Below are 72,089 nucleotides of genomic sequence, written 5' to 3'. Positions count from 1 at the left end.
CGATAGCATGTGTCTGTCCGTCATGTAATTCAAAACATTTACAAACAAAAACAAATTCCGAGAGCAGTGGATGCGCCAGTTGTCTGTTTGACACCTTCAAGCATCTGAACTGATATGAGTATGTACGTTTATCAAACTTGTGTGTGTTCGCAAGACCGCTTATGAGATATGAATGGTTGTTTCTGTGACATATGCATCGGCTCACATGTGTCCCTTGACATTTGCAAATGCCACTGGATAATCGTGTGTGATGTACCATTGTAAATCGAAACACCAGCTTGCTGGTAACGGAGGTGTTTTAATCTACAGGAAATTTACTTTGTCAATATTGTGTCAACTCAGCGATATGCAGTGAAAGCGATGTCTGGAAATGGAGTTGTGACACTTCCGTTTAATATATCTGTAGTGTCATGATTTACTGACCGGGAGAACACAAAATGTCAAATGTATGGATAAAGTCTCCACCGATGTTCATTAAATATTGAATATGAATTTTTCATCCTTGGCATGTGTGCAAGTTCTCAGGGAATATTTTGTGATTGGGACAATGAACGCAATGCTGAGTTGAAAACTGGACTAATCTGGTCATGGGGATGCCACCTCCAGCTGGCTGTTCATTGTACACTTTGAATACACAACTTCGTGAAATGAATTAGCCGCAGGTGTTATGTTAACTGAATTAGTATGCCCATGTGGTGTGAGATGAGATGAAGAACCAATAACACATATGTCCCATATCTCAGCATCACGTTACCTCTGGCGTTATCAGGCCACTTGTCCCCTAAAACACACACAGAAACATTACCTATATGCCCCGCCATCTGTTAGTTCCAAGATGTCACTAACGTCATCAGAGTGACCCAGGGGAACTGATGTCGGAAGCAAAGTTAAAAACATTGAAACCCGTGAATACCTGGCCCAGCATTGATCTTCAGTAAGCCACGCTTGTCTTAAGAGGCGTCAACGGTATCGGGTGGTCAGGCTCGCAGACTTGGTTGGCACATGTCATCGCATCCCAGTTGTGTATATAGGTGTCTATGCTGTTGATCACTGGATTGTCTTGCCAAGACTCGATTTCAGACTGACGTGGTAAAGGTGGAATATTGTCGAGCGTGACGTAAACCTAAACTCATTCCCTCGCAAACATGGACTACAGACTTGGAGTCTTGTTGGAAATACGTCAGATACTGACTTTATATCACATGAAATGATTTTTGTTGGACATACGTCAGATACTGACTTTATGTCACATGAAATGATTCTTGTTGGAAATACGTCAGATACTGACTTTATATCACATGAAATGATTCTTGTTGGACATACGCCAGACACTGACTTTATATCACATGAAATGATTCTTGTTGGAAATACGTCAGATACTGACTTTATATCACATGAAATGATTCTTGTTGGACATACGTCAGATACTGACTTTATATCACATGAAATGATTCTTGTTGGACATACGTCAGATACTGACTTTATATCACATGAAATGATTCTTGTTGGACATACGTCAGATACTGACTTTATATCACATGAAATGATTCTTGTTGGACATACGTCAGATACTGACTTTATATCACATGAAATGATTCTTGTTGGACATACGTCAGATACTGACTTTATATCACATGAAATGATTCTTGTTGGACATACGTCAGATACTGACTTTATATCACATGAAATGATTCTTGTTGGACATACGTCAGATACTGACTTTATATCACATGAAATGATTCTTGTTGGACATACGTCAGATACTGACTTTATATCACATGAAATGATTCTTGTTGGACATACGTCAGATACTGACTTTATATCACATGAAATGATTCTTGTTGGACATACGTCAGATACTGACTTTATATCACATGAAATGATTCTTGTTGGACATACGTCAGATACTGACTTTATATCACATGAAATGATTCTTGTTGGAAATACGTCAGATACTGACTTTATATCACATGAAATGATTCTTGTTGGACATACGTCAGATACTGACTTTATATCACATGAAATGATTCTTGTTGGACATACGTCAGATACTGACTTTATATCACATGAAATGATTCTTGTTGGACATACGTCAGATACTGACTTTATATCACATGAAATGATTCTTGTTGGACATACGTCAGATACTGACTTTATATCACATGAAATGATTCTTGTTGGACATACGTCAGATACTGACTTTATATCACATGAAATGATTCTTGTTGGAAATACGTCAGATACTGACTTTATATCACATGAAATGATTCTTGTTGGACATACGTCAGATACTGACTTTATATCACATGAAATGATTCTTGTTGGACATACGTCAGATACTGACTTTATATCACATGAAATGATTCTTGTTGGACATACGTCAGATACTGACTTTATATCACATGAAATGATTCTTGTTGGAAATACGTCAGATACTGACTTTATATCACATGAAATGATTCTTGTTGTACCATTTTTGTGGATAGGTAATGGTCACTTAACATGTTCATATTCTCTCGTTTCTTTTAATGTTTTACTAGTTTTACTGTTTGTTTTCAATTTTCAATTTAATTTCAATAAACATTCTACAAACATTCGTTGGAGTCGCCACCTGACTTGAAAATTGAAAACAAATTGTAAAACCAGCGACTCGGAATAAGCATGTTATGTGGCCTGACAGTCTTGCAGCATTGATTTAAAACAGCATTGCTTCACATAAGGGGTTCATTATTGGTCATTTAAAATCAGGCATTGATAACGGTATTGTTACTGTTTTAAATATGGCACTTATGCTACCACCCAAAGATCTAACAACACGTACCATATCCTATTATGATCAAACCTTTGTCCAAAAGATGTATTTATCATCCACAGGCTAGATTCTTCTTTGTCGGTATTGCCATTAGAAACTGCTCATTCTGATTTGAGTATGTGACATGAGTTTTACTCCGCTGTTAGCAATTTTCCAGCAATATCACGAAGGGGGACACTAGAAATGGGCTTCACATTGTGTAACCATATTGGGAATCGAACACGGGTGTTCATCGAGAAGAGCGAACGCTTTTAAGCATTCGGCTACCCCATCGCCCCGTTAGGCCTCTTTTTGATAAATATGTACGCAGTGGCAACCTCAACTCATTCTTAAGTAAAGACACAGGTTCGATTCCCCACATGGATACAATACTTGTTTGTGAAGCCAATTTCAGGTGGTATGTTTGTGTGTGTGTGTGTGTGTGTGTGTGTGTGTGTGTGTGTGTGTGTGTGTGTGTGTGTGTGTATTGCTAATAGCGTCGTAGAACCAATACACAACCATTCATATTTTAAGTCAATCGTTTATGTGTCTCTCAGTGGAACGAAGTAAGGAGTCTACAAGATTCCGTACTTATAATTAAATTCTTTGCAATGGAACATCGTTGGAACACGCTATGCTACTTCAGAAACAGGACACAGATTTATCCGAAGTGTGTTCTTAAAGATCAAGAGTATGATCTGCACAACAATGTGATATCAAAAAGTAACTTTTCTACATTTGGCTCCTGGAACGATCTCGAGTTAAGCCTTAAGCATCATCAAAGGGAGCCTTTCTTTCAGTTAATACTGTTCAGTCAGAATTGTGTTCAGTTATTTCCCCATTTCGTGACATTCTGAGGATAAGGTGAAACAGCTACCACTTGTGCATGCGCAGGGTCTTAAGGGATGTCTTAGAAGTGCATGGGTACCAAATGGCCTCGTGATCACGAGAACTTCTATAGAGTTACTAGGAGTTTTCCCAATAAAGACTTCTATCAGAAGGTCATAAAGATATGTCTGGTGAACCTACATGAATGACACAGTTGGCATCACAGTAATTAAGCTGTTTCTGGCCCCTCCACAGGTGAATGATAGACGTGTTTCCATGATTTTTTCAGCGTTCACGTTTCCATGACGGATTTCCATCAACAGTTATGATTAGTATGGTAGTGGTTAAAGCGCTGGCTCATTCGGCGAAGACACAGGTTACATTCCCAACATGGGTACAATGTGAAACGTTTGGTGTGACCTACACATTGGGCGCATTAATGTTTTACATCTACAGTACTTCACTGCAGTACATGTTTTCAAATATGATTATATTAAGAGGCACTGGTAATATTTCGTGATAATAATATTTGATGATGTTGAAAATTTATTTGACGCTAAATGCAACCTCTAAGTTTATGCTCAAAGCGCTACAAAATGATCATGTATGAGATGAGCTAATGCTGCAGTGAAAAGAAATGCGTTTTAAGACGTGTTTGTGAACACAGCAAAAGGTGAAGAAAGATCTAAGGCGACGGGCAGCAATGGAGCACACACACTGAAACAACGGTTTTCATAAGTAGCAAGTCTATCAGGAGGTTACATTAAAAATTTGCTTTCAGATTGCAGGTGTCTGGATGGTTTGTTAATACAAGTAAACAAATATGCAGTGTGAACGATACCAAAGCGTGTGCATTAAGGTGATCCTGTGGAAGCAAGTGGTTCTGTCTTCAGGTGCCCTTTGTTACATTATTCAGAGGTTGTCCTTTTTAGCCGTGACATTCATGTTTGATTCTTCATTTTCGAGCAATATGTGAACTTGTGCTTGATATTCTAACATAGTTTAAAGATTATTTTAGGATGGCCTGGTAGTTTATGGCCTGGTAGTTTACAGTAAGAACTTCATTTTACTATCATCCACCTTGATATTGCTTTGCTGAAGCGGTGTAACAAGCACAAATATATACAACAGTTATTTTGCTGTATTACCACTTAGTGGTGTGTATGATCACATTTATGTTTTACGGAATGGATAACATTCGACGTGATTTACGTGCAGGGTGTCGTTATCGTAATCTGAAATCCAGCGACATGACAAGACACATACATGCACACACGCACGCACGCACACACACACACATACATACACACACACATACACACACACACACGCACATACACACATACACACACACACATACATATATACATACATACATCGTGCGCACACTATATTACATCATGCGCACATTTTAGTATCGGGTGTGCACGATATGAAGGATATGTGTCCGTTCAGCGTTCCTTAGAATTCAAAACTGATATGATTCAGATTTTGTTAGAAGGTCTCCATAAATAAAGAATATGACGCCAACTATAGCTCAGGTAAGAGAACATAGATATTCCCATTCTTATGCATTTTACAAGGGATTTAGAGAAACGTTAAGAAACTGTAAAATGTACACAAGAAACATAAACTGAGTTGGGCGCCACAACCAGCAATGTGTCCACGGTATCCCATTTGCATAGGTTGTTGTCAAAGACAACTCGTCAATTTCGTCCTTTTGTTTCATCAGATTAACCACTGTCTGCACTGAACTGAAAAACGATCGTTACTCAATTTCCTTGAAATCTTCAAAAAAACGTTAATGTGATTAAAAATGTGAATTGATTACCAGGATTCACACCTTCATGTTTTACGTCTTAATTTCACTCATCGTCAAACAATCTGGTCGAGAGAAAAGACAATAAAGTGGTAAAATGAACTGTGGTGAAGAGAGTGCACTGTGACAAAAACAGCTTGAAACGTTCTGTTCAAAAATGAATTGAGAGAGAAGTCCAGTTTCAGGTACAGAAATGTCGATGAACTGGTTTCTGATTATTAAATGTCTCATTCCCACTTTAAAACCCAGTGTTTTATTTGAGATCCATCACCCATGCTGTTTCAAATATTTACTAACAGAACAGAATTCCGACTTCAGTGAAAGCCGCAACTGTTACAGATTGAGTAGGTTTAGATAAAACCAGTTGTCTATGAGACGACAAGTATCCGATCACTGAGAACTGGTTTGGTGTGCAGGGTATTGTTACTTGCGTGAGTTCTTTGAGCGTTTTGTTTGCGTAACAGGTCCATCAGATTCCATGTGTCCAGTTACATATGGCTTTTAAAATGTCACCAAATAATCATAAGTCATCGCCCTTTGTAAACTGAACCAGTCTCCTCAGATGATAGCAGGATTTTTTAAATCTTCAGGATCGTTGTTGTCGGAAATCGATAAAAAACAAGTCTCGAAAGGGGGTGTATTTCAATACGTTGAAGCATTTCGTTTCGTTTCATTTGATTAGACCTGAGCGCCATACGCTGCACTTGTTAGTTTCTATATAGTTTCTATATATTCTGTTTCATGTCTAATTACGTATTGGCGAGACGAATCCATAATACCATTATTTTGGTGCTTAAGACCCCAACCTTTACTCATTCAGATAGTATAAGTTGACTGTAAACTTTCCTCAGTGGTACATAACCTTTTACAGTTGTAAATTGTATTTTCATTTGAATACATAACTTTGTGAATTGCATCGGGGACATCAGTAGTTTAAACTGATTAAATACAAGAATACAATGTACACACGACACGAGGTACATGTAATATCCACTTTGAAGGGGTAACTGAGCATGTGATCGATATCATACTCCTAAATCGGCAAGCAAGCAGTCGTAACTGGCGATATACCTTGTCCCATAAAAACACACTCGCAAACATTACGTATTTGCCCTACTGTCTGACAGCGTCTGGTAAAATGTAACCCTTGACTGAGAAGCCATTGACGTCTTTTAGAGCGACCGCAAGCCATTAATGTCAGACGGCAAGGTCACACACGTGGAATAATAGACGTATGTGCAACTGTAGTAGTACAATCAAGTGATGCGGGTAAGCTGAATGGTGTGATGTGTTGGCTGTATCCATCTGTCCTACCTATGTTCTATCTAACCGTTGGAAAAATGCATTGAAGTAATGAGTATGTCAATTGAGGTGTATTTCTGGTTATTGGTTATGCCACTGAATACTAGATGACGAATCAGTTGTTCGTCAGTATTCCGACCTGCTGATAACAATTTGAGGAAGGGGCAAACAGCATGCAGCAGAATAAATACAAATTCACAAATTCATCTGCAGTTCATTTGATTATTCAGAGAGACGATTATGGAAACAGCCCAAAACGCATCAAACAGTAGTGTGCAGATCTTAATGAAAATCGTCAAGGACGAACTTTACCATTGGTACTTGTGCAAACTCTTGCCAGTTTTTAACTGGCAAGACTTGAAGTTGAAAGTACAGTGGAAGACCTGTTGGAAATTGGTTTGATGTGTTTGAGTGAATGTGTTAACTCGTAAACAACATGTCACTCTATCAAAGCAATACTTTACATATCACATTCAAACCATTTCACAACCATATTTACCTACACAAAAGTACGTATTTGATTAGGAAATATTTGATATATCGACATAATGCCAGTGATGAGCAACGATATGTATTCGCTTAAGATGGTGCATTTGACTGATGAAGAAACATACAATATTCTTCCAACGACTATTGTGTCTCCGTGAATCATCATGAACTAATGAATGAACAACATACTGCGAATGAGTAACCGGATCACTCAGTAAATGAATCACACAGTTAAACGCTACCTTGAACATTGCTTTGATCACATCTCAGCTCATTAAGACGTTGAAACACGAACTGATGCGTGTTTTGGATATTGCAAATTTAGTGAAAATCAAAGGTACGCTGCAACGATGCTCCTTAAACATGGCCAATCCTTTTCTATCACTGAGTTAATAAACTCGCATAACAGGCCCAGACAGTGCAGTAGCTTGACGATAGACGTTACACATAATAAAGGATGGCTGGTGAAACACAAGTAGAATGGACCTGCGTATTGCTTTTACCACAGGCATGAAGATGGACAACAAACAGTCTGGGTTGCCACAACAATTTTGTTCTGTATCTTGAAGGGCTTACAACTGATTAACACTATCTGAAGTAGGCAGTCTGACATGGCATCAGCAGACATGTTTTCCCCGGACACCTACATTCATCTCCCACAATTCAAGTAATAACAGAGTCAGGTATCACATTTATCAGATCACATGTTAAACGTGATCACATGATCTCTGTCACTTTCAACACTGACTAACGACCCATGTTCGAAAGTTTCTTAAATGGCACACTTGCCAATCAGTTCACTGTGGCACTGAGGATAAAACGAAGAGTACATTATTCCTAGACTAAAGTGTGCAATATCTAGAGTGAATGTAATGTTGTAGTAAGTATGATCACACAATTTCACACATAACTTCTGAACGTTCAGAGCGGATCAAGGAAGAAATGATATTAACAAATCTTGCTGTCAGTGTGTGTCCATTTCGGAAATTTCCCCAGCACAGAATCAGGAAGTAACATCATGATGTATATAACGGAACGTATAATCTGGTACGGGAGAATAAGGCATAAACAGGCATCTATTCACACAAGTCCCAGTCAACATGTACTGCAGGAGAGGAAGTCAAGGTGATATTTAAATTGACACGCAAAGTAGGACTGTGTATATTGTGACGACTACACAAGTGTTAGGTCCAGCCGACGGAAGCCACAAGCATTGATCCTCGGCATGAGAGGACACAAACAAAATTAACCAACATTTAGCACCATTACAGTTGGTAAAGTGTGTTCTTGAAGCTGAGGAAAGCGATCTTAACGCTAATGTGTATTCAATTTCAATTGTTTCTATATCAGGCTCAATTGAGCGAAGCCTGTCAGTAACTTATAAATGAATTTCTGCTTCAGTGAATAGTCAGTATTCTTGACATTTGGAGGTTTTCAATCAAGCAGGCTAATACTATGGGTCAAATATATGGAACTAAGGACAGGGCCCTATAATCAACTATAGTGTACGCATAAAGGTTCATTAACGAGATTAACGAGGCTGGCAGTGGTCAGACTCGCTTTCCTGGTTGTCACATGTTATCCTAATTTTCCTAAATCTCGGTTGACACATGTCGTCGTATCCCAATTTTTTGCAGATCAATGTTCATGTTGCTGATCACTGGATTGTCCGAAATCGATTATTTACACACCACCGCTGTGCAAGTGGAATATTGCTGAGTGCGACGTAAAACTAAATTCACTCACCCATCCACTCATTTACTGTAATTGTCATGTCACTAAGATGGTGTTTTCCTCAAAATATAGGTCACGGGGTAGAACAGGCCTTCACCAACCCATGCTTGCCATAAAAAGCGACTGTGCTTGTCGTAAGAGTAGAATAACGGGATCGGGTGGTCAGGCTTGCTGACTTGCTGACACATGTCATCGGTTCCCAATTGCGCAGATCGCTGCTCGTGTTGTTGGTCACTGGATTGTCTGGTCCGGATTCGATTATTTACAGACCGCCGCCATATAGCTGGAATATTGCTGAGTGCGGCGTGAAACTAAACTCACTCACTCCTTTTATAACACACCATCTGACTCAAACCCAACCATGAACATAAAGTTAAACACCTGGTATCACTGTCAAAATATGTTGTCAATGGATTTATGTATCCTACTGATTTAGTATTTGAAGATCATATATGGATCAGGTATTCAATCTGTCACAATGAACAATTGACAGAATATGGGAATCCAGATTGGAATTTAGCTAGTTCGTTTAATAATGCATGACGGACCACATGAACAAAGTTTTCTCCATGTCGTAAACAAATTCTAAGAACAAATGTATCTTTGCCTGACATCAAGATGGTTGCTAAAAGTTGTGATATTAGTCGGTAATGGTACATCCACTGTTGTATGTGAGTGTTCTTTGCTTGCAGTCATTACGTTAAGCAACAAGGGTCAGTGCCTTGATCTGGCTGAAGAATACGGGATATCTACATCAATCATCACATGTTATTAGGTGCCACTATCTGGCTTAACAAATACTCGGTAGCTACATTAATCCTCACACGTTGGTAGGTGCTTTCATTTAGCTGCGAAACACTTGGGTCTCTACATCAGTCATCACACGTTGGTACGTGCTCTCATCTGGCTGAGAAACACTTCGCAGCTACATTAGTCGTCACATAATGGTAGGTGCTGTCATTTGGCTGAGAAATACTCTGCTGCAACATCAATCATACCTTGGTTGGTATCCTTATGAGGCCGTGAACTTAGATTCTTTGTAAAGATATATACTTTTTCCCCTGTATCTGATTCACCATAACAACAATGACTTTCTTAAACTTTCAACGAACCTCAGGGTTGATCATACAGAATGTTGACCACGTGGCAATCAGCTCTCATCAGTAAAAACCCAAACTAAATACAGGCAAAGATTTCTTCCTGTAGCTGAGGCTATGTGTCACCACATCGGCAGTCTTAACTCCTTCAACAAACTTCCCAACGTTACTACTCGTTTCCGATATAAATAACACTTTTTACGTGTTAATCGAGTTTAGCAGGACAGAAGCACGCTTCTATTTTTTGTTGTACCTGCTGTGGTCAAACTGACTGACCCCAAAAGATGCAAAGATTCAAATAACCTTCCCTGTTCTACAACACGTGACTCGGAATCACGTGGGTCCAAGCAGAACTCCGCCGTGAAACTGATACGGAAATGCACTGGCCAATTATTGACGCTTTCTCTCTAGTTGTTCATAGACGTGTCTGACTATTCATGTTCTTGCGTCGAAATCTTTGATATAAATGTTGAATACAGCCGTGACATGGAATCAATGTCCCGAGATTGCACATGGCATGATCAAGCCGTTGTTTTGGGCACGCATATTCGATTCAAACAATCACAGCATGTTCGATGAAATTCTCTAGTCGTGTTTCCGATGAAAGTTTTCCTTTGGAGTGTTATGTATATCAAGTGGAACAGAATTATGTTCTGGGTCATATGGTACGTTGATGTAAAGAATCCGGCAAAAACTGCTTGAATTACTTTTTGCTTAGCTTTTCTTGTTCAGTACTCCATGCTTCCCTAAGTTATGGATGTACAACTTACATGCATACACCCTTGTTCGGAAATATTTCACTTAAAAAGCGGATATCATATATAATGTGTGTAAACATTGCTTATTGATGTTCACAGTATTTGTCTCTCTCAGTACAATTGCTGGTTTTTCAACTTCATACAGCATACGCACGAAACATCTATTTATCAGTTTGTTTACATTTTCCTTTTCCTTTCTTTCTTTATACAAAGAAATTCAAAAGGTAATAAGAGCCGTCTCTTTAAATTCAAAATGGTATAAAATCTGAATACAAAGCACTCTAATTAACATCTCTTCTGACAATGAGAAAACCTGATTTTGCTGTATTTCGCCGATGAAACAGGTAGCATGCTGAAGCAAAATTGTGATCCTAAATGTCACAAGTACTAATGTGTTCTGACTGTCTCATACACAAACTATTTGTGGGATGGCGGAATCAATTGTGTTCTCACACGACTGAACAACTTAGAACGACAGAAACAATTTTGTGTCCATCCGAGATGACACATTGGCATCAGCTTGTATTTTATAAATATAGACATATGATGAGAGAGTGACAGCTGTGTTGCTGTATCATTTGTGAACATATAAGTCCCCATTTGGGGGAGCTAAACGTTCGTCTTTATACGGTGTGAGTGTTACATGGCGCCAATGTCACAATTCACAACAAAACAGGAGTTTTCTCCCTTTTCGCATCATAAAAACGGAAAAGTAACGTACTTAACCGAGCAAAGCCCGAGTATTCTAGTGAGAAACACACATGCCGGGTTCCCAAATCCTTCAACAATTTCTAGTCTCGCTAATGCCTCACACTGTCTTGGGGAGAGGGTTGAGATTAAGCTTCTCAAGAACAATTATCTCTGAGCGAGGAGGGATAGTTACATTTTCTGCTGCAACAGTCCGTCTTCAAGTGTCTATGGACAGTGTATTGTTTGTACAATCAAGCAGTGCAGTTTGACTTGACAGAAACTTCAAACCAGAAATAAACAAAATTCCACAGCAGTGTCAATGAGGACATAGTGTTTGTTCTGACCTATGGAAATTGGGACAAAAACAGGTGAGGAAGTCGTTGATAGTCTAATGGTATCATTGGTTTCACTGAGTCCACCTAGAGCCCCATTGTTCTGGGTGGACTTTATTAGTGTTCCCGATTGGTAGTGCACTGACGTTCAGAATGACCATTCTGTTGGCAACTACTTTGGGACTTTTGTTGTTTTCGTGTACTTTGGGTAAGTGCTCGCTGTATGGCCAAGTTCGAAACAGTTGACAGGTAACTGCGGGTGAGGTGGCAGTATTCACGATGTTCACAGGGCACTGTTCTTGGGGTTTGGCCTTCAGGGACATGATGAGGTCCAGAATGGTTGACGAAGTTTGGTCCTGCTTGTTAACTTGTTCTTTTAACTTTTTATTCTGAAATGAGCTTTAGTCCTTTGGGTTAACGTTGCTGTCTCCACCATAAGCGACAGCCACCGCTGCTGTTCTAGCCGATCGGATGGCTGCTTGACATGTTATTGGTTGGCGTTGAATTACAAATGTACGTAAAGAAGGCAAGAGGCCTCTCACAAACATACGTATCTTTTCATCATCTGATTTAGACAGTGTGCTGCATTTGTTTTCAATGGCATTTATAAAGTCCTCCGGTGGTTCACACTCACCTTTCAAAAACCTTTTAAAACCCTTTCAAATAATTTTCAATCAACCAAGTTTATTGAGAATTCTTGAAACGTATTTTAAACCGATGGCAAAGAGTTTTTAACTTTTTTTAACTTCCACCCAGCATGAGACGAAACACATTTGGTGTCAAATTTCTAATTCTTGATGCACTGACTCCTTGGGCAGCACGGTTGGGAAAATGGCTGCAAACACAGACACACAAGGCAAGGGAGAGTTTACGCACTTAAACAGTGGGACTGAATATCCTTCATACTTATATTATCGGGATCGTTGGCATCTCCTCTTTATATGTGACCGCTGTGTTGCTGTATCATTTGTGTACACATAATCCTGAAACCAGTTTGAGGAGTTAAACAATCTTCTTTATTCGGAGTGAGTGAGTGCCAAAGTCACAATTCACAACAAAACAGGAGTTTTCTCCCTTTTCACATCATGAAAAACGGAAAAGACACGTGCTTAACCGAGCAAAACCCGTGTATCCTAGTAAGAAACACACGGGTTGACATATCCGTCACAAGAACGCATGGATGATATGTCGACCAGGTGTACAGACACACCGCTCAGCTCTTATTAGGGTTTCGAAGTTTGTTATCAAAATACTTGTGTTCCTGCGTTTCCTCCTTTCGTGACTTTTTCTCTACTACAATCACATATGTCACGGTGGTCATAGCCCACTCTGCCGGACAGCTGTTGTCATGATACCGGATTAAGAGTAACGATCTGATAGTTTGTCGGCTAGTGAGTAGTTGCCACTCGCCAATAGCTGATTTTGGCGTTTCCGAATACGACGTCCCAGTTATTCCCAAAGGTGCTCAGTTAGGAGCAGATCTTGAAGAGCTGGAACTTGTGCACCAAATTTTACTCTGCTGCTGCAAGTGTAGCACAGTCCTGGTTCATCTCAATCTGGCACGTCGGTGTTGGCACGTCACCGTCATGCCCTTGAAAGGTCGATTGGCACGGAGACCATGAATGCGGAGTCGTCAGGCCACGGCCTGTCTGATGACTGGATGTCCTATGCTGTTGGCGCTTGATGACGTATCGATTCCTCAAGTGAGACACCCCTAAATACCGGTCTTCTTGTTTTGTAGTGTCGTAGGGTCTATCACTCTTTGGCCTGTCTGTAGTACTGACAGTCTGTCGTAGACGTGTGGCAAGTCTTCCGATGGAGGATTTGCAGCATCCCATGGTCGTAGCCACATGGTCTTGTGTCTGCTCCATCTGTAACATACCGATTGCTGTCTCCCTCTTCTCGAAGCATGTTCCTGGTTGTCTACCGATTATAGACAAATATATGTACGAGAATAAACCTGGTTAGCTGTCATACCCTAATTTGACACGGGTAACTTTGTGTGAAGTACAAATGCAAATGTTCACTGGGAATAGACATGTCGTGTCCGAGATGTGGGCTTTTAGCTATTTTGAAACGGCTGACAATTATTTTGACAATTTACAGTCGTTTCTTGGTTGCAAGTCTGGTTCCCCCACTGCTAAACGACAAGCTCACAAGTTAACATTCAGTTCATTCCAAAATTAATGAGGGTAGACACTTAATCTAACAAGATTATACGTTTAGGGTTAATAGTACAAAGTGGGACAGAGTTCTTTGGAAATGTTGAAAGACAGGTTCTCCTGCAACCGGCGGTCATTTTCTCAGCAGTTTCAGGAATGTACACAACCACCATCAAGAACAAGTATCATCTTGAAACCTTTGTTCTATAAATATAATGAAAATGGTGAACTGCTGAAAACATAGAGATGAAGTTATAGTATGTACTTTGTTAGGCCGAAACAGACTGAGTTGATCCCCTATTTTTTAAGGAATTATCGCGCATCAGTTTTACCAAGACCAAAAGCGCCCGGTAAACTGGGAACCCACGTCACGGCATCACCCAGGTACTAAGCAGATCGAAGCTTATAACACAGGAAGCTTGTTTCGGGAACAACGTGTATGAAACCGTTTCGACTGTATTCTGACCACTATCAAACAGCCAGGATGTGCAACTGCAACCGTCAGAACCAGGGAAAGTGAACTGACTTGTTCACTATGGTTTTTAAAACATTTTAACACTCTGTCATATGAACCTACTGCTTTTTTAATGAACAAGTATCTCGTCTTTCAGAAATGAAAGTGGTTACTTAAGGTTTTTAATCCGTAAGAGTAAGCAGAGGTTATTCTATATCCTTATTTTTCTGTCTAAAGTAATATTGATACTGTTGCCTTCTCTTTTGTTTTAATTAAACGATTCCCTTTGAAATTACAATACAGTTACATACGGTTGTTATTTAAATGAAGTCAATGTGTTGGGCGCAAATAGGCTTTTTACTGGCCCAAGTCGCCCCAAAACTGTAAAACCAACCAACCAACCAGCACATGAAACTCACCAATTCAAACACGCAACATTCATCCTCCCCAACTAATCTTGATCATACGACCTAACATTTTTGAAAAATTCATGGATGTTAAATCTCATGTCAATCAATTGAAGTCTTTTGTGACGATATTGATCAATCGAACTGCTATGACCTCATACAAATGTATTTTCACAATATTGTACAGTATCGGTTACTGATCACTTTCTCAAGTTCATAGGTTGTGCTGCCAGCTTTAAGTTTTTGACTTCTTCTTCATCGTCGGTAGACATTCGTAAAACTTTGGAGACGCGTTTACTTCATGATTCGCGAAAGTTTCAAAAACATAACGATGGTTTACTAAATATTATGTCACACTTTGTTTTTATAGTCAAGCTTTACAGTGCACATTAGGACAAGGCAATTCTGTGTGCCTAGCCAAAGGAGATATTAGGAATATCATTGAAAGGATTTCTGTTAAATCATACAAGAAGCAGATTATACTTTGCGCTAATGTGAGCGCAGCGTACGTTTTAATCATGAAATGGAGCCATCTACGCGCAAAGGGATTGAGGAAAGTAATTACCTTCAGAATACTTGGATTTGTGCATCAAGAACTAGTGCGTTAAATCTCCATGTCAATCGAATCAAAGAAATAGTTCATGGTAAGCTAAAAACCGGACAGCCGATAGAAAACTATACCATGTCATGTCGACCGATGTTTGCTACAGTACATCCAACCTGTATCGAAGCTCGCCGAAGGGGTGATTACGGAAGCTGATTGAAGAGATCGCCACACCGATACGTTATACAACTGCACATGGGTTTCTAAGTGATGCGAACTAAGCCTGTAATTGACGTGAAGAAAACGAGAAGTTTTATTTCATTCTTGCGGTGTTTGCTTGTTTAACGCCGTACGCAACAGTAATCCAGCTGTATGGCGGCAGTATGTATAAAATCGGTTTATTGAAGACCCGTTCTGACCGGACTCTTCACGGAATTGTTGTAAAGAACGTTGTCCAAACTTGATATGTTGCATTCATGTTCATGATGTCAGTCACTAGATTAACTGGTCCTACACTGGATTATTTACAGAAATTTGTGTAACTGACTGAGCGTTAAGCGCCAAACAAAGAAAGAAACGCTCTTCCATTGACACATTTCCAGACAATCAACAGTGAGAATTCATTGTTTCGGTTGTTTTGGCGTGTATAAATAAGAGACCTGAGACACTATACAATACCATACAGGCATCACGCCACCTGGAAAAACAAAAAACATCTTTTAAAAAATGTCTTGATCATGAAGTACCCTGTTTTGTGTTTCTAGTATATTGATCTGCCTTCAGTTGTTGGCAGTCGATCGTATGGTTGCTTAGTATATGTTTTAATATGTTTTTCTATTGTAAATTATTGATATATTCTGTGCCGTTTTGACTTTGTATTTCGATTTTATATTTATATTTTAATCATTAAACCGAAATGTGTAATTATATTATAGATCTAAGAAAGTAACGATCCGGACTGACTTGAAAGGAAATGAGATTTGTGTAATATGATGCTTTGAAATGTCATTTTATAGTTGGAAATACCACTTGAATAAACCTAAAAGCAAGATCCAGAGACATACACTTCTGAGAAATGTCAAATCCTTGCTGCTATTCAAACGATATAATAACGATGGAGAGATGAACATTCATTCCTCGGGGAGCCCGTTGATTGGTATTAGTTACTTTGGCTGTTGAAAATACTTAGTACGTTATAAGTTCTTACTTAATAAAAAAGGGATCTCATACTGACAATGATTAAAAAATAAACCAAATGTTTGCCATTAAGATATTTACTATTTTTTTAAGTTTTGGTCACGCATGTCTCAAATGTCAGGTGTATGTATGAATCACTCAACGTAGGCTGGCAGAATATTGAAGATCTTTTATGCGATATCGCATTTACACACGTTTGAAAAGTGGTAAAAGTGTCGTGGTGACCTTGAAATTAAGGTCAGTATCACCTAAGTCAACTGATGCCATACTCCCATAATGTAGGGTGTCATTGGGTGACCACAGTCCATGAGATATCGCGTTAACATAAGTAATTTTGAAAAGTTGTCACCGTGTCGTGGTGACCTTGAAAGTAAGGTCAATTTCACCCAAATCAACTGGTGTCTGTGTGATTACCCAATGTAGGCTGTCACCAAATTTGAATACAATGGGGACAACAGTCCATGAGATATCGCGTTAACAAGAGTTTCAAAAGTGGTCAAAGTGTTGTGTTGACAAGATCCCCTAAAAATCACCTGGTGTCTGTGTAATCCTCCAATGTAGGCAGTCACCAAATATGACGACATTTGGTACAACAGTTCATGCGATATCGCGTTAACAAGAATCGGGACTGCTGAGCACACACCCTCAGATCCTCGTTGCTACAAGGGACATATATATAGAAGTGTGGTGCGAGATTTTTCCAAGGAAAGTTTTACCTAACCCAACCAGGATGTCACGTCAGCAATGACGCAATATAATACTTTCAATAAAGAAGTTGTTGGATTACTGTTTTCTTCTTTCATGTCGTTGTTTGTACGCATGAAGCATGAATGACAGAGTCGACAGTTGTATTTGGTTTTCGCCTTCAGGAATAAAGGTTTTGGTGACATATTACAGTGATGGCATTCTGTCAGATAAATGCCAGTACACTAAATGTGACAGGATGTCATAGTCTGTTATTTTTCAGTGAAAACTGGAAACGCTCAAAGTAGGCTGCTTCTTCGTGTACTCACGTCCCTGAGAACAACATTCATGCCAAAATAACTTTACACCGGTCCTTGAATTAGACGAAAGCAAGGAAGGAAATTTAATTTACCAAAGCAAACAAAAAAATATAAGCAAGAGAGCAAGTGATACAGTGTGACATTTCATAAAGAGGACTTTTCTGACACTCCGTTGACACTGTGCGAGTTGGTTGTAACAAAAAAAAGGATGACCAAGCCCTAAATACTCTCTAGACATACAGTTTTGCACCCTACACGGACCTAGTGACTGGAAGACGTGTAGGACAGAGGCCTAATAATATGGCCAAGCCCTAAATACTCTCTAGACATACCGTTTTCCAACCTACACGAACATATTGGTTGGAAGACGTGTAGGACAGAGGCCTAAAGCAAAGAGCACGGTGACCATGTGTGTGCAATTCCCCAATTCAATCCCCCACTTTGGTGATATCCATTAATTGACAAAGTTCAAGACCTCAGTCTCCTCGAGTTTCCTCCAATATTGTGGCGGTAGCCACGTCAAAGCATACTCTCGTCCAGCTGAAACTCTATGGTCATTGAAGTTTCAGGAGTGTGTGAATGTGCCTCCATCTCATTTAATTTGCTCTGTGCTTTCAGTGGAGGATAGCCATGGTTTTCAACGGCATATTTCGTTTTTCGATTAAGTATGCAGATTTAAAGAATGTTATTTACCCCAACCCAGCGTCTCCGTGACGAATATCCACCGGTCGGCATTTATTTTCATTTGATCATCACCAAACCACAACAAGATTTCAAGAAAGAGCATGTCTCAGTAAACGTACACACCCAAGTGGGCATTCTTAACACGATTAGGCCTGTTCTGAAAGACTACAAGCACAATCTGAAATTGCCCATTACGAGATGATTGTGTCTGAGATCTGGCGGAGTATCCTGTAAGTCACATTCATCAACCTGCCCAACTGGTACAGGCAGAGCAGTGGGATGTGGAGGCTTGCACTCATGGCTGCAGATTGGAAATGATGTCTGTAGAATACTAAGAATAGGAAATGACAGCTAGTGGATAGCAGATTTACTGTAAGCCTGAAGAGGGAACACTAGCTGTCTAAGCTGACTGCACAAGGACGATATTTCTCTCGAGGGAACACGGAATTGATTAAGAATCACTGAAGTAGGTACGACCGACATTGCAGAGTTCGACATCATTTTCACTCTGCAATGGACAATGCGTAACTTAATTTAAAAGTACAGTACGTGTCAGTAAGTTTACCAGGTGACATCTCCTCTGAATAAATCCACTTTCGTCATTACCTGCATCACCTTTCGGCCAAAGTCAAGATGAATGGTCACGTTTCCTTCAGACGCCTTCAAGTAGCTGTCATACGCCATTAGCACAACTGTCTATCACGTTGTGGTTGTCTCACAGTAACAGTGATTGTTATTTGTCTGGAGTGGACTGTGTCACCCGAGGGAAGACATGCTGAATATGTACGTGCGGCATTACAGACGATGATGGTGTTCATGTTATGTTACGTTTAATCACAACATGGCATTGACGATGCGGGTAAGAACTGGACTTCGTTAAACCATTCTCGCTGTTAGAGGCGACTAGTAAGATCGGGTGGCCAGGGTCACTAACACTGTCAACAAGCCGTCGTATCCTAATTTATGATTGATGCTCATGCTGTCCAGAAGTGGATTTTCTATTCCAGACTGGATTACTTACAGCCATATAGCAGGAATACTGATCAGCGCGGCATACAACTAAACTCACTCCTCCATTTTAACAAGTAACGATCCCTGAGACGAATCCAGTGCATATCAAGCAACAAGGAAATGCTACAAAATGAATTAAAATGTAGATGGTTAATGCTACCGTGTATTGACTCCAATGGCTTTACACAACAGCATGGCAGGAGAACATTTACTGGCAGTTTGATCCTAAGGAAGCATAGAGCTGCAGTGGCAACTCCACTGCGAGATAATGATCCTAACCTTGCTCCAAGTGTACATAAACTCCAGTTTGCTAAACGAAGTGCTTCGGGTGGATACATAATAAAATAATAGTCTTCACTCAACCACTGGTTTTGATCTACTTGAGGCAGGCGCTAATACTGGCATGCGCTTGCCCACTTTTATAGTTTACATTCCTCACAGCCTCACCGAAGGTTTCATTGCTAAATTAGTAAAAAGTTATTTATGAAGATTTTACAGTTATCAAAATGTGGTAACTTCCAAACACCTGTTTACATTACATCAATTTTATCAATTTAAACAGTTAATGTAAGTTATGTATCTTCAGCTTTGAAAGGTCATGAAAGTCACGTTTCAAAATGCCGTATGAGGCTATGTTTCAAAATATCATTCGAAAACATTCGTTAATATTAAAGTTTTGGCAGATGCGTCGTTCCTATGAAAATATCCTATTTCCGAACCGACCATCACACCTGGGCAAACCATGTCCTCTTGGTCAAGGACGTATATGTAAACAATGCCCTCCCTGGTTTGAGTAATCCTTGAGCTCCGCCGCAAGAGGCGCTGGTAACCCGTATGCCGCCGATCAGAGATGCCTTTCAACACAAGCCTTCCTCCAATGATTACTGTACGGATCCTGTGGACAATAACCGGGTCGCATTACTGTCGGGTTAGGTGCTGCGGTGGCACATATCAGTTCATTATCTGAACTGGCGCGCTGTTGATGAAGCAGCGGTGTTAAACGATACGCAAGCCTGACAGCAAATTGTTCTGCGATCCCTGTCTGCGTCAGTGAAGCCCGGTCCTATTACCAATTTTCTTGATTGACAATGCTATTCTTCTAGGAAGACCTAATTGAACGCCTCAGAAAGGTTGCATTGTATACTGAAACTGATTCATTGTCTTAAAAAGACGTTCCTTTTGGTAAAATAGACGCAATAACGTTCTGAAGACATCGGAATTCGGGCAGCAATATTTAGTCGTGCGTAATAGACGTGAGGCTAAGTGACTGAGTTTAGTTTTACATCGCGTATAGCAATATTCTAGCAATGTTATGGGGGACACCAGAAATGGGCTTCACACATTGTATTCATGTGGGGAATCGAACCCAGGTCTTCGACGTGACGAACGTACACTTTAACCACTAGACTACCTCACCGCCTCTGAGAGGCAAAGGAGCAGTGAAGCATAATAAAACCTTTGCAAAGGCGTAATATTGCCATTTTATGAATGAAACGTGACTTTACAACTGACCCTACTACATGTAACAAGGTCAGGTAACATGATCAAGTGAGTGAGTGAGTGAGTTTAGTTTTACGCCGCTTTTAGCAATATTCCAGCAATATCACGGCGGGGGACACCAGAAAATGGGCTTCACACATTGTACCCAACGTGATCAAGTAACACGTAACAGCGACACCTTCACAGACACACATAAATCTTCCACCTGATCAGTAACCCACAACACGGTCGTCAAGTAACACGTAACAGCGACACCTTCACAGACACACATAAATCTTCCACCTGATCAGTAACCCACAACACGATCGTCAACTAACATGTTACACTACCATGTAATCAATGAAACGTGATTATTTGACTCTGAACCTTGTCACCTACAACATTCTAGTAACACGTAATAGCGTTACTTCAGAGACACAGTGTCTCTCTTTCACCGCACATCGAAAACATTCCCATGCGGTGTTTGCCGAACTGGCCTCACTCGCAGCGTAATAAGATGTTCGAAAGAGCGTTCCAATGGACATAACTCATTAGGGTTCGCTTGAAAAGGGCGGAAGTCGATTTAATGCCACGTTGCATTAATTCAAACGAGTTTCTTGAATTTTATATTGTAATCTTAATAAGTAATCTCTTTGGGAATAAATCATACTGTTGCTTTTCTGTAAATGAGAGAAGTGCAATATTGATATTAAGTGAAGTGTGGTCTGATAGTGTACCTTTAACACGAACACGCAATTGTGCAACATGCCATCAAGACCATCTACTTATACGTAACACCACCATTACCCTCGAACTCGTAAAAGCAACACGTGGCAGTACCACCTACGATAGGAAACGCTTAAGGAGGTTTATAGTCTCACTTACTTGTTCGCGGTTCCCTTTACGCGCGCCAGCTTGTGATATGCGAGAAGTAGAGCAGCTTACTTCCGGTACCAGATTTCCGGTGACAAGCGTATATTCAAAAACCAGTTCTGAAATTGTTACTCCTACAAGGATTATCGATTTCTTACTGTCAACTGACAACCCCGAGGCCATCCTAAAAGATATGAAATGTTCTTTGTCACCGGAAGTACTAAGTGCCATAACCTGCCTACAGGCTCTGTAGTACTATGTGTTCAATATCACGCAACATCACCAAAACAACACACCACCCAACACCTCCAACCCCTCCCCCAGCAACATTCATGCTGCCACCTACTGTAACGCTACCTTCTCTGCACTGCACAACACTACCATCTACTCACGACAACACTATCTGCTCATGACCATTCGACTCGTGAAGACCCGAGTTGGTCTTTAGCAGCCAATCCTTGTCGTAAAAGGCGACAAAGAGGATCGGGCGGTCAGGCTTGCTGACTAGGTTGGCACTTAGCATCGTGTTTTGATCACTGGATTGCCCGGTCAGGAACCGATTATTTACAGACCACTGTGATATAGCTGAGAGCAGCGTAAAACTAAAGTCACTTACTCACGACCAGTCGACACCGCCATTCACCCACTACAATCTCCTTGCGAACAGATTACATACCCTCCTACTTTTCAAGTATCATATGTCTTTGGTTAATTACATTTACACAGCTGAATTAACTGACTTCAAAAGCAATATGGTCAAATTGACTCGACCTTTTATTCACGAAAACGACAGAATTCAAATATATTCTGATCAATCACAGCTCATCAGATCGGAAAGATTCCATGTTAAATGTACACATTAAGTGCTCAGGGCCATCGTCAGAAAATCGAAGTTGAGATCATTTGTGAAGATATGCCTTTCATCTGCTCAGATGAACGCAAGTCAGAAGACTTCATTGAATACTTTCTGGCACAGATGCTACACAATCAGCGGTTTCAAATGACCATATCCACTTCTAATCGAAATATGCTCTTCAACAAAAGAAACTTGACATAGGAACAATTGCAATTTGGAAAACATTTGACACAAACCAATCCATGCTAAGGACCACTATTTAGCGAACATATGGATCCACAATGCTCAAATCCCTAGGCCACAAGTCATTGGATCCTGTGTGACGATAGGCTGTCCCGTTGAACTGAAACTAGTAACGTCCATATACTTGGAGAAGGTTATGTTGTATTTCTGTTCCAAGTCTTTCACTTAGACGTGCAATGTGGAGAATGCAGTGGTTGTGTACAACACACAACGAAAGCTACAGTTGATAGCGTATAATGATCTGTTGAAAAGTTACACAATCCAGTGTCTGAAAGTGGAAGTAGTTGATCAAAACCACCATGTAACAGACTCTTCAGAACATCAATACGATTCATGGATCTGTTGACCAATGCAACATTTCTGACTTCCGTATTGATTAAAATGTGTCGACGTCGTACAAATGAACTTTAAGCAAACCTGAATAACGCTCACTTACTCACAGACACAAAGCTGGCCTAGCTGTCACAAGACATCCACTATATGTACCTTTCAAGTGTGATGAAAGGTGGCATCTGTATGGTGCCAACCCGTAAAGATCCATGGTAGAATACGTCCTCTGGAACCCATGCTTGCCACAAAAGGCGACCATGCTTGAAGTAAGAGACGACTAACGGGATTGGGTGGTCAGGCTTGCTGACGTGGTTGATACATGTCATCGGTTTCCAATTGCTCAGATCGATGCTCATGCTGTTGATCTCTTGATTATCTGGTCCAGACAAGATTATTTGCAGACCGCCGCCATATAGTTGGAATATTGCTGCATGCAGCGTAAAACTAGGCTCACTCACTCATTCACTGTAAAGTGCCATTTATCGCGATTTCTTGTCAGTGTCAGTTGAGGGGCATAGAACATCTCAATATATCCCTCCGCTACAACACATGGACATAGATTGGCGTGTTATCGTTAAATGTGCCGTTGTTAAATGGTCCTCCTCTTATTCTTCTGTGAAGGTGCTCCTGCACCAATTACAAAGCAACGCTCTCTTACACTAAGTAGATATTAAAGGACGTTGTCACAAAATCGATCCCCTTGAAAGACAGTAGCTCATGATTATAGTACTTGAGGAGTGCATCATCTCAAGACTAATGTCCAATGGTATTAGTATTATATATTCATCTTGGGGTGAATTGTCTGCGTCATAATGCAAAGAAGGATTTAAGTAATGGAGACAGATAAACCAGTATGCATTGTACAGCAGAATCACTCAAAGGATTATTTAAAACTGGTCGACAGGTAGATTGCAGATAAATGGCACCATTTGCCGAAATACAACATGATTTGAACAAATTACGTCTGTATGATTACAATAATACCACGTGCTGCTTCACTGAGTCAGGTTACATGCCCATCTAGTGTTTTTTTAGTAAAATGACGAGTCAGCTTAATGAGCGTGGGCATCGTTGAATGACGAATACCACAGACGGTTGTGATACCGGGGAAACTAGAGAAATGATACAACAAGGACTTATATCAATCCAAACGATTCGGGGATGCAAAGGACTGTTATCAAGGGGAACGAAACTGGACAGGTCACCTGAATTACATCTACGCCGTTTGGTATCTACATTATACAACTGTATATAGTACTATCGAGCACTCTCCTTCGGGGATCGAGGATATTTCCATGAGCACCATCATAGTACAGCATCGACGTTCGAAATTAACCCATAAAACGTGGTGCTTAATTGTTTTATGATTTTTCTTGATACTGAGACAGTATAGAGCATGTGGACGTGATACTATGGAAACGGAAATGTTTACGCAAGACATCAAGGTTCAATGCCAGTTTATTCTTTTGGAGAACGTTTACAGTGCTGTCTGCTAATTAAATCTGAGGTTAAGTGACTTTTAAATGTTTTCATGACGACTATGTTATCTGAACCTGGGCCACAAGTGTTGAGTCCTTGAATATACTGATGTTTTGTATTCGGAGTTTTCTGTACAGCAAAACCCACCAACAAATTACTGAATGATTCTCATCAGATTGCCTTAAACTTCAACATTTGAATCCAGCAACAAAATAACTACAAAACCCCGCCCACGTCCTAATTCTGGTCGATTATAACCTAAACTTGAAAGCTATTTCCGGATTGTTAGTTAAAATCAAATATTTGTGGTATTTGTTTCAAACTCGGGTGTAATATTGCGCTTCAACGATATGTGTAAATTTCGTTTCTATGTTGATTTCTCATGCAAAGGTATTTAGTTTGTTTCGCTTTGAACAAGGGGAGACATTTTCTTTAAAAATTTGATTTAAACAAAACATGTCACCACATATGTTCAAATGGGAAGTTGTTAATTAACTATGGACTCCATTATGTAGAATCGAGCGTGCTCCTTTTATCAGGATTTGAAAGAGGGTCATACACTCTTGTTCAGTTGTTTGATCACCTGTTCTCGAGACCCGTGAAGGTCACGGGGGTGGACTATGCCTTCCGCAACCCATGTTTGCCACAAAAGGCGACTATGCTTGTCTCAAGAGGCGACTAACGGGATAGGGTGTCAGGTTCGCTGACTTTGTTGGCACTTGTCATCGGTTCCCAACTACGCAGATCGATGTTGTTGATCACTGGATTGTCTGGTCCAGACTCGATTATTTACAGACCGCTGTCACTCACTCACATGCTTGTAGTTTTGCCTGTAGGGTAACCCTGTGCGTAGATTATTGTTTTTCTTGATGCGGTGCGATATTTGTGACGGTCTATAAATCAGCATTCATTCATTCATTCACTCGTACAAATCCCAATATGTGCACAAACGTTATTGAAGCATTTTACTTCCGTATATATCATGTTCATGTCCCGTCGGAATGAATGCAAAGTATTTTTTGTAGTTTTAACGCAAGCCATAACTGCAGTCACCACACTGCTTATTTTTTAAAGACTCTGTATTCAGAGACAGAAACATCGACACAAAAAACTTTAATATTTATCATACAAATGATTTATGAAGAAACCCATGCTGGAGCAGGACATATTTCATATAGTAATTGGATGACTGTAATCGCTTTGTATGAAGATTTATCTCCATGAAATAGTAATAGCCTCCCAAAAGCCCTCGAAATAGTGACCGTATTCTGACATTTACCAAACACTCCGGCTGATCACTGAAATTATCTGTGGCATTTACCAGGCGATTTGTGAAAAAAATGGGTGTACTTTCAAACGACCCCGACCACCAAACTGACATTTGAATTTCCGTTTTGTTACAAAGTAGAGTACCACGAAAAGGGCTCCCTAAACACACATTTCAAATAGAGATGAGACATAACATGTAATTGGTCGGTAGTGAAAAAAGTCCAACATGGGCATACGCATTTTTTCTGGGGGAAAGGCGAAGATCATGTTTCAACTGTCATGGTAAAATTAGCCAGTCCATCAAACTCTCCTCGGGGATAAAAAGGCTCTATGTTCTTCGACAGAAAGCCAATTGTCCGCTTCTTTGGAAGACAAAAGTCAAAACAAATTGAACAGTATGTGGCTGTTGTACAAATCGTGTGTCGTAACGAATGTTCGCGTATTATTATTATTATTATTTACAGATTGAGATAGAAATGCAGCAGAGAGGGTTTGGGTGATCCTGGCACAGTCAGGCTGGTCAAGCTCATCATCAGCTCAGGGCCCTCGCCCCCTCTACACGCAGCCCAGACAGCGAATGGGACTTCTCCCAGCAAACACTGCCTAGTCGAACCCACCAAGAACTTTCCGGAGAATATGGAGGCTCCCCAACACTGCAGCCTTCTGCATTACCCAGATTGTCAGAAGGGCTGTGCTCCCGGTGGAGAACCCGGGCACTCTCCTCGTCTGCGCTAAGAGATCAGGAGGTACCAAACCAAGGGCACCGAGAACAATGGGGAGCCTGACGACAGTGTACTTGGGATGCAAGCGAGACATTTGAAAGGCGAGGTCCGCATATTTATCATGCTTTTCCTGAATCTTGCCAATCACATTGCTGTCAAAAGGGATAGAAAATTCTATGATATAAATAATTTCATTGGCTTTATCAAAAAGGACAAGATCAGGTTTGTTGGCTGGAATTCGTCTCAGGCTGTATATTGGCCTATTCCAGAGCAGTTTATAGCTGTCATTTTCCAGGACGCCCTGGACATGCTCAGGGTCGTACCATGGATGGACCTCGGAGTCAAAGCCACAGCCATGGCGGAGACGATAATAAAAGCAGCGAGCCATGCCATCATGTCTTTTAAGATATGCTGTTTGTGCCAAGGAAGGGCATCCACTGACAAGGTGTTGGACAGTCTCTGTAAATTGATTGCAAAGACAACATTTCATATTGATATTTTCTTTAAGAATAACATTCTGGCGATTGCGAGTGGGAAGTGACTGGTCCTGAGCAGCAAAAAGGAAGCCCTCAGTTTCACATTTGAGACCAGCCGACTTCATCCAGGCGAAGGAGTCGGTTGGATTGCTGTTCTGTTCCACACAGTGCATATACACACGATGCAGTGGCTTCTCAGACAGCTTCTCCACAAAGGACCGACTCTGGGCAGACTTGGTGAAAGACTTCACCTGGTTTACTCCCATCACTGTACCGTCCAGCAGTACATCGCCATCAACAAAATCAACTTCAAATTTCAAATTGTGTCCAACAACCTTGGCACGCTTAAAGTAGCTGTGGAATTCCTTGCTTTCATCATGACTCTTGACGTGCATCACCAGAGGATCATCTGACAAATAAATATGTGCAAAAGTACACAATAAAATTCTGTCATGAAGAGCTTCCATATTAATCAAACCCCGACCTCCAGAATTCAGTTGCATATATAAACGATTAAGAGAGGAACGAGGGTGCTGTGCTCTGTTATCAGACATGATCCTTCTGGTCAGGCGGTCAAGACTCTGGATGTCTTGTTTTGTCCAATCAACTACTCCAAAGGAGTAGGAGAGGACTGGCACAGCAAAAGTATTGGTGGTTTTGACTTTGTTTCGAGCATTTAGCTCTGAACTCCAGATTTTCTTTAAACGAGATTTATACTCGGCCCGAAGTTTATCTTGAATCAGGGCATTCTGGAGCTTGTCTCGAACTTGCATTCCAAGATAGGTGTAGGCCTGATCTTCCACAAGATGCTCAATAACTCCTCCCCCTTGTAACTTGACCGATCCATCATTAGTTACCTTGCCACGTTTCAGATGAAGAGTATTACATTTGCCGAGTCCAAATGCCATGCCAATATCATTAGAGAAGGACTCGACAAGGAGAACCTGTTCTTTCAAATTGGTCTCTCCTTTGGCAAGGAGCTCGATGTCATCCATATAGAGGAGATGAGTGAGAGGTGTTGGGGATCTGTGCTGAGGAGGTCCGGGATGGTACCCTTCCTCCCCGTTGAGCAGGAAACTCAAAGGATTTAGAGACAGACAAAAAAGCAAAGGACTGAAGGAGTCCCCCTGAAATATTCCCCTTCTGATTGGAATAGATTCTGAAATCTGCACCTCTCCTTGTGAGTACATCTCAAGTTGAGTCGACCAGCAACTCATTAAAGACTTGAGTAAATCAAGTAGTCGCTCAGGAAGGTCAATACACTGAAGAGACTTCAGAATCCATTCGTGAGGGACAGTCGTATGCCTTTTTATAGTCTATCCAGCACATGGAGAGGTTGCGGTGGTATGTTTTAACCTCTTCCAAAATCATTTTCTGTACAAGAAGTTGATCCTTGCACCCCCAACCTCCCTTTCTCGCCCCCTTCTGCTCTCTGTATATTATCTCATTGGAAGAGCAGTAACATGACACGAGGTTTGACAAACACCCTGTGAATAATTTATATTGAGTATTTAGACATGTGATAGGGCGGAATTATCATTATCATTATTATTATTATTTCAATGTGAGTGAATCGATGCACAAGAATGAATGATTGTCGGTTGACACACCGGCTCAACGTCATGTCGATTCTTTTTTAGATTGATTTACTCTAAAGTTAAACGTTTTGTACAGATGACCTTATATTTACTTTACCAGTCGGAGAAGAAATTCTGATTCATAGGCATAAAATGTCAAATCGGTAGAATGATGCCTAATTCTAGCATGCATGATCAAAAAGTGTTGCCAATGTGGAACTCCGGCTTTACACATTGTTTCATTCTTGGCAAGTTTTCTTCTCAACATCTGGTGATTTGGTGCCTGACTCTGAGGGTGCGGGTTCAAATCCTGGATGGGACTCAACCAAAAAAGTACTGGAGTTTTTACTATACTAAGAAAGTGTAATCCCAAATATGACATATGTTACATTTGACCACTTTCTAAATGACATTGTGTTATCGCAGCTTTCGCCCCGTGAGCCGTGCCAGTTTACACTTATCAGAGGGGTGCACAAAGTAGGCAGTCTAGACTACCAGTTGTCCGACTTCCATTTTTTGTGACAGTCGCGGTGGCTGAGCGGGTTAGGCGGCTGACTTTAACTGGCGATTAGGTTTCTGACTCTGAGGGTGCGGATTCGAATCCTGCATATGACTCAACCATAAAAGTACTAGAATATGTACTTTACTAAGAAAGTGTAATACCAAATATGACATATATTACATCTGTAACTGTAACCGCTCATCCGTCTCGTTGGCTTCCTATTACTGTCTTGTCTGTGCATACGCAATTGTTCACGGGCACATTGGTGGCTGTGATATCGATGTTGGGCAACAAACACTGGATGTGTGGCGGCTACTACCACTAGAAAGGAACCTGCACCTTCTTTCGTAGCTGATTTTCAGTGTTTAATTCATTTGTAATACTGTTTGTCTACACCCAAAAAAATTTGTTTAAATAGACAATGGAGAGTAAATATCCGTCTTACGTTGATGTTTTGGATATGCGTATCTTCACAAATATTTTCCTCTGTATGGATTAGGATTGTTTGTTTATCGACACACTCATCAATTTTACAGAAATATGTTTTAATTTACGGTCCCTTGTCACAAAATCAAGTAGACTGTATGTAGTCCAGTTACAATGCTGCGTGTGTAATTGAGAAAATAGAACATGTCGTTGCAAATGTGAAACGTGACAATATTGCTGCATTAACGAGACAGACAGCTAATTAATTCATTTTAACGATATTAATCAAGACAGGAATAAGACAACGAAAGCAAACCTGACACCATCATTATTTGATTCTGGAAGATAACATGAACGTGAATTGTTATTTGTTGACTTTATCTTAGTACCGGACTCTTCCAGCACGAACACTGAACCACTGGTGCAGTGAGACTCTTACAGCACGAACACTAAACCACTGGTGTAGAGCCTATAGTACCGGACTCTACAGCACGAACACTAAACCACTGGTGTAGACCCTATAGTGCCCGACTCTTACAGCACGAACACTGAACCACTGGTGTAGACCCTATAGTACCGGACTCTTACAGCACGAACACTTAACCACTGGTGTAGAGCCTATAGTACCGGACTCTTACAGCACGAACACTAAACCACTGGTGTAGAGCCTATAGTACCGGACTCTTACAGCACGAACACTAAACCACTGGTGTAGAACCTATAGTACCGGACTCTTACAGCACGAACACTGAACCACTGGTGTAGACCCTATAGTACCGGACTCTTACAGCACGAACACTGAACCACTGGTGTAGACCCTATAGTACCGGACTCTTACAGCATGAACTCTAAACCGCTGGTGTAGACCCTATAGTGGTTGGATGGATATGTAAGAACGGTGTCTTTTGTGACGAGGTATTTACAAAAGCTTCTTACGAGGTTGACAGAGAATCCAAGAATTCTATTTATTACCCATGGATGCTTCACAGTAAAGACGAGAATGTCGACTGTAAATTACTGAATTCAACGAATGATCATTTCAGGAATTACCGAATAAAGTGGTACTATTAATTAAGAGGAACAGGGCACAATATGTTCAAGCCTTATGAGTATGCTTGAGAACTTCAGTAAATGGCAGGTGAAAATGTAAATGCGCAAACATCCCAGTTAGCTGACGAGGAAAGTGTTTTAGAGTACCTCGAGATGTTACGTGATGACTAGAATCCTTGGAACATCACAGGATTAACTGTAGAGGAATGTTGTATAGTAAGTTACGGTTTTAAATGATGATTCCGTTCCGGTAGAATAATTTTATGATAGGCGGAATGCAAGATGAACTTGCTTGATGAGCTCAAGGTGTTAATGACGTTTAGGTTTCACGGGAACATGCTGCGATTTGATAATTTCGTGGGCAAATTATGAAGACTAACGTCCGGAAAAACATGATCTTCCAGAGAATAATCTCCAGTAGGTTCAGGTCAAAGTGATATTAACATGTTTGATGAATATTTCGAAGCAGGCATACCAAGGAAAAGAATATGTGAACATTCGTCGTTTTCACGGAGAGCGGAAATCACAACCATCAACAGATCCAAAGAAGATGTTTACTTGTATACTCTGATTCTTCCTTAGTAACATAACATTCTCTTGTGACTTAAGGCTGCAGGTGATGAACAATGGAGTTTGTTGACCATTGCAATGTCTTGAAACAGTCAGATTTAATGGCGTTTTGTACATAACAAACCGACATATCGGCGTATAAAGAGAATCACTGATGGTCAAGCAGCTGTTATATTGTCGACACTCTTGGGACCAGCGGGGGACAAAAATAAGGCTACTTCATCTTCATTTTATCACATTTTCACTACAACGAAATACATGGCAGCCCGAATTGTATATGAGACTATGTGTACTCGTACCGGGGTTTAGGATATAATAGAAAATAGGCGTGAATGAGTTAACAATGTTCCTGCAATATCCCGATGAGTGGCACCAGAAGCATCATACACCGCGACATGTCGTCGAGAGAACACAGTAACCACAAAGATATCCAGCGCGATACTGCTTCACAGCCGTCTGCGGCCATCCTAGCATACCAGGATGCACACAGGGCACACTTACATTCATTGCACATACAATGCTTTTTGTGCTGCTACAACATAATCGCCGTTATCACGATCTTGTCGTCATTATGGGGTACGACAATTGGCTTGCACAGAAAATATAGGGTTCTGAACCTGGCGGCAGCTAAATCAGCAGGCTCGAGCCTTCATAGCACACTGCGACATCTGCATCTCATATCTCACAAACAAAGTTCTTGCAGTCCCTTATTGGTTTCGATTCGATTCCAGTAAGTGTCGACCAGTCGCACTGACCAATCACCTCCTGCGTCAGTTAGACATCAGCTTAATGACCTCAACCTGCCAAAATGGAGCAGGTGGCATCGCTAAAACACGGCATGTGTTATGTACCAGTCATGAAGGATGGTCGTTTGTTGGGGGATTACTCATGATATAACATTGCCAAACAAGCTGAGCGTCTCCTATGTCAGACAGGTTGGATGAAGATATATTTCACCCAAGTAGTTCTTGCCATGTCGTCTAGCCCACTGTGTATTTTCTACAGCACCACGTTGATGCCGGCTGTAAGTAACACATAGAGGCCGAGTGACAGGCTGTTAGTAACACATAGAGGACGAGTGACAGGATGTTAGTAACACATAGAGGACGAGTGACAGGATGTTAGTAACACATAGAGGACGAGTGACAGGATGTTAGTAACACATAGAGGACGAGTGACAGGATGTTAGTAACACATAGAGGACGAGTGACAGGCTGTTAGTAACACATAGAGGACGAGTGACAGGATGTTAGTAACACATAGAGGACGAGTGACAGGCTGTTAGTAACACATAGAGGACGAGTGACAGGCTGTTAGTAACACATAGAGGACGAGTGACAGGCTGTTAGTAACACATAGAGGACGAGTGACAGGCTGTTAGTGACACATAGAGGACGAGTGACAGGATGTTAGTAACACATAGAGGACGAGTGACAGGATGTTAGTAACACATAGAGGACGAGTGACAGGATGTTAGTAACACATAGAGGACGAGTGACAGGCTGTTAGTAACACATAGAGGACGAGTGACAGGCTGTTAGTAACACATAGAGGACGAGTGACAGGATGTTATAATGATATCCACTTGCTGCTGAGCGAACAAAGACTGAGCGGAAGCACTGAAGTTTCCTATGTCCTCGAGCAAATAGGTTGAGAATTTAACATTACATTATATTGGTAATATGACTTATACTGGCGTTTCCAGTTTCCAATGTTTGTTGCGATTTGTTGACAAACAACAGCGTACATAAAGCTGAAATACACTTATGGCATAGTCACATTTGTACAACAGACTTGCTTTTAGCAGATATTTCTTATGGATATGGAAAGTTTTTTGTTGCTTCTATTTATAGGAAATATTTCAAAGGCGTGCCAGCAATACAACTGTTAAAATGACACTAAAATGTAACAACCATCTTGTGTGCATTGTCAGTTCCAGATAATGCATTTTGACAAGAGTAAGATGAACATACAATGTACCCCTTGTAATTACTTTTTTGGAAAATGTTCGTTCAATAAGTAGTGATTTCTGCATCTTCCACAATTCTATGTTGCCAGGTAACGCAGGGGAAATCCAGAAGTAGACCCCTCAGAATTAGACTCTCTCAAGCCTTAGGGTGGACACAGCTGTATACTTCTATATTCATAGCGCTCCGGCGGACAGAGTTGTATATTGTTATACACCTAGCACTACCATTGGCTCACGTTTTTGGTGTGGGTACAAATATGGACCGAGAATACCTTCAGGCATCATTGATAACCGGTCATCCATTTATGTAAGTTCAGTACTATGTTCCCTATTGCGCACAGTGGACCCTGTTCAGTGTTACAGGCATTATAGTGAAATTTGAATTGGGAATTCCATCCATAGCTTTGGTAAATGACAAATATTGACATTGGCATGCTCTAGGGACTTCTACTTTCAACGAAACTGGATCCTAAAATTCGACCGCTTATTGGAAGAAGGCGTCCCTCAATAATGAACCAAGAGTCAAGCAATGGCTCCACGCTAATGAAGACAGTCTGCCATTGTCCACTGGCTAATTGCAGGACCGTAAGGAACCGGATGACATGCAGCCGCTGACGTTGTCTGCTATCTGATGCAATGACACCACGAGACCCCGGGCTGTTGTGTTACCCTACAGCACCAGGCAAGAGGTGCATTCTCTTCTCTGAGTTGGAGCACAATGGACACAAGGGTGACAAAGCCCACAACAATTGTGACGTTGTCTTCTTTCGAACAATGTCAACCGTTTCGGTAAACACGGGGTCGAATCGCGTCTCTACAGTGTAGGTTATTCTTTATATATTTTTGGAATCCTAGGACAACACTGCCGAGTCGCTTTGTCGTCCTTACAATATTCAAGCCAAGCAAGATCAACTAATTCAAGCGCGACAGCGCAATAATTACACCATTTGACACTTTCCAATTCACTGGCCTCTTGTAGGTACTATATAGTTCGTCTGTAAGTCATACTCTATAATTCACCTGATGAAGTCGTTAACCATACCATGCATTGTTACGTTACTTTCAACTCCTAAATGCCCATCAAGCATTTCACTTTGTGGCACTAATTTTGCTCTGTCTTAAACAGTAGCAATGACAAAATGTCATTATTACTGTCAGCCATGTCCTTTGGGGCGTTTTGCGCTTTCTTCAGTTTGGAAATGCTTTGTTTTGGGACGACTAACAAAGCCGTAGTGTCCAAATAATCATACATCACCAGCTGTATTGTAAACAATTCTATTTTTCCGATATCTATAAATACTATAGAACACGATCTTATATTTCTCTGAATCGGACGATGTCAGTCCGGTCGACATAGCAAAGGCTGTAAAAATCAGTACATACATTAATCCAGTCCAACATATTTTCCGCTCTCACCACCCATTCCCATTACAGAATATAAGTAGTACTACATTTTATGTGCGATTCCTTAACTCATCAAAATATGATTTGACCGAAAACCTACCCAACGTCAACACCAGAAAATCTCCATCATCAAACTGTGATGAGAACTATGTCATTGGATTAATGGAAATAATTTCTGACACCGGGTGCTCGCCGAGCTTACACGTCACATGATTGTCAGACAAAAGTAAACAATATACTTCTTTTCAGATTCGCTTACGATCTTGCGTTTAGAGTCGTGAGACGGACAAAGTAACCTGTCATTTGTGCAGACTGCAGTTACTGTGTCGCTGTAGTGATGTTGTAGAAGATTGTGTACTTGTATAATCGTTTGTCACCTGTATGATTACGTTCCCTTCTTTTGAAACATTAGTGGGAGTAATTGTACGCCGCTTTTAGCAATATCCAAGAAATATCACACCCAGAAACTTTGTGCCCACGTGGGTACAAACCCGGGTCTTAGTCGTGAGAGCAAACGCTGCAACCACTTGGCTCCACCACATACCCGCTTTTTAGTGAACAGATAAACCACTTTCCATTCTCTTACATGTACATCTATGTCATTTACTGATTACACGCCCTTATTATTAATTAAAAACCGCAGAATGACGTTTAAAATGATGTTTGTTATTAGGAAATTTTAAATCATGGAAATTCTGCATTAACCATACAAAGATCTGAAAAAACCTGGAATCCCACGATTTTTGCCCCTGTTTTGGCATAACGACTCCCATCGCCCACCTAATTGACGTTCCATACCTTACACCACGGACACAGTGATGAGTGATGAGATGGTGGGTGGCTGCAACAAACATGCACAGATAATAACTGTTCTTCTTAGAAATTCATTTAGCCAAGATGCATGTTATACTCACATGTTCCTTCTTCATCACTCGGGACGCTTTTGTCTGAAGTGATTTGCGTCCATGTATAGTTAACACGGTTAATCATTTACGTCGTCTGCCGTTGTTGATGAACAGTCTCGTCTGTGATGTCAGGAGTAATTATGCAAAGCCGTCAGAGGCAATTACTTCACCAAACTTAATAATCCACAGTGCAATTTCGGTCAACATGTTTGTTTGCTTAAAGTACCATTCGCGGTTTCTCAATGTGGAATCGTAAGGTCACCACAACATGCCATTGCATCATAATGCTTTGCAGACAATCGTGACGTCATCGGTTACTTATTACGTCACAATCAGAAGACACCACTACAGACTTGGCTGGGTGTAAAAGATCAACAAAGTTTTAATGCTTAAACTTCTATCGACTGGTATTCATCATGGTGATGATATGCATGCTTTGTTAACACTCACCTCACAAAAAAAACATTGGGTATGTTAGGCACTTGAACTGCAATTGATTAACTCTGTCTTTCCATTCCCCCGCCCCCTCTAACTGATGTCACATGTCACATGCACGTACAAATTATTTCAGTTGTTTCAGTTATATCACATGCAATATTTGTAGAGGGTTCTTAACGACCTTCCGTGTAATAACATTTTTATTCAACGAGTTAATGATTTGGTATCAAACTCGCTTTCGCTCGTTTGATACTAAATCTTTCACGAGTTTAATAAGAATATAATTTCACGGAAGCGAGTTTAGGATTTTGTTTATTACTCGCCAACATAAACTGACAGAAACTGCGGCTAAATTGCCTACAGTGTGAGGACTCTCGGCTTTCCTCGAGTCAAGCAAGGTCTAGTAAAACTGCTGCAGCAACATTAGCATTGTGACGTCACAACTTTGACTATTTTGGCGTCATACACTAAGCGGTATTATACTCCTAATGTAATGTTGCCGTAAAAATATTACACTGCAGTATCTTCAACAGGCGAGTAATATAACCCTGGTATTACCCTCTGGTCCCAATATTTCAGAAATAAACTGGAATCATTCACTGAGTCTTCATCATTACTCTCCCAACCCCAACCCCAACCCCAACCCCAACCCCAACCCCAACCCCAACCCCAAAGCCTAACACCCACTATCCTTAACGAAATACAATTTTATAAGCACTTTTAAAAACTCGAATCACTAACAGACTCATTACAGAGACAAACTGCTACATACGTGAATCTTAAACATAATGAGACCTAATATCACTTCATGTATATTGCAATTTTCAACCTACACAAGTCGGCAAAAAAACTCAGTTATATAAACTGTTGTTGTGAAAAACACGAAGTTTTTTTTCATACTGAACAAAACGATATATTCAGCACGAACAACTCATTTCATCAAAACTGTCTGCGTTCGGGAAAAAAGTTGATTTGGAATTCAGCACTGCGATTACCATTTCAAAAACACGCAACAATTGACAATAAATGATCTTTGCGAAAGAAAACCTGAGCTAAGAGGCCCAGAGCGCTGTATGGTCCATCATGGAAAATAGGTCCCAAGTACTGGGGATAATAGTACAGGGCTTGTCAGCGTGCTCAAACATGCAAATATGCACTAAGCGTGTTGAGAATGATGCCTGTTTTAAAATCGGTTTTAACAAAACATACTTATTAATAACATCCGATATTTTCAAAGAACAATTATTAATCTGTCATGCCACGATATATTGCCTTTAAAGATACAAAACATTCTTGACAAACATAATAACACAGTGACGTCATTTCTGTGTAAATGGTCTCAGTCGTGTGAACTCTTCAGGTAAAATGTAATCCTTCTTCCAGAAATATTCGAAACAAATAATCATTTATACTTAGCACTGCTCTCGTCCAAAGTGTGTATTTCCTTCAATTGCTTAACATCCATTTGTAATACCATTCGATGGTAATGCGCCTATATCCACTGGCATGAGTAAGAAATATCAGAATGAAAAAGGACATTAAAAATATTATAAAACATAGGAATTATTCGGATGTTTCTTTTGAGCAGTATTTCTAAATATGGCTGGTGATGCAGAACATACAATGGAGCCGCTGCACATATTGTTAATCACTATGACTTAACTGATGGTTAGTCTTGAATGATATCACTGTGACTTAGCTGATGGTTAGTCTTGAAGGATATCACTGTAACTTAACTGAGGGTTAGTCTTGAAGGATATCACTGTGACTTAACTGATGGTTAGTCTTGAAGGATATCACTGTGACTTAACTGAGGGTTAGTCTTGAAGGATATCACTGTGACTTAACTGAGGGTTAGTCTTGAAGGATATCACTGTGACTTAGCTGAGGGTTAGTCTTGAAGGATATCACTGTGACTTCATTGAGAGTTAGTCTTGACGGATATATATGACCGCTTGGCTTCAACGCCATCCATTTGCCTGACGATAGCGGTGGCTGGATATATTCTTTCAAATGAAAGTGTGTTACGTTTTTTACAAACACATTTTGTTATGGTACTCGTGGCTGCACACATTAACCGCCCTTTGTTGTCTTTTTATGAGATTAATTGCGTTCAGTTGCTTAATGGCTGCTTCCGCGTGGAAATGGCTTTAGAATTATTGACAAGTTGTTGTAGGAGACTATCTTCCTGCCAAACAAACAGCAAGTATTGAACACCTCAGAAGGTCAGTGGAAAGGGGTTGTTGGCATAGCAGGAATCAGTATCTCATTATATCACTGTACACTACTGCTCAAAATAACATTTCCAAAGCATTGTCTCTCATTTTCAATACTGTGACATTGTGCAGGAAGAAAATATGTACCGAGACCTCACATGGCCCAAGTGGCCTTTACTTGGTTGCTAGTGAACTGTAGTCCAGTGTTGATATGATTTCTGTATCTTTTGATCACATATTGTCCTTGCAGCTGCATTCACGACAAGGTGTTCTCTGTATAACATTAATGCACTTTCTAAGGGCCCCGTGTAGCTGACGCAGCGTAACTACGTGACTTAAATGTCACCTTACTGGTTATATATGGATATAAATGAAGCAGTCTCACTTATAGTCGAGACAATAGGGAATCAATATCAGATTGCATGACACAGAAAGTGAACGTCATCCGCTGGGCATCATTCGAGCACTAGTTTTCTTGAATCAGTTAAGACCATGAATCGTCGTTGTGTAAAGAGAGCTTTTGCCCAAGGTGTGAAGAATATTTTCTCTTGGGAGACGTAATGGATTTAAACCGGACTCGCTGACTCGCTGATATCAGAGTATCCGTGGAACATACCACGAAAGTCATTAAATGAATGAGTGAAGCACTGTTTATGCCGATGTTAATATTTCGGGGGACACAAGAAGTGTACTTCATGCACTGTACCTTCGTGTGGAATCGACCTTAGGGCTTCAGCTTAAACAGTTACCGCTTTAACCACTAAGTTATCCCACTGCTCGTCATTCGAAAGAACCGAGTAACTACCTCAGGTTAATTCACCAGAGCGTTCGTCACGAGTGGTAGTGCATGCAGCTACAGATTGTTGCTTGGATTTCTTCCCTATGGCCATTATTGACTTCCCATGTAACAAGCAACCTGTCGCTTAACTGAAATCGCTCATACATTGGTTTCTGTCAGTACAGATGAGACGAGTGTTGATAAACCATCAAGCCTTTAAGGAGGCCCAAGATGAAGTGCTCACCTGGCAAGTGGCCTTGGGTGCAGTTGCAGATCGGGGATTTTGGCTGCTTCCAGAAGCCCCTTACTCTTATGTGACTAGACCTATCTGTAAATCTCTCACCAAAACTCAATTCGCTCCTATAGTGAGTCTGTCTCAGGAACATGTTGACAAAGGTCATACGAGAACGTAATGGGAAATATAGTCTGAACAAACTGCATATATGAACCCGTGAGTTCACAGTTTGCAGCTTGTTTGATGCTTAACGCGGTACTCAGCAATATTCCAGTTATGTGACATTTTCTTCACGTGCAAAAAATATCTTGACCCCAGCAAAGTCATTAGGAGCAAGCAAAAGTCGTCGTTTTATTCGAGTGATTAGATAATTAAAAGATCTTTTGCATTATCAGTTTCATTCAGATGGATGAACAATTTAACAAACGCTGAGTTGAATTATCTCATCTAGGATGTCAGGTTCATTATGGCATCGTGGCTACAGTTGGTCTTCGCAAAGGCAACTTACAGGAGCGGGCAGTCAGGATTGAACTGAAGACGTTTACTCGCGTAAAAAACTTTATGTTGATGTCTTTTAGTAGTATTATACAATACCGGCATTTTCACTGCGACACTTTTATGTTGATATGAATGATGTCGTGTGCTTTCGCCATAACCGACTTTTGGTTAGCAGACAGAGAAAAATGTTATGAATTGTAAAAACTGTTGATAGAACTTATTAATCATGTCTTGTGGTATTCATTTTGCTGAAATATCAAATCTCTTACATGATTATGGATTAATGACAGATTCAGTTTCGCCTTGTAAAAATACATACATCAAATGTTTGTTCCAATACAACCTTATATCTCATGACTTACTTTACGTCAATGAAGGAAAGTGTAGTGTTGTGTAACTTCAATACCAAAGGCTTGTAGTTAAATCTTCAGCTGGTAAGATTAGAACTTATCACAGTTTAAAGAGATCCATGACATTTTGCAAGGTAAAATTGTGCTTTTCTTATCTTTCCATTTATCATTATATTGCTCATCGAAAATGCGGTTTTTTTATTTATATTTTCACAAAACATGCTTAATCGTAAGATGCATGTGATACTTTCGTGTTATATTTGTGTTAGGGCCTAGGGCAGAATGCTTTACGATCAGATTTCGTAAAGCTCATTAAAACTTTTGAAAGCAATCATGCTTTAATATTACACTTTCGAAAGATGAAACGTTAGCAGAGTCTTGGGCTGCTCTGAGACGCCACAGTTCACTGTGCAGTTGCCAGCCATAGACGTGCCATGCCACAAATCAGTGCTCGAAACCAATATTCTCCTTGATTGTGTACCTTTGTGTACCCGCCAAATGCTACATATATTGTTTCTCAGCAGGGGTAAACATCTGAGATCGGCGTGACGTCGGACTGTCTTCCCAAATCAACCTGACATGCCATAAAACTCACTCAATCACTCATTGACTCGCTCTTTATTTGCGATCTGTGAACACAATCTCTTGCTTATGAAGCTGTCCTTCCAAATCAGTTTGACAGGTCGTGAGTTCAGACTGTTGTCAGATCATGAAGCTTCATGTAACTCCTCGCCGTGGTGTTTTGAACAATAAAGCTGAACATGACAGCATGCTAAAGACGTACTTGCCTTTAACTAGCATAACTCCATCAGCCAATCAACATGTATGTGCACAAATGATGAATGCGTTGGAGGAATGTTTTCATCATCAATTAAAGTCAGGTTGATTTACAGTTATTTTGTTATTATCTTTTTAATAACAGATCATGAACAAATGAATATGGTAATTTCATTGACTTTCGTTGGTTCAATGAGCACCCACTAGTCATTGATTCATGCCTAATGTTCAGTTAATGTGTTTAAAGCTTCGTGCCACATCACTCTTCCTCGTGTGTCTGGCATTAGCTATCAGTCACAGTTGGGCGACAAATGATTCATGGAACGAACTGTTTCGGATTCTGTGTGAATATGTTACGTGTGTAACGGTAGAGATGTGACTGTTATCAGAAGCATGAAGCTCCACCTCCTCACATTGCAGTTGTACAACATGCAGCTGATAGTGTCTGTGTGGTCAAGACATATTTGCCCTTGGCACAACTCCAGAAGCCAGTCATCGGGTATATGCACACATAATGAAAGAGCTGGAGGAATATTTTCATAATCTGTCATGTCACCATTGATTTGCAGTAATTATGTTGATATTTGTGCTAAAGACAAATCAAGAATAAATTTCCCCGCCTCTACAAATCATGATTGTGTTCATTTTCAGCACCATACCCATAATCATGTGTTTAATGACCAGTGAAGGTTCGAGTTAGAATACTGGCCTTCAGCAACCCACGCGTAACGAGATCGGGTGGTCAGGCTCGCTGACTCGGTTGGCACGGCATCAGTTCCTAGTTGCACAGAACGATGTTCATGGTGTTGATCACTGGATTCTCTGGTTCAGGCTCGATTATTTACAGACCGTCGCCATATAGCTGGAATATTACTGAGTGTGGCGTAAAACTATACTCACTCACTCACCCGTGGGTTTTACCGAGCAGTCTGAGGCAGACATGATCGATTCCTCTCCACCCACATTCAGGTGACACGTCTAAATATAACTGGTATGCAGTTTAAAGTGTGTAAAAACACAATCATCCCAACCCACACCAACATTAAGCAAAACAGTGAATATAGAGTAAACATCTTGTTGATTCTCACCAAATAAATCCCTTGCGTTAATGCATAGTGTCAGGCATATGATAAGTGACTGACATGACAATTACAACTGTAGGATTATTATTTCAATACAAAAACACGAGAGAAAATGGAGACAAACTGATGATAAGTGACTTTACTTTTCAAACCATGTGGACAACTGGATTAACTGATGTCGTCAATGGGACAATCCTGTATTAAAGAACAAAAACATTCACAAATGTTCCCATGGGGACCAGATGTAGTCACGCTCTGTGCCGTGTGTGTGTAGTGTGTGAGTGTTGTACGTGATGTCTGCTGTGTGTGTTTAGTGTGAAAGGTGTGTGTGGTGTGTTGGGTGAAGTATGTGTGTATAGTATGTGCAGTGATTGTTGTGTGCAGATATGTAAGTATGCATTGTGTAAATTATCTGTAGTGTTATAAACATGTAATGTGTATGTAGTGTGCGAGTGTGTGTGTTGTGTGTATTTATTGTATACATAGTGTGCCTACAGTGTGTAGGTATTGTGTGTATATGCGGTGTGTGTAGTATGAGTACGGAGTGCGAGCGTTTTGTGTGTTAGAGAGTGGGTGTATTTATTGTGAGCAGCCTGAGACTCTACTGAGTGCATGTGTATGCGATATCCCATTTCATGTATTGTGCGTATTTTTGCAGTATGTGTTTGTATGTGAATATTATTCTTTATATGTTTACTGGCGTCTCCTATTCTCGCGGTACTTACGGATATCGGCTGAAAAAATAATACAAACAGTTCTTTTCGTATGTATGCTAGTTGTTTTTAAATGAAGAGATTCCCACTCTAACATCTGCATCTATCAACTGGTTGATCCATCGGGTGTATTATTGCACTTGAGCTCGATGAAAACCATGGCCGTCCGCCGCTGACTTTTCGAAGCGTCTCCCATTGTCGCGGCATAACGAGAAAGTAACGTTATTAGATGTAAGGAAGGGGAATCTTGTCGGAAAGGGCGGGGAAAAGTTACGATTTTTCCAAGTTTGGTTAAAGCTCGCAATATTCGTTGCATTCCAACATTTTGGCAATTCACAGACTTGAGCCACTTCCTAGTTACCGGTCAGTGATGTAAACAACTGCTAAGTATCACGCATGGGCGATCTCGGCAGAAAACGTGTTTACCGCGAAAATAGGAGAAGGCCCTATATGAGTGTCTGTGTATGTGAGTGTCTGTGTGTGTATATGTGAGTGTGTGTGTATACACCGTGTAAGGTGTGGTGTGAGATGGGATGCTGCTCTACCTGATGCTGTTTCTGTAATGCTAGCACACCGAGACATCGCATTTAATGTGCTGAGGCGAGCAAATAACCGGTCTCTAAAAATCACCTCATGTATGACCTAAATGAATGAACAGTTTGTCATGAAGGACGCCACGGTGACTTGACAATCGGCGCCGGGTCAGTCACCAACATAGCCACACGGGGGCTGTTCGTACTCGCTAATGCGTCTCTTGTGGGCTTCAGTATACTTCTTGCAACCGGGCATGCATGACAGTTGATTGTCAAACCCGTCCTTGTTGAGAAGCCAGTATGTAGCGATGAGGCCCTTTCCCTGGTAAATACATGTAAACGATCATTAACTGATTGGTCTGGTAGTCAGAGAGACATCAACATATTTCCGAATACATAATACTGAGTCACTGGTCTCACAATCTTAGATTATTTTGCCTCCGGTTTGATGTCTACGGTGTTTCCTGAAATCATGGTGCAACTAATGCATTCGGATGTCGTTCAGTTTTATGTTTTGTGAGTGAGTGAGTTAGTTTATCACCGCATTTACCAACATTCCAGCAATATCGCCGCGGGGACACCACAAATGGGTTTCAAACATTGTACCCACATGGGGAATCAAACCCGGGTCTTCGGTGTGACGAGTGAACACTTTAACCACTAAGCCACGATGACCCCAATTCCATATGTAAGGACAGCTATGCTAACGATCTAACATTACATAAAATATCTGAAAAGTAAATAACATTAATTATCAACGTCAGAGAATGACCAATCTCGATTATCTGCCCAAACAGGATTCATTTATGGTAAAAGACAAACAATAGGAAAACTGTGTGAATAGATCACCTACGATCATGGTGACACCGGGTGTCAAAAAAGATGTGACACATTCTCAATCGCAGGAGTTCCCTTGCAATACACAGACGAGGTTGTACAACTAAGCATGGTTGTGGGACTGAGGTATATTCCATCATGTAGTTTTCAAGCTCAGTTCAAATTTCTTTAAACACATTATAGCGGACCTTGAAGTATTTAAACAAAATTCGAAAGATGATGGTGTTTTTACGCTGGCGGGTAGGTTACAGTCTGTTTCGGTCTTAATGTAACATCTCCGAGTCAGGATTTTAAATATTCTGGATCTCATGCTGTTTCTGTTTTTGGAAATGTCCCTGATATTAACAATCTCATTTAGAGATGGATCTTTTTGTCACTCAGTCATCCTGGTTTATCTTCTGTTCACTGTTTTCTTTGTCTGTGATCACAATATACGCACAAACCTATAATGAGCTACAACATTACCACCAATAACAGAAACACTTTACTTCAAGCATTTTTGCTGATTAACTAAGGCCAAAGAATAAGCGTATTCAATGAGTAAACAAAGAAATTTTACATTTGATCTGATATTAATTCCCACGTTTTTTTCATGGTGTCACATTTTGATCGAATGGAGTATGTGCGTTATAAACGTGGTGCCATATCATTTGGTGTGAGGTGCCTTTCTCCATGCACGACCTCACTTAATCTCTACGACAGGTTATTTGCCTACCTTTACTTCGATCTCTCCTCTTCTCTCAAAAGAGAATCCCCCGATTTCCTTCAGGCAGTAGTAGGTGTTGTTGCTCAGTTGAATACGGTCCGCTGGAATGAGTGAGTTAGTGAGTGTTGAAACCAGTAGAAACAGTAGAACTTCAACCAGTCCCATTTATCAGTGACAACAGATCCACTGCGGGTAAGCAACAAATAGAGTTGACAATCACTGATGCAGTTTCCAAAGAAACGTTGGGGTTTACTACTGTGTGGAAGTGTGGAGTTCTAGATCAAAAGGGGAACATATTATTGCAATGGATCTTGAATGAAGATTGGGAACTTCAGAATATATGTCCTGGTATTAGTAAGGGAGACAACTCATCGAAACAAAGGACGGTGCCGTACATAAGCAAGGCATGCTGTAGCTTGAATATTGCTAACTGCAGACAGTCAAATTCAGGGATTGCAGATTGATAAGCAAAACATATAACAGTAAGTTGGACGTATTTCGCTGGTGCATCTGGTCTCATTCGAAAGCAAAATGTTCGTGAAATTAGACCAAATATTTCCGATTATCTGAGGCACTAAGAAATGGCCGTAATGAATTCTCAACATCTTCCCTTGGCGAGTTCCTTCCTCATCAGCCATTACGGATGTGAATAAGGATGTTAGTGGATGTGGGTGGATGTTTTTCATGATCAGTGGCAAAGAGAAGCTAACACACTCTTGTCAGGTGCGTGGGTCTTATCCTTTATTCTGCACCCAGTTGCGTGATTCAGTCGATCATTTTGTTCTACCTGCCATTGAACTCATTTTATGTTTTAAAAGTAAAACCACTCCAAATCGCCGTGAGTGCAAAATCGTTGAACTTCAAACAGAAGGAGATGCGTTCCTGTGATGGAGGGAAACAGATGATTGGGTCAGCTGAACGAATTGAGATATCTTAGCATCTTTGCTGACGAGTTTCAGTTCGAGTTCAAGAGGAATAATTACTCTGCAACTGATGGGAAGGCATGACTGAAATTTACTTAAGCTGAAAGGAAGATGAGGGCGGGGTGATTGTTTTATTAAAGATTGTTGTGGGTGAGTGGCTGAGTTGGTGGGTGGGTGAGTGGCTTGATTGGTGAGAGGGTTGGAATGTTTGAGTGGCTTGGTTTGGTTAATCGGTGAGGGAACTTTTTTATGAATATTAGTGTAACTGTGTGAGGGTTCTGAGGAGTCAGGAGGGCTCTGAGGTGTATACGTTTACGTGCCAGCATGACTATGAGCCAGTATAATACTTCTTAATATCTGTATCTGTAGTTAAGAAACTTACGATCTCATTAAACATATGTTTCATTGGTCGCTTTTTCCTACTTCAGCACATTACAGTAGATCTGTTCTTAACGGCATGGCCCAATTTCTTAGTACTCGGCCGTGAACCTCAATACTTGATGATACAGCAAAATACAAGACTCGATGTCCCAACAGATGTTTGTGACGCGATACCCACTTAGTTAAGAACCGAAGGACGTTCTGTGCTGTCACCTGACGTGTTATGATATATCCGTGACAATATGCCTCCTTCTGAAGCAGTACCTACAAACGCATCACCCCCATCACAAACACTGACATTTACCAGACTCCAGGTGACGGAAGCGCGAGAAGCCGTGATACTGTTGTCTGTGAAGGCGGGGGTGAACGAAAGTGTGAGACAGCTATATCAGGCACATTACTGTCAGATCACCGCGTATACTACTGGCATTACGAAACTAGATCAAACGTAACCCTTTGTTCCCCTGAACCTGTTATGCAGCAGCTTAAAGATGTTGTGGGTGTCAATCAGTGGGTCACTGACAAGGGTCGTTCATCAAAGCTGTGCAAGAGACCATTTACGGTTAGTTGATAGAACTGACGGACGTAGCAACGTGGAAACAGATGTGACTAGCTGTTATATCAGTGTATGTATGACTGACATTTGACCATGAGGTCGAAATAGTATCATTGAATGTTTTTGACTGATATTTGGCCACGACGTCGAAACGGGTTATGAAATGTTTAGTGTATTTTCTTTACGAATGGATCCTCCAGTGTGTTTTCATTCATCGAGTCATCTAAAATGGAAATATAAGTGAATACGAACATGCCATAGTATCAACAATGCTATGCAAGCTACACTATATCCTTTACAAATTGATGTCGACAGGAGGCAGTCAGCAAATATCACAAAACGTCGTAAAAATTAGGTCGTCACTTTTCAAGAGTGAGTGGGATCAGTTTTCAAACACAGATCACAATTGTCCATCTTCATGATTGTGTTAGGTTCTCCTCCGGCAAATGGCTGCGTTCGAAATATGACTCTTTGTCTTCAAAAGTGAACGGTTACTGAGTGGCTCTTCACACTCTGACACCTGAGGGTGCCCTCGGAGCTGAGAATGATAACTGCTAATAATAGTATAGTGCTTCGAGCATGCATTGGATAGGAAGTTGTGTCTTGCAATCGAACCTTACAATCAATATACGGGCGTCGTCATTGATATCGACATCTCAGACATGAATTCTTCACACTACTGTATCCGTGAAGAATTTTCAGAAGCTAATGGGATCGGGTGGCCAGGCTTGTTATCGGTACTCATGATATTGATGACTAGATTGTCAGTTTCAGGCCCGATTATTAACAAACGCCGCAATGTAGCTGGGATATTACTGAGCAGAACAAACATAACAAAACTACATGACGCTGTTACCTTGTGATATTCCAGCAAAACGTATATATTAGGATGTCCGTATATTGTTTTGATTCCAGTCTCCAGAGCGCTCTGAATCTCCTTTTTGCCGTAAGATAATAGAGGGTTTTGATCTAACATTTCCGGAGGATGAGGGTATTTGTGATAAACGATGAACGAGGACTCCTGTCCTTGAACACTCATAAAAAGATGAGGTCAGAGTGATCTGTCTTCATTTAGTTTAGTTTTTAAAAAAATAAATGTTGTCTCCGAATGCATGTCACGGACATTTTTGAATCTGCCAGTGTAAAAGAATCGGAACAAATTGCAGCTGACGGAAAGCAGCTGGTCGACTGAGCTGAGGTCAACTTCACTTTCACTGATTTGAATATCTCGTTGGGCATTTCGCTTCGATGCGGGGTTTCGGGGGGGGGGGGGGTGTTCTCCAGCTCTGAAACTCTTAGACCCATTTCTCTTCATCTCAGAGAGAATGATGTTGGGTTATTAGCACTCCGTTTGGAATTTATTTCCGTCTATGGCAAGGAATAGTGTGTTTTATCACGATTACTAAAACATCTGAACAATTTGACATGAAGGTGTGACAAATAAACACATGGAATATCAAAGCACCCCATATTATTCATACAATGCGTATGCTATCAATACCTGTGTTACCCAATTAAGCTTATTCTCGGGATAAATTGGCCCTCAAGGAATAATTCTATATGGTACTGATATCAATGGTTGAATGGCGTTAACGAGTGCAGCCATTTTCAGGAAATATGACACACACTCGTCAAGACATTACACGGGTATCAATAACAAAGGACCATGCCAATAACTGGTCAAACCTCCACCCCTAATAATAATACCCCTGACCTCTCTCCTTGTGGACTTGGTCAAGCGTTGAAGTTGACGTTCAGGTATTGTTTTCCATTACTGGTGGATACCTTGTTCACGTGCACCACGATTTTGTAGTGCTGGATCTCCTTGGTGTATTCTGCGCCCTACATTGTCTGTGGGATTCAGATCTGATTCCTGGTGGGCTGCCTCTTGATGGAAGACATCACTAAAACAGGTGCACACTGGCTTTATGTTCCGAGGATGATGATCCTTAATGTCATCAGGTTGCTAATCTTATATGGCGAACAGGTTGATATGTTTGAGATTACATTTTCTTAATAGCGTACATATTCTAGTACATTCGTTAGGTCGAGTCCTATCAGCGATTCGAACCCACACTCCCCAGCGCATAAAGGCAATGAAGCAATATACAGAAGCCGAGGTGGCTGAGTGGGTTACATGGCTTATTGGCTTTTACAGGCTTGACGCCGCTGAAAGCAACTTTACAGCAATATCACGACTGGTAATACCAGAAATGGGTTCCACACGTTGCACCCATCCTTGGAACTGAACACGTGCCTTCGGCATGACGAGCAAGCCATTAACAAACCAAGGTATACAGTATACCTCTAAACCTTTCGCTGTAAACGCAGTTCAGATTTCAGAAAGTTAAAAGTTAGGCTTGAAATAGTCGTTTACAAGAGAAGTACTAGCAATTATAAAGATTGGCATGTCATATTACATTGTAGAAACATTTTACTTTCAGAGTGTCGTCTTCTTAGATCCAATTCATCACTGTACCTTTAGTATTTTCTTTAAAATCAAAAGGCTGGGAAACATATCGGAATAGAACAGATTTGTTCGGAATTAATTCCACGTTAAGTAGCATTTCGAGTTTTTCTTCTCTGTCATCTCCCGTATAATATTCTCCAAGCACTGTGCGACCGGTACATGTTGACCGCAATGCACATAGCAACGTCATAGATTACTGTCTTCTCACACTACCGTTGAAATGAAATAAATGGCGAAAGTTAAGTGAGAAATGTACCTGGCGTCCCTGTCAAAGATATCAATACGAATTTCTATATTAAAACTATTTTAAATGCACAACCGGTGTATTGATGCCTTGGGAGCGTACTCTAAAGCAGAGTGTTGACAGGGATTTCGTGTTAAGACAGCCACAGGACTGGTTTAACATTTACGACGCGCAAATCTGCGACGAAGAGTTACCATCTCTCAAAGGAAATCCTCATCTGCAATACAGTTTTAATGACTTGTTCCCCGTAATATTACCCTGCGCACATCACCTGATCTTGTATCTCTTGTCACAATAAACGCCCTCGAGAATATTTGGAACCGGTGTTTCCTCAATACATATACATGCATCAATTTCAGTGACGCTGACCTTGACATGTGACGCGGATAATTCAGGACAACGCTAAGATTGGGATTATGTCTCAGGTGCTATACGTCATGCTAACTTTTAGCATAACGTTGGGTGTACGGTATTGATTGAGACGTGTATGTTCCGGTTTCAGTTACCCACAGTGGTTCAGTGTGTGAAGACTGTTTTAAACCCTCCTTGATATTGACGGAATATTTCGGGGGACGGGCATGTATTCGCATTGCACAGACCCGACCTCACAGACAGTCACGTTTCATTTGTGATGAAGACCAGTATTCATCCTTTAAGGATGCATCTAAACAATGATGCATCAGACTAATGTGCTGTAGTGTGGCAGTACCAAGAAGCAGGAGTCCAGCATTCCTACTCAGCCGAACATTACCGCAGGGAGCTCTAGTTCAATCGGACCAGCAAGGCTTGACAACAACGATTAATTCGTTGATGCCTACTTTGAACATTTTCCGCTTGATGTGGCCAGCCTGCTCACCATATGTGAGATGCTCACGTGACCACGTGGAACGAGGTGATGATCATGACGCCGTTCACGCAACTTTTCTCACTTATACACTTTGTTGGAGTGAGACGACGGTCATAAACGGTTGTCGCATCTCGTGCTATTGATTGGGGTTTTCAGCTTTGTTTTTATGAATATTTTGGGACTTAGGTTTATGGCAGAAACTCTCATTTTGAGATAAGGACATTTATGTGGTACTGAATTTCACACGGTTTGGGTATGCTCAAAACGCATTCAGCAACGTGGACATCATTACCCAGCTAATCCATGCCACCTGTGATGAGCAGAACGCATTAATAGCCATGTGATTTATACTACCGGGTACCCATTCACTGATGATTGAACAGAGGCAATTCTGAAGGGGGATCATGTTTTTCGTCGCATGGGACTGTGGATTATTTCTCTCCTGACTATCTCAACGCACTGTTGTTTCTTGGGTTTTTTGTTTGTTTTTGTTTTCTGGTTTTTGGGGGGTTTTGGGGGGGGGGGGGGGGGGGGGGCTATATCAACAGACGCATCACCAGAACCAGAAAACTTGCAGAAGTGTGTGATTGCTTGTTGTTTGCTGTTAAACGCCGGAATCCGCAGTGGCCTGTACATAATCGAGTCTGGACGACCTCTTGGAACATTTCTACATGACCTGTTGCAGTGGACCCGTGAAAATCCGAGGTAGAATAGGCCTCCAGCAACCCATGTTTGCCATAAAATGCGAATATGCTGTCGTAAGAGGCGACCAACGGGATCCGGTGGTCAGGCATGCTGACTTGGTTGACACATGTCATCGGTTCCCAATGGCGCAGATCCATGCTCACGTTGTTGATCACTGGATTGTCTGGTCCAGACCGCCTCCATATGGCTGGTTATTGTTGAGTGTGGCGTAAAACTGAACTCACTGTTTCGGTGAAAACATCGGCTGACCGTTCTGAACTGACCAGTAATGGACAGACAAGGTTTCAACCATAGCAACATCTGCCTCGGATCATGAAAAGCAATCTGTTTTCGATAAATCTCCATGACTGATTACACTGACGTTTGCAAGTCCTTCTCGCTCATCACAGACGTGATGTTTTTTACCTACATCATCTGCATTGATTTCGGGGTATTAATCTCGCGTCGGCTGTCGTGTCGCGGCTCGTGTGACAAATCACGGTGCCGGATATCCCCTGGCACTGCCATTATGAGGATGAGAAGAGGTGGCACTACTCAGGGCCTATGTACATTGTCATCAATCAATCAGGTATTAATGACAAGCAATAGCGTGCTGTGTCGCTTGTGAAACCAACAAATCGGACCAAATGATTTCGTATTAATCATAGACGGTATTGGCAATTTTTCACAGCTTCATGATTGATTGTGGCATTTTTCCCAAAATATCTCGGTTGACGTTTGGATCCGTCTCCCCTTCACCGTCATCATCATCATCATCAGCAGCAGCAGCAGCAGCAGCTGTGATTGCACTTTCTTGGTAAAGTGAAGACACTATAATATGCCGAGTAATAAGTGGTCAAGCTGATTAGACAGATGACTTCAGTTTGCGATTAGGTGCCTGAGTCTGATAGTGTTGGTTCGAACCCTGGATGGGACGCAACGCAACAAAAGTACTGCAATCGTTACTTGAGTAAGAGAGTATAACACATTTTATATCTGACCACTTTCAAAATGGCCATGTCTTTTCATCATCATCATCAGCAGCAGCAGCAGCAGAAGCAGCATCATGATGCTGTCGTATTCTTAGTGGGTTCCGTATTCCACCTACGTGAAACCAACGGCCACTTGTAATGTGGGGCCAGTCCCAGAAACGTTATCAGAGCATCCCGGGATTCCAACCCACGGTCATAGGTTTCTGATACATCTTGGGAGGCAACAATGCGTTCCGATTTACGCGTCGTGACAAGGCTTCCTGTCCATATTCCGACTTGATAAAAATAGGGATATTTTAACGATCCAGTGTATACTCATAACACTGAAAGCCCATGTACAAAGAAAATGAAGTGTCACTGGAAGGTGTTAGTCAAAAGACTTCAGGCTTTAGAAAAGATTTATAACAAAGACTTTTCTTGAAAGAATCAGATTTTTCAGAAACGTTATATGGAGTGGCAAAGAGTCGCATAAGAGTGGAGCAGCATGTTGGAAACGTTTCTTTCCGTAGCAAAAGAAGCGAGCCGTGGGAAGTACCAGTAGATGCTGATCTTGAGATCGAAGGGTCCTGGATGGAACATACAGGATTAACAGGGATGGCAGATATGAAGATCAAGATTGTTGAGACACGTACAGACGATGCACAGAACTTTGAAGTCTATCCGGTTTTAAGAAGACACCCTTTGTAGAGATTACATAAGTAACGCGCATGGACAGGTTTGTCTGTACATATCCCGAACCAAACTATGCTGGAAACACCGAGGCGATTGTGGAAAAATCGATCACGAACACGTACAAGGCATCAAATGACAGTCACGCTATAAACCCAAGGGGAACACAATGGGAAACGTGTTATCGATGTCAGAGCGACCTTCTTCTGGTGTGAAAAAAATAATTGTCCACAAGGACAAGTGAGCCCAACATAGCAACTTTGCAGACTTTAATACTTCAGGGCATACTGAATGACTGACCAAAATTAGATTTCAGAAAGCGGAATATCGTAGAAAGGACAATGGAAAACAACATGGAGTCCTCGTGGAATTCCTCTTACTGGGGGGTAAAAACTGATTCCCGTTGTTTAACACTCTGTGCTGTTTGAAAGTCTGCTTCGTTTCTGATTATTTCATCAACCTTTACTGGCTGGTCCTGTGGACTGGCCTGAGAGCATCAGATGATTTATCGGGGGTCTTCCACCTTGGCCAATAGTGAGTGAGTGAGTTTAGTTTTACGCCGCACTCAGCAATATTACAGCTATATGGCGGCGGTCTGTAAATAATCGAGTCTGGACCAGACAATCCAGTGATCAACAACATGAGCATCGATCTGCGCAATTGGGAACCGATGACATGCGTTAACCAAGTCAGCGAGCTTGACCACCAGATCCCGTTAGTCGCTTCTTACGACAAGCTGAGTCGCCTTTTATGGCAAGCATGGGTTGCTGAAGGCCTATTTTACCCCGGGACCTTCACGGGCCACCTTGGCCAATAGATGGCGATACCGGCATAGATTTTCCAGATCGTGGTGACTTTCAGAACATTTATAGACCAGGTGAAGATGTCACAAAAGAATACGACGGAACTAACTTGTGATCTATGTTTTACACACACTGCACTGAGTAAATATTTAAGCAATGTCATCCACGATGTTTGTCGGGAAAGAGTAAAAAAAGAAAACATACATAGAGTGACATGTTACATTCCATTGCTTCGCTGTACCGCTGGCCTATAAACTCAACAAACTTATAATGGTTGTCCATAGTTATATTGCTGGAATCTTTCTAAAACCGGCTTAACCATATTTGCTTGACCCATTTGTACTTCCAACTTGTCAGTTGTGCCGATCCTATGTTGGTCGCTGCCATGGATATTGAATTATGACCCTCTTGAGGTCATGCTACTACAGTCGTAAGTCAACATTACATGTTACGATAGTCGTAAGTCAGAATTACACGTAAGGCATCATTATATGTTACGACATTTGTAACGACAGTCGTAGGTCAACATCACATCTTACAACAGCCGTAAGTCACCATGTCCATGTCATGACAGTCGTAAGGTTACAGACCCGTGACGGAATAAGCCTTCAGCAACCCATGCTTGCCATAAATGGCGACTATGCTTGTCGTAAGCGGCGACTAACGGGATAGGGTGGCCAGGCTCGCTGACGTGGATGACACATTTTTTCTCAATTGCACAGATCGATGCTCATGTTGTTGATCACTGTATTGTCTGGTCCAGACTCCATTATTTACAGCTGGCCGCCACATGGCCGCTGAGTGCGGCGTAAACCTAAACTGACTCGCTCACTCGTAAGGTTACACAGTATGCAACGACAGTCATAAGTCAACATTACATGATATGACAGCCCTAAGCATTACATGTTCCGACAGTCCTATGTCAACATTACATGTTACGGTAGTCGTAGGTCACATTACATGTAAAGATAGTCGTCAGTCAACATTACATACTATGACAGCCATAAGTCAACATTGCTTGTTACGACAGTCACAAGTCAAAATGACATGTTACAGTAGTCGTAGGTCACATTACATGTAACGATAGTCGTCAGTCAACATTACATTACAGTAACATTACCCGACAAGCTCTGGCTGCTGACGACCAATTCCAGCCCGCATCTTCTGGTGTTCACTTGCGACTCACTATGTACTTACACATGCCCGTTGACTCCATCCTGGATGCTGTGTTGACTGTATCCCCAAACAGACAGTATCTCGGCATCTTGGAACCCACTACACCCGCCACCACTGGCCCTGGGAGGCAAACATTTTTCATTATATTGTATTATCACAAATGCATCATCATCATCATCATCATCATCATCATCATCGTAGTTATTTTCTTTATCATCGTTCAAAGATTAATGTACTTAATACAGATTAAAATAAATAAACCAACGAAGATGTATCGAGTTTGGTTCATATGGCTCCTTCTTCTCTTTATAGCCAAAGGAAGTCATGTCTGGTCGAATCAACCAAGAACTCTTCTGACTATGTGAGGACTATCATTCACTGCAGCTTATATCTTCAACGAAACCGTTTTGAAGGATGTATGGTTGGTTGCTTTGATGTATACTGTGAATAAAAAGTTAAGTACCACCTAGTATATTTGGTTTAGTACTCTTAGTTTAATAACAAAACCATAATGGAAATTATCTTTTCCATTCAGCAGGATTCACGTGCATTGGAAAACATGCATTTTGTTTTCCTCGAAAAGGTTAACTTTTTTTTGAAAACTGAAAATCAGAAATGACTGTTGTATGGTCACATAACTTTCACTTTTAACAAGTGGAACCTAAAATAATGGTCTTAGTTGTGTAAACACAACATGAATAATTATTTTGATTTTCATAAACAGTGTCATCATATCTGTAACAATATTTCCTTTCATAGTAAATACAAATGATTATGATATCCTCAAAACACTTACCGGATGAACCTTCACTAAATACGGATTGGTCACTCCAATAAGATAAGCCAAACATTTCCACAGCTTCACATCGTAGGTTTGAAATAGGCTGGCTTAACTTTTTATTCTCGGCATATATTCCATCTACAAGGCGGCGGTGTAAGTCCGGACCAGACAATCCATTAATCATCATCATGGTTACTGATTTGCACAAATGGAAACCGATGACATGTGTCAACCACGTCACCGAGCCTGATCGACCACGCGATCCTCTCAGTCGACTCCTACGACAAGCATGGGTGACTGAAGATCAATTCTAACTCGGATCTACACGGGTAAATTTGGAAGCTGCCAAACCTAAGATCCAGCGCACAGTCCACAGCTGGACCACCTTATATTTAAGTTGTATGCATGACATTTGATGAGAAGGGTCAGTATATTTTCATTTTTTCCTGAATCTTGTCCAATCTTGACCAAGAAAGCAATGACATATGCGATTATATGTTCCCATTCCGTGCTCTATTACTTCCGATTGATATACTGTATCATGATAGCCCTGCTCACCACAGACAATATCCCCAAGACGGATGGAAAGAACAGAATATGTCATAAGGTTAACGATATTCGTTTTGAGATTCTTGTAAGTAAAGTTGTTGGAAGCAGCAGTGACATTTGCTTCCTTTTACGACTGCTTCCCCTAACAAACCCCGCTCTGAGTTCTTCTGAGACACGCATTTTCGGGATGATGAGTAAGTGAGTTCAGTGTACGCCGTACTCAGCGATGTTCCAGCAAAATGTAAGTAATCGAGTTTGAATCAGACAATCCAGTGATCATCATAAGCATCAGACTTCACAACTGGGGTACATGTGTCAACCAAATCAGCTGACCACCCGAGTCTGGCCACCCGACCCGGTTTGTCGTCTCCTAGGACAAGCGTAAAATACTCGGTATGAGGCATGGTGGCTAGGTTAACTGAGGTTTAGTTTACGTTCCAGATAGTTCGTCTTTCATAATGACAAGCATCCGGTGTGTGTGTGTGTGTGTGTGTGTGTGTGTGTGTGTGTGTGTGTGTGTGTGTGTGTGGTGTGTGCTTGTCTGATTGACTGAATGTCTCACTGTGTACGTGTAAAGGTGTGTATAGATTTTATTCAGAAATGCAGGGGTCGTTAAACAAATCTGAAAACCAAACATTAGAACATGGGCTTTGACGATGAACGGATTGACGTTATCTTGTGAAAAAAACATCCAAGACATAATCGCAGAAAACAGAGTGCAGTGGTTAATGCGCTCAATATTTTATTGTCTGAGATTAGCAGACTGCAGAACTGGTACCAACACAAACACGTTGATGATCGACCAAGTTCCAGGTCAACAACTAGAATACAGATCGATAGATCCTGGTCTTCAGAAAATCGAGCTCAAAGGGCGAATTCGAATTGATGCATTTGCCCAGGCCTCTGCTGTACGAGAAACGGGTCAAATCATTAGAAATGCAGCAATGTGCAAGTCTTGATAGAGGGGACGGTGGGCTAGCCTAGTGCTTAAAGCGTTCGCTCTTCACTCCTAGGACCCGAGTTCGATTCCCCACAAGGGTACCATGTTTGCAGCCCAGTTGTCTCCCGCCGTGATATTGATAGAATGTTGATAACAGCCGCGTAAAACTAACCTCACTCACTATCTTATATTGTCCAAAGAGTGGTCATTGGAGAAGGGCTTCGGAACACATATTTTTAGCAAGGTGAGTTACGTAGTCGACGTCTTGTCCTTCAGGACGACAACCCTAATCCTCATCGAAAACAAATAGTTAATGCAGACCTACTGCAACACCGAATCCATAGAATGGAACGTGATAGGGAGACATCAACGGCATTGATCACTAGTTTCAATGAAAGCGCGGTACAAACTACCTATATTTGTCATTGGGACATTCAAGTGCCGTATGCTGAATGATTGTATGACAACTTCTAACGATATCACGCTCTTGTCATCCCAAGACAACAACTTTGTCATGTCACATGCTGCTACTGTTGTCCTTCAAAATCGTTGCCACTCAGCTTGCTAATATTTTTCATTAAACTAGATGTGTTGAGCTTCAATTAAGATACATCAAACCTTGGTCACCTCAAATGGTACCGACGACTCAATTCCTATGCCTCAGCTCATGGACTGAATTGTCCTTATTACATAAGATACCCGTCAAGATGCGGGTTAGAACTGGTCTTCAGAGCTTGTCCTAATAGGCGGCTAGCGGCACCATGTGGTCAGGGTCGCTGACTTGGTTGACACATGTCTCTGTATCCCAGCTGCGCAGATCGATGTTCATGCTGTTGATCACCTGGATTGTCATATCCAGATTCATCATTTACAGATTGCTGCCATATAGATAGGGTATTGCTGAGTGTAAAACAACAATTATAGCACTCCTCACCTGTGTGAACACCAGCTCGGAGACGGAATGGGGTGTTGGGGGAATGGGGGATTTCTAGATGGGTCACGTGATGTGCGAGGTCAAGCGCCATTGTCCCCACCTCCACAGCGTGCTTGCTGCCATTTCTTCTGGGAACACCTGTCATGACAAACAAGTTGACATGGTAACACCTGAATTTAACACTCGTAAAGACATCGGGTGCACCTTTAAATAAGCACATTTATATTTATCGATTAAAGGACTCTCCTATAAACATGGTTAACGCCTTTTATTAATACTCGTTCAGATATCGGTAACACCTTTAATGAACACAAGTATAGATATCGGGAACACTAAAAGCGACATAGACACATACTCATTCACTCACTCACTCGTAAAATTGGTACCTAATGAGAATGAGTGCATCATATTAATTTGTCATCCTTGAATACATCACTGAATACGAATATAAGACTAAGTGGACATATACACCATCGTTCGATAAAGACACCAAACTGTAAACTGTCGCAAAGGTGGTTACACATGAATATATATGCATGCAAATTGACAAAATGATCCTGCTATTCTGTGTGCAAACTCATGATTGTGTAGGCAGAACAACTGCAAACATAACACAGTACATGAATACGTTTACCTGTAAAACATGTAAATGAATACGTGAAATGTAAGGAAAACTGGATAAGTGGATCAATGAAACTCGGGGCTGACGCCACATGTTAACGGTATATGATCAGAAGGATTTTAAAAGACAAACAGTCCGCCCCTTGAATATCAAGACAGTCGATCTGTCAAACTGCCAGCACTCACGCTGTGCAATCATACTTGTTTGGTCTTATCGAACTATCAGGTGAATTCTCGAGATAGGATTTGAGACAAAATAAATCAGATGGCTCATTAAAGGCGTTTGAGTTCGACCTAACTAAAGGAACATATACTGAAGAAATAAAAGTTCACAAAACAGCCTCTGCTTGCATATTCTGTCATTTTCAGATTCAATCATAGGGCGATGTCATTATCAGAATATGAAAAAATGCACTCGATGGCAAAAAACCTCTAGTAGACATCATGGCAATTTCACAAAACCAGAATAGTCGACCATAATATGTATTTAATCTCTCGCAACACTTCAATGTTCGCTCATCACGCTGAAGGCCCAGGCCTGATTCCATGGGTACAATGTGTAAAGGCAATTTCTGGTGTCCACCGTTGTGATGTTGTTTGAATATTCGTAAGGGCGGTGTAAAACTAATTTCAATCATTCATTCAATGACTTACTGGGGCAGAGAGTTAGGCTTCTTGTCAAAGCGTTCGCTTTTTACGCAGAAAACTCGAATTCTATTTTTCCCCTTGGATACAATTTTAGAGCACATTTCTGGTGATATTTCTGAAGTCGCACTGTAAAACCATACCTACTCCCTAATTAACGACATACCTGAGACACTGCAACATTTCACGGCCTCAGGTTTACCTAATAGCTGCACCGGAAGCCACAACATGACTTACCGGTACCGAAACATGTCTTACTGGAAGCAACACCATGACATACCGTGACAGCACGACTTACCGGAAGAGAAAACACAACCTACCGGAACTGACAACGCGATCTACCGGCAAAGAAAACACGACTTACCAAATGACGTACCAGTAGGGAAAAAACGACTTACCAAACCCACTTACCGGAAGCTACCATGTAAGCGTCCCCAATCGTCTCCACCTTATAGACATCGTAGATCTCGAGACGGGCGTCAAAACAGGTGTACAAAGTGTTCAACAGCGCCACCACCTCCATCGGTGTACACATGGACGAAATGCTCGTAAATCCGACAATATCCGAAAAGAAAATGGTAACTGATTCAAAACTCTCCGCCTCCACCGCTGTGTTGGTCTTCAACTGGTCTGCAACAGCCTTTGGAATCATTTGGTACAACAACGATTCCGTTCTTTGTCGTTCCCGTGTCAGTTCCTTAGTTTGGTCTGCGAGTGTGAACGCGAACCGTTGAATATCCGATACCAATGCACGAACAGATATAACTATCAAAGGGCAGATAACCAAAATGGCGCACAGGACAGCTATGCTCGCCGATATGTCTTGTATATCTTCTGTGAATTCGGCGTCCATCGATTCCAAAATGACGTCAGCAAGATAGAGCTGTGTGTCGAACAGGACGTCGAGATATACAGTCATATTGTCGAACAACCACCTGCTCTTATCGGCCGACACTGGTACTGTGCCATTGCTCGTACTTATTTCCTCGCGCATGCTTTCAATGTGATAGGTGATGTTTTTTTGCTTTTGTTGTTCAAGGTCTTGTTGAAAATAGGGCTCAACAAGTGGTGAAAAGAGTTTAGAAGCTTCAAAGTTCCCATTCCCGACATTTTTCTTGCGAAGATACCAAAGGTAGTCGCTTTGATCGAACTGCCCGGTGAGGTAAAAGACACTCCCGAGCGTTCTCTCCACGCCCATGTCATTTTTACTTGTTAAAAGAAGTTGATAGGCAACCATCATTCTCCAGGTATCTCCCTCTTGCGAGAACTGTATAGCCTTATACAACCACGCTATGAACGTCTTGACCACGTTATTGTAGAACTTTACCTCTTCGTGAAGAGAGGTCGTTCCAGGTTCAGTAAGCAACGTGTCTCTGTGATCTTGAAGGTAAAGCAAAAAGTTTTCTTTCGTTGGAAATCGTTCCATTGGTGTTTGTGTCTTGCCAGGCCATCGGCTGAGTGACTGTAGGGCTTTGTTTGTTTCCCGGAAGCTGTTCCTCATGAGCTCAGCAGACCCCGAGCTGGGGGTGGCGGAAATGTACAGCGATGTGTACCCTCGTTCCCGCTGAATGTAATGTATGAACTTGCCGACCTCGGTGCTTAGTCGAATCATGTCCTGGACCTTATGGCCGACCTGGTTGCTCGCTGACACGTTCACGACGTCGATGACGGAGATGATGACAAGCATGACGGTGGGGATGATAGTCAGCGTCAACATCTTCGCCATCTGTATACGTTTACCTGTAAAATATATAATGGAGCTGAACACGTTTACCTGTAAAATATATAATGGAGCTGAACACGTTTACCTGTAAAATATATAATGGAGCTGAACACGTTTACCTGAAAAATATATAATGGAGCTGAACACGTTTACCTGTAAAATATATAATGTAGCTGAACACGTTTACCTGAAAATATATAATGTAGCTGAACACGTTTACCTGAAAAATATATAATGTAGCTGAACACGTTTACCTGAAAAATATATAATGGAGCTGAACACGTTTACCTGTAAAATATATAATGTAGCTGAACACGTTTACCTGAAACATATATAATGGAGCTGAACACGTTTACTTGTAATGAAACATATCTGATTAGATTAACCTACCTAATGTATATCTGAATGCATTTAACTGTAAAATATGTGCCTGAATTCTGAATACCTTTACCTGTAAAATGTTTCTCTCAAACATGACTTTTATTAGGTGAGTGTGTTTGGTTAAGCTAAGCTTACATTAAACTATGTTAGCTTAATGCTGAGTGGGTTTTAAGCGGCTGTTAGCAATATTCCAGCAATACCACTGCTGAAGACACCAGAAATGGGCTATATACATTGTACCCACGTGGGGAATCGAACCCGGGTCCTCGACGCTTTAACCACCAGGCTACCCTACCGCCCTTCAGCTTAATGATGAGAGAAACCCCATAGAGATGCAGACCATACGTCTGTACTACTTTGCAACCAACAAGATGACTATCTTTTTCCGCCGCTTTTATGGATATTCGTGCTATATCAAGACCGGGGACAAGATGTGGCTTGTCATTGTACACATGTTTGGAATCGAACCCGCTGTAACCCCAAGGCCACCCCGTTGCCCCAATTAATGATTGAATGAGCAAATCAGCCACGACACATAATCCGACCACGGTTTATAGTTGTGTCGGTGGTGGTAGTAGCAGTAGTAGTAGTAGTAGTAGTAGCAGCACTAGTAGTAGTAGTAGCAGCAGCAGCAGTAGTAGTAGTAGCAGCACTAGTAGTAGTAGTAGCAGCAGTAGTAGTAGTAGCAGTAGTAGTAGTGGTAGTAGCAGTAGTGGTAGTAGTAGCAGTAGTAGTAGTGGTAGTAGCAGTAGTGGTAGTAGTAGTAGTAGCAGCAGCAGTAGTAGTAGTAGTAGTAGTGGTAGTAGCAGCAGCAGCAGTAGTAGTAGTAGCAGCACTAGTAGTAGTAGTAGCAGCAGTAGTAGTAGTAGCAGTAGTAGTAGTGGTAGTAGCAGTAGTGGTAGTAGTAGTAGTAGCAGCAGCAGTAGTAGTAGTAGTAGTAGTGGTAGTAGCAGTAGTGGTAGTAGTAGTAGTAGCAGCAGCAGTAGTAGTAGTAGTAGTAGTAGTAGTAGTAGTGGTAGTAGCAGTAGTCGTAGCAATAGCAGTAGCAGTAGCAGTAGCAGCAGTAATGGGTGGAGAAGGACCGGGCAGGACCAACAGTAGCGGTAATAGTAGCACCAGTAGTAGCAGTAGTAGTAGCAGCAGACGTAGTAGTAGTAGTAGTAGAGGTAGTAGTAGTAGTAGTAGTAGTAGTAGTAGTAGTAGTAGAGGTAGTAGTAGTAGTAGTAGTAGTAGTAGTAGTAATTGCAGCAGCAGCAGTAGTAGTAGTAGTAGTAGTAATAGCAGCAGTACTAGTAGTTCTATTAATTGCAGCAGCAGCAGTATTAGTAGTACTAGTAATTGCAGCAGTAGCAGTAGTAGCACTAGTAGCATTAGCAGCAGTAGTAGCAGTAGGAGCAGTAGTAGTAGTACCTGAGTTGGTCACCGGGTTTCCTTTACAGAGTTCCCAAAGTCGGTTTCCATGACCACCTAGCATCTTCCTGACAGCATCGTCCAGCTCCGCCCTTGACCGCACAGAGGCCGCGGAGAAACTGGACATGTTGACCTGACTGGACTCCACATGGACCCTCGTGGGACGCATTGTCAACACCTGGCAAAGAGTGAGTGAGTGAGTGAGTGAGTGAGTGAGTGAGTGAGTGAGTGAGTGAGTGAGTGAGTGAGTGAGTGAGTGAGTGAGTGAGTGAGTGAGTGAGTGAGTGAGTGAGTGAGTGAGTGAGTGAGTGAGTGAGTGAGTGCCGATTATAGCGTTTTCAGCAATGCACACATGGGACAGTCTAATCACCACTGATTCCTAATTTTACCCCGACCTGTATGTAACTTTGTAACGGTTGTTATAGGTAGGACAGTTTTGTAAGCACTTGTTTCAGTGATCCATTCGTGTGCCATTAATCAGCGCCCACTTTTCTTTCACAGACAGGGGCGGTGGGCTAGCCTAGTGGTTACAGCGTTCGCTCTTAACACAAAGACCCATTCCCACCAAAGTTCCATTCCTACCATGGATACAATGTGTGAAGCCTATTTCTGGTATACCTCACGGTGACATTGCTGGAATATTGCTAAAAACTACGTGAAACCATACTCACTCACTCACTCACTCACTCCTCCATAGAAAATGGAATTTTCTTCGGCAGAAAGTCATTACTGTATATCATTTGGCGATGACGGGCTTTTTAAAACATGACCTTTTCATTTTTATTAGACACCTTAGAACAGTTTAAGATTACGACACCTATTCATTTCTAGGCTGATACAAATAATGGGTCATTAGTAGCCCATGAAGATCGTGGTTAAAACTGATCTTCACACAACCCTTGCTTGAGATGAAATATCACTAACGGGATCGGATGGTCAGTTTCGCTGATTTGGTTGATCGGTGCTGATGTTATTAGTTACTGGTTTGTCTGGTCCAGGCTCAGTTATGTTCACACGGCTATAATGCTGGTGTGTGGCGTTAAGCAATAGACAAACAAGACCCAAAGTTCTCTAAATGTTTCGAAAACTGTTAAAACCAATTATTTTTCTTTACATTACAGTCTCCAATGGTTAAAAATATATCCAAAATCAAACATAAGCGTTTTCTTAAAAAGATATAAATCGACCTGTACTCACAACTCGTAGCAGTCAGTCACCGGGAGTATTATAGACCAGTTGCAACCATCCTCTGAGGCTGATGCACACGCAAATATGTCCCAACCTTGTTCCACCCTGAGGACAATCTGCTAAATGAACAATCTATCAGCATAACGAGCCCCTGATTAAACAAGTAGAGATCATCTCCACGACCACCCAGTGATCCTGTTGGTTAGGTACACAGAGGTTAGGGCAGAATTATTGAATTCATTTTATACAATTTATCAAAATATAATTGCTGACAGCGTTTATCTGGCTTAATACGCGAAATCCCGCTGGATCTGTTTACAAAGATAGTCAGATGTTTACTTTGTTGGTAGATTGCACATTAAAAAACAGAAAAATGACACATGCATCAGGGATATTCTGTTTCTCTAAGCAGAGGCAAATGTCAGAGGCGTTATCATAATAACAGTATTAAGGTCAACCATGAAAAATTATGGATTTTCTGTTTTTGTCGTTCATACAAAAGGATACGATATACTAATCCAAACGATATACAAATGTACTAAGCCAAATACGCTCCAATTTGGCAAGGCATTCTATATGATCTGTTTTTATGCTGAATCAATATTATTTTACAGACATTATATAAAACACGTCACAATTAAATTCTGGACTCACAAAAGTCCAGAAACTCTCCGCACTCTCACGAGGGACTTGACAAAAATATAGAAGCAGTTGTTATGAATCTGTGCAAAGGATGAAAAAATAAATTTTAAAAAGTTCGAAAACTCAATAATTAAACTCGTTTGTCTATAGGCATTTGACTTGATTCCACTAAATGAGATCGATATTTAAAAATCTCGCCCATGACAGAGAAACATTTTGGCTCGTCTTTTTCCATGTTTTGGAGGTTGTAAATGAATATGAAAATGTTTATAAGTGTTATAACACACATTTAAACTCATTTGGACTAAATTCCGCTAATTTAGAGCGATTTTGAAAAATCTCGCCCATGGGCGAAAAACATTTAAAGTGTGAGAGTGTGTTAATGTATACCGTCACGTCGGCAATATTTCAGCCATATTCTTACGTGACCCGGTTAAACATCGATAACGAATAGATGTATATAATGAAACCTGTCAGTGGGGGACGGTTAAAGAATATCAGTGAGATTTAAACCTGATATTTAATGTCTATATAATAGCACTTTTCGGACAATACACAAAATACAAACGCGTCAAACAAAATCAGAACAGGAACTCAAGGTAGATCACCATGGGGACTTTCAGTACATTTGCTACCCGTAAGGACCCGAGATGGACTTACATGGTCCCTTCATACGTTGGCGATTGTGCACAAACGTAACCATCACTTTTAAACATAAATATCCTACAAGTATATACCTGATGTATTTACTTCAAATGTTTTGACACATTAGTATCCTAACAAGAAGACAATAACTACCAACAATGTCAACAAGAACATATGTGGAGCCTCTGCATCAACACATACTGAAGACTAAGTAATTTTAAAAATTATTCTCGACCAATATTTGCACACAACTGATGAAATGAAATTGCAAGCTCAAGGTTCATAAGCACGTTCAGGGCCTATTATCCTACCTCACTTACGAATGTCAATTTCTGACTGATTCACGTGGCCTTGCGAGGGAGAATAAATCATTACGTTACCCCACCCCGTGGGAAAAGCATGCATCCCTGGCAGTCAGTGAACCGTGAAGCAGTGATTCGAATCGACTAAAGTCAGTACCATGTTCACAAAATACATGATTGGATTTCAGCTTGTTTCGATGCTGTGTTTACATAAAGTGAGATTTAAACATTCGTTATGGTAAATGCAGTGCAGCATTGTGATGAGGAGTGTGCGGGGTTTCTTCATCCCATTTTTACCACCGAGCCGAATGGTGGTATCCTCTTTTGGTTCACACCCGGACTGTCGAATGTTTTTGTCGAATACACAACCGGAATGTCCAAAAGCAGTGGTGTGTGATAATGCTCAAGACTGTTCTAATAACACCCGGAATGTCGACTGCCTTGGAGAACTTGAGCCTGGGAATAGCAGAAGACTCAACTCTACTCTAATTAACGAGGGAGAACACATACACAAGACCATCTGTGAAAGGGGGCTGTGGAACCAATTCCTGAGTGATAGCCGTCGCACGAACGGACCGTCGCAGGTTGGCATCATCGTTTGAACAATGTGAATCAAGAGTCTGTGCGCAGAGTAAACTGCATATTGTAACAAAGTGGCCACAATAAAAAATAAAGAACTTGACAGAAGGCTTTAGCATCTCAACGACCAGCTTCACAGAGAAGAGAGTTCCAAAATGAGCTATGCTATCAGACTGTCCACCTTGCTCAAAGCAGGGAGATTATATATATGTACTATATGTTTTGGATTATCCCTGCTCAAAGTGGCCACAATAAAGCATGTACTGTATAACGTATTTTGTTTTAGATATTATGCGGCGAGTCGAACGCCATAGCTTTAACGCCTGATTACCACCTTACATTATACCCGAAACATCCAATTTATAACTTTTCAATTTTCCATAGTCTTGGCGGACACATTTCGTTTTGCCAGTCGGGCAAGTTGTTTATTTAAGGAGTACGAAGATTATGAGGCATGCATGGATATATGGTCTACTGGGTTTCTTTGTCTAACTAATCCCACACGGTTTTCGCCAGTAGAGGGATTGTTTTTTGTTCAGTTATGACATTGCTGTTATACATATGTTCTCCACACATCTCCATGTTGTGTTTTTGTGTGTTTCTGAACCACTGATTGGGATTGGTGAACAAGTTTATATTACTGCCGCACCCGTACAACTTATAATACAAAATATAAAAGAACCATGTGTCGTCATCGATATGAATTATCATGTAACTAACATATATATGGAATATTATTACATCCAATGCAGTCATCATCCAAGTAAACCTAAAAAGAGAGTTACGGTTTGCTGTGTCTGACTAGCTCTTTGTGGAAACACAGAACAATTGTGAGAAGGTTATTGATAACTTGTGTTTGCTGTTGTTGGTTTGGGGGGTGGGGGGTGTTTGTTTGTTTGTTTGTTTTTTCTGGTTTCCACGGTGAATAAGTTATTTGTTTCCATTCACCGAAGTGATCATAGACCACAATGAGAAAAGGTCCATCATCAAGCAGAAAGGGAGACCATGATAGAGTATGGATTACTTGTGTCTTCTTTGGCTTGGTCATCTCCTCCGCTACCCCCTCCCCTATTCCATCCCCATTCCTGTGTGGGATTGTGGCGCCATGTCTGCGACAGTTTGGCTCGGTGGATATAACGGGACTCCAATAACCCCGTATACCCCTCATCACAATGCTATAATTTGTCGTTTTTGTGCATTTGGTTTTGTGTATTCTGTAATATTGAATAGTCCCGGTGAAAATATTTTGCTTGCTAAACGAACCAGATTCTTTGAAATTCAAAGTAAATGTTATAACCACATTTTCAAAATTGAAATACATCATGAACATCCACACGATAACTATGTTGAAGGGAACATCGTGCCGGACAATGTTTTCCAGAGCACATACACATAAATTTCAATGTCTTTCACAGCCTAATAGGTGCACGTTTTGAAAAAGGACAAAGTCCCCATTCCTGCTTTAAGAAACAGGACTGAAATGACAATTAATTTAAAACACATGGGATAATTGTACAAAATGTTGAACGACATTCAAGATTATTCATGTGCATATATTGGTATATAACGTCTGCGATGCATCCCCAATATAAACAACAATACATTTAGACTCTAAGTTCACATGACAAAGGAGGTTTATACACAAAACCAAAATCTTGGTCCTGATAAGGTGAGAAACCTCACACAGAATCCCAGTTGGTCAGCCCGATACCTCATAAAACAATTCGATATTTCCTGTGATGTTTGAAGGCTCTCAGGATACATTGGAATGGTGTGAATGAAAGTTATAAACCTAATTCTGATCACTGCCTTTAATGGTCATTATCCTTTCTACTTGCACCAATACCCGGTAAGAGGTTTTACTCCCAATGTAAAACCTGGGAATAGGTTTAACTAGATTTAAGTAAAACCTATTCCCAGGTTTTACTAGGAGTAAACCCTCGTCCCGAAAGTACCGGTTTGGAGCGATCAGCCACCGAAATCTGCATTCACAGGAAAGGAAAAACAAAAACTCTGACAACAGTGTTTTAATTGAAATTGAACGTCATTGTAACACTTCCGTGAGCGACAGTTTGTGTTGTACCGGAATCTCCCTCTGAAGTAGGAACCGACACTGTCGCAGACGTCTGAGTTTTCTTTGGAGCTGAACATGAGAGAACATCTGACGCCATTGCTTGTTGTTGATCACTGGTTCTCTTGTAAACCCTCACTGCCTCGCTTTTGTGACCTACAATAAAAGAATTCATCTTGATAAGTCATTTCAAATTGTACATAACCGTTTGAAAAGCAATTTATATGATATTGTAATCGCTTTGCTTGGGGCCATCATTGGGATTCGAACCCGGATCTTGGCATGTTAACCATAACACATGTTGACATCACAAGTTCTAGCATTTAAAATCGCCAAATTGCAATTTGGCCCAGTCACTTCAAGTTTCATTCGTGTTTTGCAGATATTCATTGAGTTACATACCAGTTTGTTCACAAATCTGTTGCTCGCTTATGTTTGCCTCGTAGAGACGGGTAGCAGCAGTGCATCTGAGCGAGTGGTTCGTTTTCCTTCCTTCAATTCCGGCTTCAGCACATATTCTCTTCACCGTTGTCTGGATTGTGTTGTGGCCCATGGGCGACTCTAGGTACCATTTTCCATCCTTAGGTTTCTTCATCGGGGTGAAGTAAAACGCATTTGCTCGAGTTGAAGATGGTAGGCTGGAAAGTTAAATTGTGTTGACATAGAATCAATTAAGTATGAAATGTTTGCATTTGTCATTTATATGCCCCTAAACCAATGCGTGCAATCATCATCAGGGAGTAAAATTATAAGACAATTTACATGCAGTATGGGTCAAGTCACCCGCATGATGTGATTAAATGAGTGGTATATCTAAAGAATGTATAACATGTATCAGAAATGTATCAGAAAACATCTAATACATACCAAAGTGACTTGTACTTCATGAAAAGGCGCACATAACATCGTTCCGGGTTCTTGGTATTTTCATACGCTCGCACCTTTTTCTTCTGCAGTTTCCTGTCTTTCACTCCCCCGGCATTTGTCTTAGAGACGTCTTCCACATACTGCAGGTACCTGCGGCCGTTCTGGTCTGTATGTGGGCCTGTAATCTGAGGTTGTTGGTGTAGTCTTAAACTCCGATGTTCCTTTCCACCTCTCAAGGCGAAGTTAAGTCCTGGAAAATAAAATTCCGTACACAATTATATAATGTTTATCTATTTTGGTCTTAACACGGGATTCAAAATATCCATCCAAACTTTGTTTGGTTTGGTTTGCCTCAAAGTGAAGTCGGGCATTTTGTTCCAGTTAATCACATTTATTTTCGATGTGAAGGTTTGATTGTAAATGCCAAAATTGCTAATATCCGACTTTTCGACAGGGAAATCAAATGCAAAATGCAACTCACCAGTTAAGTAGAGGACTGTGTCCAGGAGTTTTTGCGGCGTGCCTTCTCCAAGAGCCCCCTTCTCCCACAGAGTGTTCTCCTCGTCTCGAGTTATCACCTCTGTAGGTTTTCTCACGTCTGCTCCAAGACCAGCTGTGGACCTCTCACGCATGCATGCGTCCAGTGCCTGTCTGCTGTCCTGGAACTCTTCGCCTTCCATCAGATTGTAAGGAGATTTGTTAGCTTTCAAGTGTGACGCTATTGCCGTGAATAGCCCATACACAGTAACAGCTGGGTAGCAAGTCCCGTCCACTTTCCTCGCCTCGAATAGGAAATACTTTAGGGCTGTATTTATATCTTTAGCAGTCATATCCAGCAAGTCTTCAGTCAAGACGGACGACGACAGCGCGATGTTTGCATCCATTGACCTCGTCCGACGCTCTTCTTGCCATCGCCTGAATACTCCTTTCGCCCAATCATTTTTGTACCTTGTCGTTCTTGGAACACATCGAGATAATTTCCTTTCAATATCTTCCTCAGTCAAAGGTGCCGCGAAACGGAACAGAAAATCATCATCATCATCATCAGCAGCAGCAGCAGCAGCAGCAGCAGCAGCAGCAGCAGCAGCAGCAGCAGCAGCAGCAGCAGCAGCAGCATTGTCATCATCTTTCTTAAACTGCGACTGTGTTAAAAACATTTCGTCTTCGCTCTGGTTTGCCATGGTTAGCAATGAGCGGATTCAAGTAACCACGTGGTATATAACTGACTCACTCACAAAAAACACGTGCACTGCGTGAAAATCCCGTGCGTTTTCTAACTTGTGCATTAGAGTTGCGACATTGCTGTCATTCCGAATGTTCGCGGTATAGTGAGGTCCTAATTCCTTATAACGCAATATTTAAAATGACGGTTTATAAGCAAGAGAAAAAACTTCGGAGGCGTTTTTTCTCCTATACATCTTTCCTCTTGAAATATGCCCCTTCTTCGTGCGTATGAGTTATAGCCAGCTTGTTTGCTAACTACTGAACATACGACAGCTTTCAGAGGTTCGAATCTCAGTTTTGGAACTAATGCAGCAGCGGACCGGGAATCAGTCCATAAAAGGACTTGATGTGATGTCAAAACGCAAAAAAATGTGATGTGATTCACAGTTAACTGACTTGAAAAAATATTACAAATCACAACACTGGTATGACAGTGGCAATACAACTTCAGAGGCGTTAGTGATTATCTACTTATTTTCTGACCCGTGAAGGTGCGGGGTAGAACATGTCTTCAGCAACCCATCCTTATCATAAAAGGCGACTAAGCTTGTCGTTAGAGCCGACTAACGGGATCGGGTGGTCAGGCTTGCTGAATTGGTTGACACATGCCATCAGTTCCCATTGCACAGATCACTGGATTGTCTGATCCAGGCACGATTATTTAGACCGCCGCCATATAGCTGGGATATTGCTGAGTGCGGTGTAAAACTCACTCACTCACTAATTTTCTTGACCAGGAAAGACAAAACATAAGGGTAACGAGCAAAAGCTGTCGTAAATAGTTTATGTAAACATCTTCTGCCTTTCTTTATATTCACAGAACGTATTAAGGAGTAACTGATTATTTAGTTTCAAGTGGAATTAATGCCGTCAAGAGTTTGCTATATGTGTAAGTGTTCATGAGTAAGATGTGAAGTGATATTCGTTACGAATGGCGTTAAGAACTGACTTATATCACCTGTTTCAACATATCTCCCTTATGCACCGCACTATCAAGGGTGACAGGAATTTTTGCAAGTGGGCGAGTGACACAACATATAAAATAATACATGCACAATCAGATAAAAGACATTCAGGAGATCCCGTTATGTGCATATATAACCACAAAGGAAAGATCAACATTGTCAGACACAGACGATATACGACGACACTGTTTGAATTGGTAATTGAATGTAAACCGTGTTCGACAGTAATAACAGTCAGCAGTTGACAAACTGAATTCAAATAGGCAATCCTTCTCTTATATCCGCCATTACGTTTCAGTTAGCATGTATTACGCTGTACAAACGGTACATTTCGAAGAGTGAAAAAGAATTGTTTTCCGTTGTTCGATCACACAACGTCAGTGTCATCCGTGGACGTGGGACAAGATGTGACTGAAAGGCAAATCAGCTTGGAATACATTCCGTGTTTCAAAGACAGCTTTTTATCATGAAAGACATGTAAATTTGACAGTAATTATTTTTCTAAATACGATCAATACGGTTTGTCAAGTATGAGTGATGTTAGGTTAAACTGGGATTAACGTCGCACCTAAGATTATATCGCTCTTTTGACGCCGAGCGTGGCTGTCTATGTGTGGCCCGGACTTTGATGTGCTCAGCTCACTGAGATACCATGCCCCAGTTATGCATGAATAACCCAGTCGGACCCATCATATTGACTCCGAGTCGACCAGTTCTTGAGCACCAGGCAGGGACCACCAAGTCTTGTGGTATGACCGGCCGGACGCACTAGCCACTGCAACACAGAGGCGGGCCAAACTGAATGAAGGAGTTTAAATTTAAAAGTTCTGTCGGCAATATTTCAGCCACATTGAGCCTGGAACAAGTTGTACTCTTACTATACCATAAAAACTGCCATCGAAGGGTCGTATAGTAGCAGTGAGTGAGTGAGCTACAACGTGAAAAGAACAATTCACTTTATATCAATATGAAAATCGGCAAATTTAGAACGTAAAAACCTGTCATTGAAGGACAGTAAAAATACAAAGTGTCACAAAACTAGTACTAGCAAAATTAAAACATTTAATTAAACAAAACAATACAATATAAACCGCAGGACATAGACCGCAACCATCTGACCGCAGTATATCATAGAATGTCTAATGTTGTCGCCAAACGCATAAAATATGTGAATATTGGAGCATGATGCAATTTATAATTGGGACTATAGATCACTAGTAAGAAGGGTAAGGTCGCCATGCACGGAATCATTGTGACTTACGGTGCCGCTGTTTCCTTCAT

The 72,089-nt window shown here is 41.1% G+C and overlaps 1 protein-coding gene across 2 annotated transcripts; it reads right to left on the bottom strand.

Moving 5' to 3' along the window:
- Positions 1-41,931: 41,931 nt before the first annotated feature.
- Positions 41,932-63,599, bottom strand: LOC137268342 (uncharacterized). Of its 2 annotated transcripts, XM_067802895.1 has the most exons (7): positions 63,523-63,599; positions 62,326-62,503; positions 59,223-60,551; positions 57,546-57,683; positions 54,363-54,461; positions 44,606-44,697; positions 41,932-43,375 (listed from the first exon to the last, which is right to left on the bottom strand). In XM_067802895.1, the coding sequence occupies exons 2-7, from the start codon at positions 62,492-62,494 to the stop codon at positions 43,223-43,225; spliced, it is 1,980 nt and encodes a 659-aa protein (XP_067658996.1). In that variant the 5' UTR covers positions 62,495-62,503; positions 63,523-63,599; the 3' UTR covers positions 41,932-43,222. The 2 variants fall into 2 exon arrangements, with proteins under 2 accessions (XP_067658996.1, XP_067658997.1); XM_067802896.1 differs by lacking the exons at positions 41,932-43,375; positions 44,606-44,697; positions 54,363-54,461 and adding an exon at positions 54,707-54,782 and having other exon boundaries at positions 63,523-63,583.
- Positions 63,600-72,089: the final 8,490 nt, after the last annotated feature.

This window comes from Haliotis asinina, chromosome 16, assembly GCF_037392515.1.
Source record: "Haliotis asinina isolate JCU_RB_2024 chromosome 16, JCU_Hal_asi_v2, whole genome shotgun sequence".
Taxonomy (NCBI): domain Eukaryota; kingdom Metazoa; phylum Mollusca; class Gastropoda; order Lepetellida; family Haliotidae; genus Haliotis; species Haliotis asinina.
The sequence above is the reverse complement of the archived record's forward strand: the minus strand, read 5'-3'. Positions and strand labels throughout refer to the sequence as shown.

Coding starts and splice junctions, on each gene's coding strand:
- LOC137268342 (XM_067802895.1), bottom strand. CDS start 62,494: ATGCGTCCCACGAGGGTCCATGTGGAGTCCAGTCAGGTCAACATGTCC. Junction 54,462..57,545: donor CCGAGCTGGTGTTCACACAG/GTGAGGAGTGCT, acceptor TTTGCCTCCCAG/GGCCAGTGGTGGCGGGTGTA. Junction 44,698..54,362: donor GATGGAGTCAACGGGCATGT/GTAAGTACATAG, acceptor CACTCATTCCAG/CGGACCGTATTCAACTGAGC.